The sequence below is a fragment of the Paroedura picta genome, chromosome 13, assembly GCF_049243985.1.
Source record: "Paroedura picta isolate Pp20150507F chromosome 13, Ppicta_v3.0, whole genome shotgun sequence".
Classification (NCBI taxonomy): Eukaryota; Metazoa; Chordata; class Lepidosauria; order Squamata; family Gekkonidae; genus Paroedura; species Paroedura picta.
The window spans coordinates 44,073,400-44,144,079 of record NC_135381.1 but is presented as its reverse complement, the minus strand read 5'-3'; the positions used below and the strand labels follow the sequence as shown (position 1 = coordinate 44,144,079).

At 48.4% G+C, this 70,680-nt stretch overlaps 2 protein-coding genes across 5 annotated transcripts in view; one reads left to right on the top strand and one right to left on the bottom strand.

Annotated features, from left to right (window-relative positions):
* The first annotated feature begins 10,101 nt into the window (after positions 1-10,101).
* On the top strand, positions 10,102-63,574 carry LOC143822353 (actin-binding protein WASF3-like). Of its 4 annotated transcripts, none has more exons than XM_077307373.1 (9): positions 10,102-10,331; positions 33,966-34,124; positions 37,727-37,861; positions 40,779-40,932; positions 42,267-42,384; positions 48,712-48,827; positions 49,376-49,639; positions 51,870-52,261; positions 54,751-63,574. In XM_077307373.1, the coding sequence occupies exons 2-9, from the start codon at positions 33,992-33,994 to the stop codon at positions 54,906-54,908; spliced, it is 1,470 nt and encodes a 489-aa protein (XP_077163488.1). In that variant the 5' UTR covers positions 10,102-10,331; positions 33,966-33,991; the 3' UTR covers positions 54,909-63,574. The 4 variants fall into 4 exon arrangements, with proteins under 4 accessions (XP_077163488.1, XP_077163490.1, XP_077163487.1 ...); XM_077307375.1 differs by having other exon boundaries at positions 10,103-10,331; positions 48,712-48,887; positions 54,759-63,574; XM_077307372.1 differs by having other exon boundaries at positions 10,103-10,331; positions 48,712-48,887.
* Positions 63,575-68,813: 5,239 nt separating this feature from the next.
* LOC143822354 (G-protein coupled receptor 12-like) overlaps positions 68,814-70,680 on the bottom strand; it is a 2,947-nt gene continuing 1,080 nt past the window's right edge. Inside the window, exon 2 of the mRNA XM_077307377.1 lies at positions 68,814-70,456. Within this exon, the coding sequence (XP_077163492.1) occupies positions 69,342-70,454 (1,113 nt within the window). The 5' untranslated portion in view covers positions 70,455-70,456 and the 3' untranslated portion in view covers positions 68,814-69,341. The remainder of the gene's footprint in view (positions 70,457-70,680) is intronic.

Genomic DNA, 70,680 nt, shown 5'->3' with positions numbered 1-70,680 from the left:
TGGACTTTATCACTGACCTACCTCCCAATCATGGGAAAACATTTCATTTGGGTTGTTGTGGACGCTTTTTCAAAGTAAGCCCATTTCATTCCATGTGCGGGCCTGCCATCCACCCCGAAATTGGCCTCCCTGTTTGTGGACAACGTATATCGACTCCATGGGCTCCCAGAGAGAATGTTGTCTGATCGCGGGACACAATATGTTGCCAAATTTTGGAAGGAGCTTATGCACCTGTTGGGGGTGGAGCAGGTGCTAACGTCTGGCTACCATCCAGAAACTAACAGCCAGACTGAACGGGTGAATCAAATTTTGGAGCGTTATTTAAGATACTTTTTCAACTATCAACAGTCGAATTGGGTTGCGCTGCTCCCCCTGGTGGAATTTGCCTATAACAATGCAATTCACTCTTTTACAGGGGTCTCCCCCTTCAAAATTGTTTATGGCATGGATCTCACTGCTGTGCCCACCTGGGTGCCCTCTGAAGAATGTACCAAGGACGTGAAGCAATGGGTGGCCAACATTGCAGTCACGTGGCCCCTTATTGTTGAGACTTTGGAGAAGGCAAAGAAGGATTATAAGAGTCAGTCTGACAAGAAACGATCTGCCATGCCTGCATGGGCGGTGGGGGACCAGGTGTTCTTGTCCACAAAAAACCTTTGCTGTCAGCAGCCATCTCGTAAATTGGGTCCTAAATTTGTGGGACCTTTTGTCGTTAAGAGAGTTATCAATGCTGTGATTGTTGAACTTGATTTGCCTAAGACTTATAGACAAGTTCAGCCCGTTTTCCATTCCAGCTTGCTGAAACAAGCCCCGCCTCCTCATGATTGGCATCCTGCTTCTGCTGCCCCTATTCCCGTGTATGTAGACAAAGACACACATTATGAAGTGAACAAGATCTTGGACTCTAGATGGCATTGGGGAAAGTTACAATATCTGGTGGATTTGAAGGAATTCCCCATGGGCGACCGGGAGTGGGTGAATGCAGGGAACATGAGGGCACCTAGACTGATCAGGGAATTTCACAGAGTTCCCTGAGTGTCCTCAACCAGTTGATGGTGGTTGATGGATGAGGAATGTTTATGGAAGGGCAGAATGTCAGGAGTGGTTGTGTTAACTCCTGCCATGATTTGTGTTTGACCTGTGTAACTCCATCTTGGGGGGATTGTGTACTGTTTTTGGAATCTTTGTGTAACCCTGAGCTGTCTGCTTGCTTTTGCTTTGATTTAGTCTCTGTGCATATTTCTGTTAGCTCGCTTATCTGTAGGAAAGGAACTTTCTAACACCCAAGGCCAAGTTGGCCTCACTATCTTTTGGAATGGCGCCCGGACTGGCACCTGTGGGAAGGGGTATGGGAACTTTACAGTTTTGGGCGGGAAAGTGGACAGTGTAAAAGTGTTGGTTTGACCTGTATTGAACAGAATCAACTTTGAACGTTAAGGTGTGCTGAACTGCTATCAATAAAACTTTCTATTAATCCAGAAGCAAGTTGATAGTCTGGCTGCCCTTGACACAGATGACATGATTTCTTTTTCTTTCCCTTGACAAAGGCTGAACTTACATAATAACATTAAGGATGTGTGTGAGTATTCTTATATTTAAGAAGACTACATATATACCCAGGTTCCTCATTTATTACAGTACATCTTAACCACACAGCCACAAAATTCAGCTACTTGCATTGAAATAAACATGTTTTGATCAGAAAGTAGCATTTAAAGGCAAGCCTTGTCCATTCTGCCTGTACATTTATCTAGTAAAAGGAAAATAAATGAATTCCACAACTCATCGTAAAATGAGGAAGGGAGAACGACGTGATCCAGTGACTTGGCTTCTCCACTTCCGCAAGGACAAAATCTGATCTCCTACACCAGGGGTAGTCAAACTGCGGCCCTCCAGATGTCCATGGACTACAATTCTCAGAAGCCCCTGCCAGCATTCACTGGCAGGGGCTCTTGGAAACTGTAGTCCATGGACATCTGGAGGGCCGCAGTTTGACTACCCCTGTCCTACGCAATCCCTGTACATCTACCATCCAATGCAGCCAACGAGAGAGCTGCACATCTGGCCCAAGTAAAAGCTCTCCAGAGAGGGTAAACATCTAATTGTGTAAGATATACCACCAGAAACATGACCTATCTCCCCTTTGCCAAGGACATAAAATGGGGTTATCTTGCCAGATCGCAGTGACACTGTGTCTTGTACCCTCTATCTGGTAATACTTTTCTCTTGAGTGTTACTGAAGGTCAGAAGGCAGAAGGAGAAAGACCCAGTTGCTCTAAGTTGCTCCTAGCCACCCGCAGCTGCCTAGGCTTATAGGGGTCATGAGCGTGTGAGCTTCCTGCACCGTCTTGCCTCTGAGAAAGTATACTGGCTTATACATGCCCCTGTAGACAGAATGTATGTGGAAGGGGTCACCTTTTAAAAACAAGATCCTGGCCTTTTCTACATTGCAGCATTGCCATCTAGTGGCAAAGGGTAGAATTACAGTCACATTTCTACTGCAGACTCCAGGGCCCATTCCGCACACATTCGTTAATGCAGTTTCAGTGTACTTTAGAAGATTTTCCTGTTCTACACAGGAAAATCCAGCTGCAAAGGTACACTGAAAGTGCATTATCCTACAGATGTGGAATGGACCCAGAAAACAAAATAAATAAAAAATAAAATAAATAAAAATAAAATATAGCTTGCTGCGTGATTTTGTTAATATGGAACAAATAGAATCATAGAATAATAGAGTTGGAAGGGATATCATGGGTCATCTAGTCGAACCCCCTGCACTATGCAGGACACTCACATCCCTATCGCTCACCCACTGTCATCTGCCACCCTCTTGAGCCTTCACAGAATCAGCCTCTCCATCAGATGGCTATCAAGCCTCTGTTTAAAAATCTCCAAAGATGGAGAGCAACTCTGCTCCATCCTCTATCATCTACTAGTGCGTTCCTTCAAAATGAAATGATAATGGACGTGACATCCATTGTCCTGCCTTAGGCAGCATGCCAATAGCTGGTGATGGTGCCATGCTTCCCAGACCAGTCTTGCCCTCCAGAGGAAGTGGGGAGACATGTGGCAGGTGCCAGAACAGCTCTATCAGGGCTGTGGCGAGCCCAAAGCCACCCAGCTGGCTGCATGTGGGGGAGTGGGGCATCAAACCCGGCTCACCAGATTAGAAGTCTGCACTCCTAACCACTAAACCAAGCTGGCTCTCTAAAACTTCTCTTACAGCGCACTAATATATTGCCACTTTGGGGAAAGCTTCTACAAAACCTTATAGTACAGAAAACATGCCTTACACACATTGAGGTGCTAACAATGTGTCTAGACTGTACTGCCTCTGACTACAGGTGGGAATTCATCATAGCTAATTTGGGCTGGTAGATGCCTGGAGATGGAAACTCTGTGAGTGGCTCATCTAGGAACGGTTGCGTACAAATGGAAGGAAGGAAGGAAGGAAGGAAGGAAGGAAGGAAGGAAGGAAGGAAGGAAGGAAGGAAGGAAGGAAGGAGAAGAGTTCTTCTTCAAGCAAAGGTTGGATACACACTTTTCTTGGATGCCTTAGGATGCTTAGGGCTGATCCTGCGTTGAGCAGGGGGTAGGACTAGATGGCCTGTATGGCCCCTTCCAACTCTATGATTCTATAATTCTATGAGTTTGGAGAAGAGTGTACAACTGTACACCTCTCTCCTTCATCCATAGCCTTGAGTTTCCAGCCTGCCCATTAAGATCTCCCCCAATGTCAGATGTGAACATGGCACTCAGGGACAGGATTTCTCTGTAGTGGCCCCCCACTTTTGGATTGCCTTTCCCCTTAAGGCTTGTCTGGAACATACGTTGCTCTTTTTTAGGTGCTGGCTCCAAATATTTCTGTTTATGCAGGCTTTGATTGGTTAAAATAACATGTTACTATGCTGTGGGTTAAGCTCATTCTATTTTAGTTCTTTGGCTATGCCAAAGTTTTATTTTCAAAGAAATTTGGGTTTTATTTTCAAAGAAATTCCTTGTGAGCAGGAGCCATTCAGGGGTGGGAAGTCAGTTGCTTTTAAGTATTGCTCATTCTGCCTGAGGCTGTTCCAAGTACTGGGCCACTCAGGTTTTTGTAAACGCAAATGGAAATCCTGGCTGGAAAGAACAAAGCGACCAGTCCAAATCTTTGGCTACAATCTGACAAAGGGTGAGTGTGATGCAGAATGCAAAGGACTAGATAGGATCTTCCAGGAAGATTTGACCCAAGGAAGGGGCAGTCAGATCGAAGAGATAAAATCCCATGGCATGGATACAGAGGCTTCCACTTTGGCTGATTCTATTTGGAGATGCTCCCACATCACACTTGATTTTGGATGGTAGCCGTTACCTCATGGAGCATACAAAGAGCTGGCTGCTTGGACAAAGCCAACAAGGTGATAGTAAACGCTGTTTACTTCTAAGCTTCCAGGGCCTGCCTGAGAGCAGCTGGGGCATGTACAGAGTTGAGGGATGAGGGCTAGCATTTACTCGCTTTTCTGTTTGTCTTGCTCAGTCCATCGCTGTGCAAAGTATCTGGGTGGACCTTTCCTTTCAATAAACTATTCAGTATTTTAAATACATTTAGACCTCTGCAGTTTGAACATGCTATCCAAAATGGTCTGTAGGGGAACGGAGGTGGTTATTCATTATTCTGTTTATTTGTTTGCTTATTCATTTATTTTTCTATTTGTATCATGCCACTCCAACTAATAGTACCAAATGAAGTCCTGGCTGTCCAATGAAGTATCAAGAAGAAAAAAGGACTGACACTTGCCATGCAATAAATTTAGTTTTGAAAAACTTTGTCTCTTGTTTATTGTGTGTATCAAACAGGTCAGAATACCAAAATGCGTTTCTGGATTAAAATAATGCTTGTTTTCAAACACTTCCTCAGTGGCGTTGCCTAGATACAAATATAATCTACTAGCTTCAAAGCCCGTTCCTAAGCACAGGCCTTGAAAGGGCCCCCTCCCCTGGCCCCTGTCCAGGCAGCTTTGGGTTGCAGCTTGCAGCCAGATCAAATGGGGCGGGCGGGGGCTGGGCAGCTCGTTAGCAGGGCCAAGACAGAGCACCGTAGCCAGCAGTCAGCAGGCCGGGAGGCCCTTGTCAGCAGGCCCAGCGTAGCAAGCCCAGCAAGGCCCTTGTTAGGAGGCCCTCCACCATGACCCTTTGCCCAGGGCTTCTCCCCTTACCTGCTGCTGGCTCTAGGCACTGAGGTGTCTGAGAGCAAATAGGCTAGAGTCCAGGGCCGGAGGGCGGGAGCTGCAGGGGCAGGGCCAATCAGGGCAAAGCTGGCTGCACCCTGATTGGCCCTATTCCAACTTGGACAGCCAGACATGTCCCACCCCCTAGGCTGTTTCATAAATATATAGAGGAACAAAAATGGATAAGGATGAATATACAGATTTTTTTCAGTAAGCAAAACAATATTTATAAAGTGTCATTCATGCCTTTCAAAATGCTCTTTAACTTTTACAGTGTAGAGTTCTTTAGTAAACACCTTCTGGAGAAAAGAATCAATAATCAAAAATCCATATGTAAATTGTTTACATGGAACTGGGAGGAAAACAGTACAAAGAACATGATAAGTTGAACAATAGCAATACAGTCATAACAGAGGAACCATAAAATACTGGAAGGATCTGAGGAACTGGGCTAGTTCCGTCTGGTCCCTCAGCTCTCCTGGGAGCTTATTCCATTAGTTGGATGACCGAGGGTTCCCTTGGAGATCACAACTGGTTTAAGCCATCTTCATGGTAACCAGATGTTGGGGTGCAGGAGATGAGGTTACGAGGCTATAATCAGCAATGCAAAAGGGAATCTTAGCTAGGGTAATTCTAGAAGTGACCAGCTGGTGGCATTGAACCAAAAGAGAAGCATAAGAAAAGATTTCTCCTGGCTCAGCTGGGAAAGTAGCAAGTTGCTGGGCCAAAAAATAAGATGACCACTGGAACCTAGATGCCTTGGAAGGCCCAAATGGAGCAGGGCCTGAGGGTCAGTCAGGCTATTCCTTCACATGTTTTTAGCCTGAAAATATTCAACTCATTGTAAGCTGCCCCACAACAGGGCTTGTCACTTGTGGGTTTGCCTCCATGCTTCGGTGGAGACTGATAGGGCTCTTTTAATTACTTATTTCCACAACTGGGAAAGTGTCTGCCATTAATCACTAACCTTAACATTTTTATACCCCCATTTTTGTTTGTGAACTACAATTGAACCCAAAGGACTGATTTTGTTATTCTAGGAAGGAACTATCTAATTTTCATTATCATACTGCATATTTGTTGTGATGCTGTTTACTAATTTACTATCTCTTTATATCTACATTTTTATGATTCTTGTTCCATTGCCTGAGGAATTGCACACAAAAGCTCACATCTTTGTTGGTCTTAAAGGTGCACTCAAATGTTGTTCTGTCTTAAATTATATGGCTGGGCTTTTTTTTAGGCTGAGTTGGAAATGTTAATGTTTGTTTGGTATTACATTAGTCATCTTGGGCTGCTTCCCAAGGGGAGGCAGCTTTAAAAATCCCCAATATACATAGGAGTGTCCTCTGTGACAATTTTAAATCAAAATGGTTGCTTGCCACAAAGGAAAAAAGGGCAAGCCTTGGCTTTTCCCCTCCATCTCCACTTCATTCCAGCATAGCCCAAGCAAGATCTACTGTCAAGCAACAACTAGAGCAGCGGTCCCCAACCTTTCTGAGGTCAGGGACCGCCTCCAGGGGTGAGGGGAGAGCCAACGGCCCGGGTGTCGTGCACACACGCGGCAACTGCGTGCAAACGTGCACGAGCAGTTGCCACGCCTGTGTGTTTTTTCCACCAAGGGCAACTGCGCGCATGCACGTTTGTGTTGCTGGCCTGCCAGCGGCTGCGCCTGCCTCTTCCCTTCCTTCTCGCTGGGGGGGGGGGGAGGAGGCAGGCGCAGCTGCCGGTGGCCCAGTACCATGGCCTTTGCGGCCCGGGGGTTGATGACCCCCGAACTAGAGGACTCAGAGCATCAGTTGGACTTCTCAGGGTCTCCAGACTTCTTTGCACCTCCTGGTTCTAGATTTATTCAAGCTCCCACAGAATATTTATTTCATTTGGAAACTAAAAACCAAAGGAGGGCTTTCGCACTACCATCTGTGGTTTTGGAGGGGCGCTGCAGGGAAATTCCAAAAATTGAGAAGTTATAGGCAGGTGGAGTTGGAGTCACTGGAGCGTGTCCTCTTCAGATGTCCATTTTACTCATCACTTCGTTCTAAAATGACAGCGCCATTGTTCAAGGAGACATCTGAACCTGTAGGTGCACCTACAGGAAAAGAAAGAGAGACCTTACCTGCCTGAGCGGAAGCTCTCAGAGACACCGAGGAGGGGCGGCACCCGGAAGAGGGCGGGGAGGGGAGCTTTAAGGCAGGGGCGGGGGAACAGGGAGAGGATAAAAATGGAAGAGGAAAGGAAGGTGTGGAGGTGGGGAACACAGACGGAGTTAAAGGTGATGCTTGTATGGTAGTGGAAACTGAGTAAACGCATAGCAACAACAGCTGATGACTCGCATCTTGTGTCAAGAGACCCAGCTGGGGTCAGGGTAGAGAGACGGCAGAGAAGGGCCAGGGGGCAGACTGACCCTCGTGGGGGCGGACACTCAGGTATATGGGTCCCAGACTGCGAAGGGCCTTAAGTTCAAAACCAAAACCTTGAACTGGATCTGGGCAGCAACTGGCAACCAATGCAGCTGCCTCAGGCTGGCCGGATGTGGGCCTTCCAAGGTGTTCCCATGAGGACCCTGGCAGCCGCATTTTGGACCAGCTGTAATTTCTAAGTCAGGGGCAAGGGCAGGCCCATGTAGATCGGGTTACAGAAATCTACTCTGGAGGTGACCGTCACATGGATCATCGTGGCCAGGTGTTCAGGGGACAGGTAGGGCGCTAGTAGCCGGGAAAATGCTTGGCTGGCTCCCCTCTTGACCTATGCCTCCATGATTAGTGAGGCATCAATAGTCACTCCCAAATTTCTGACCTGAGACGTGGTTGTAAACATGCCAACGTCTCTACATGCTTGTTGGGAACATTCAGGAACCTGAATCAAAAGCTGATTGGGCTTTTTGTAATTCAGGCCCCAAACTGAACTGGGGATTCTCAATTTGGGAATAAGTTCCGGGAAGGGGACATGAATCAAGTTGTGTTTTGGGATATTTTTTGAGTCTTTACATGCAAATGGAGTGAAGTGCTTCTCTTGACTTCAAGGGGCCAAATTTTCTTGACTGGTCTCCCTGCAATTCTCTCCTCTGGCTAGACCTGGGGTGGTGTGCTCTGCTTTGAGATCCTGCCCATACAGAACTGGTTGTGAGCAGGAAGACATCTAAGGAGTTCTTGATGGGCAGTGCATGTTTGGAAGATCTGATATGGGTCTCCATGAGTGGCAGCTGCCATATGCCATGAAATCGATCTCATTAGTGGTAGATCTTTGTTGGGAAGGGCAATCTCTCATCTTGTCTCTGATCCTCTGAGACTGACCGACTTTTCTGTAATCATCTGAGTGACTCTTGAGCAGACGAGGAAAGCAGAGAGCTGAGTGATGGGGGATATTTCAAGAGCACTTTCTCCAGCCAATGAATAATGTAATGGGAGGTTCCAGTTCCAAGCTTGGAAAAGCTTCCAGCTGAAAGGAGCCAAGGTTATCGCTGATGTTTTTTTCAAAAGCAGAGGCAGGGCCTGAAAGGAGATTTCAGATGTTTTTGGGAATCAAGCAACTGGATGGTCTCCAAAGAAACATAAACGAAAACAAGCGTTGAGTTTTCAGTAGAGCTGAAGAAGTGGAGAAATGCTAGGGGGAGGGGCCATGGCTGAGTTCAGAGGTGTATGTGACTATTGGTGCACCTACAAATACCTATAGCTGGCATCCTTTGGGCTGTTTGTTTTCGCATTTGATACCCTGGAAATCAATAAGAGTGAAATTGCATGATATAACTAATGAGGACTAATTAGGACATCCAGTTTTCCCTTGCAAGGCAGAAGGGAAAGTGGGAATCGGTGTAAGAGGAGACACAAGTTCTGCCTTGCGGCTTGTTTACGCATGCCTGATCTCATCAGATCTTGGAAGCTAAGCAGGGTCATCTCTGGTTACCATTTGGATGGGGGACCTCGATGGGACACTACACAGTTCCTCAGAGGACCAGATCATAAAGCATCCAATCTGATTCCTTAAAAGGCAGTTTTATATAAGTACATCTGGCGTAACAACACTTTCTGTCACGGAATTAATACTTCAGGGGCATGAATGGTTTTCTGGAACATGGAACATGGAATTGGGATCACTCTGGTGGGCTGGTAGTTGTGAATTTCCTGCATTCTGCAGGTTGTTGGACTAGATGATCTTGTAGGTCCCTTCCAACTCTAGGATTTTATAGAGAGACCCCCCAGGCTCCCTTCCCAAGACACTGCTTTCTGTGGATTGTGTTCAGAGCACTCACTTAATGGAAGACCTTCTTCTTCTTCTTCTTCTTCTTCTTCTTCTTCTTCTTCTTCTTCTTCTTCTTCTTCTTCTTCTTCTTCTTCTTCTTCTAGATGGCCCACTGGTCTGACCCAGCAGGGCTCTTCTGATGTTCTTAGGAAGACCTTGGCCTCTATGGCTTGTTGCTGGACCTCCAGAGGAATGGATTGGCCATAGTGTGAGAGAGGATGCTGGACTGGATGGACCATTGGTCTGATCCAGCAGGGCTCTTCTGATGTTCTTAGGAAGACCTTGGCCTCCATGCCCTGTTGTTGGCTCTCCAGAGGAACTGGGTGTCCACTGTTTGAAATGGGAGGTTGGACTAGCTGACTCTTATGTTCCACTACCCCCCGCCCTGCCTAATATCTGGGGATTCCCCATCCCAGAGCTGGTAACCCTGGAACAGGATTTCAGGCAGAAAAGCTGAGCTCTGGGAGAGCCACGGCCCAGGCTCTGAGGGGGGAGAAGGTGTCTTCTCCAGCTGCTCGGTCTCCTGGGCGCCCCTCCCCAGGCTCAGCATCCAAGGGATCTCTGTGAGTGGGGGGTGGGGGGGGGGGTGGGAGCTGTCCGGAGGCGCATGCGCAGCGACCGCACTGCGGAGCCCAGCTAGGCGAAGCTGGCAGACCCGCGCAGGCGCGCGCGTGCACGGCGGCCAGGCAGGAGCCGGAGCTGCAGCTGCGCTCGCCGTCGCCTCTGTGGGCAGCCAGCCGGCCGGCCGGACCATGCCCAACGGAGCCGGGAGCCGCAGTCCCGGGCGGCCTGCCCGCCGCCGCTGACCCCCCCCCCCCCGCCCCGGCCGCCCGGCCAACGCAGAGCTCGCAGCAGAGGCGGCCGCGCGGGGCTCCTGGCAAGGTGGGCGATGCACAGAGCTGCTGGCAGAGGTGCCAGCGCCGGGGGGGGGGGGGATGCCAGCCTTGGCACCTGGCTCGGGGCGGCCGGGAGGGGGGCTCCTACCTGTCGGGCTGGGGGCGGCAGGGGCCGGGGCCGGGGCAGGGCAGGGCTGGGCAGGGCTGGGCTGGCTCAGCGCGCGGCGGGGAGTGGGCGGCAGCCGCGGAGCTCGGCCCCTGGCCGGCGCTTGCTCGAAGATGTGGGCACGGCTGGCGGCGTGCAGGGCGGGCGGCGTGCCGAGGCAGAGCCACGCGGGGGCGGCTGCGGGAGGACGGCAGGGAAGACCGTCGCCCCCCGCCTTGCAGCTCTCCCCGGCGGGCGCAGGGGGATGCGCGCCTGGGGATCGAGCGCAGCCGACCGTGGGCAGCTCCGGCCGCGCGAGTCCCAGTGCTGGTCGCGTTGGTTCTCCTGAGCAGAAAAAAAACCCTCTCTCCGATTCTCAGTCCGTCCCCAAAGGCAGAGTATGAATTGGACCGCCCGGGGAGGTTTCCGGATGCCCTTTGAGGGGTGGTCGCATCCCTCTCCCCCGCCCCGCTTGCGTGCGTGTGTGTGGGAGAAGGGCAGGCACAGGGTGGACCCTGAATCACGGAAGAGCTCCCATTTGAGGTCTTGTGAGCAGGAGGAGGCCTCGGGTCATGTGCAGAGTGCATTCATTCTCTCACTGCTGCGTCCCGCCGTGAAAGGGGCAAAGAAGGAGAGAGAAAAGAGGGCTGAGCCCCCGCCCGTCTTGTTTTAGAAGTTGAGGGACCGCTGGCAAGGAGGAGGGCGCCCTAGAGCCAGGCTGGGCTTTCCGGGGGTGTTGCTCTCGCCTGCTGCTCCGGTTCTTGCCTGCAATTGTCAGTTGGCAGCCGTTTCGGTTGGCATGGGGATGGGAGGGAGGGAGGACAGCAGGGGGCGGGGGGGGGGGAGCCCTGAGGTGGGTTGGGCTTTGGCCCGGCTACAGGGCCTGAGATCCCTGCCCGGCCCAGCCCAGGCTAGTCCGATCTCATCGGGTCCCAGAAGCCAAGCGGGGTCGGTCCTGCTTAGTATTTGGATGGGAGACCACCCTGAGCGGGATCAACGAGACCAGCCTGATCTTGTTCGCTCTCAGACGCTGACTGGGGTGGGGCGGTCCAGGGTGGCTATGCAAACGCAGGCAAGGGCAAACCGCCTCTGAACCTCCCTTGAGGGGCTCACCAAAGTCAGCGGCGACAACGGCCATTAATCCCACCATTAAGGTACCCGACAACTTGTCTGTGGGGTGGGTGTTCCCAGGGAGGACGTCCAAAGCTCTCAGGTGTCTCTTGATACCCTGGCCTTTTTCTTCTTTGCTCCCCGGACATTTGGAGGTACGTCTCGAAAGACCCAAAGGGTATTTTGGGAGGGGGCAGGAAGGGTCATCCCTCTGGCAAAGAGGCTGGTCTGACTTTTCCCTGGTTTGAGGCTGCTCCATTTGACAAGCATGTCTTGCTGAATTTCCTAGCAGGGGTGGGCAAAACTACAATTGTCATGATCCCCTGACAGCTGGAGGGCCACAGTTTCTCATCCCTGCTTTAAAGCATCCTTCTGTTAAAGAACACACCTGTTAAAAAGGAGCTGGTGGTAGGGATTGCCTTCAAGTCTCAGCTGATTTATGTTGACCTGCAGTGGTCAGAGGTGTCTAGCCATCACCTGCTTCTGCGTAGTATCCCAACTCTCCCTTGTTGGTCTCCCCTCCAAGCACCTTCCAGAGCTGACCCTGTTTAGCTTCCAGGTACTGATGAGACAGTGTTAACCTGGGCCACTCAGGTAAGGGCAAAAAGGAGTTATCACTGGGATCTGTTGTAAAAAATCTTTGCTGCGTCTTTGAATCCAGTCTCTCCCAGGCATGAAGTGTCTGGCCAAATCTAGATGAACGGATGCAGGGGGGAGGAACAGCGGCAGAACTGGGCTTTCTCTCCTCTCGGTTTTTCCCAGCTGCAGGCACGTAACATAAGGGATGCTGCAGTCTCATTCACTTGCATGGCGGGGTCAAGTTCAGGCATAAAAGAGAACGGTAGCCCTGCACTCGGATCTGGTTCTTCCAGATGGAAGAGAAAGCAAGCCTGTCTCTGGCTTGGAGTTCTTAAAACCGTGGAGTGTATGTATGTATGTATGTTTGTACGTGTGGGGGATGAAGATGCTAAACCTTCTTGCACCGAGAAAAGCCGCATCCCCGGATATCAGCCACCCGCCCAAAAGCCCCTCTGCCAGTCATTTAGTTTTCTGTTCAAAGGTGATTCTTGGCGTGGAGGAGTGTTTGGTCATGCGAGCTCCCACTTGTAGTTTGAAGAGGCACAGCTCTTTCGGAGTATCCGTTGCCTTGGCGGGAGGGGAAGTGGGGCTTCTCTCGGTAGCCTTGGGAATTCTGTCACTCTGAGGCCGATGCCGCCCATGTGGAAAAGGCTGAGAGCAATCGTGGCGCAGCGGGTTAATCCCCACTTCCACATGACATTGCCCCCAGGGCGGGCCTCTCCTGGGCCAGGGGCAGGTGAAGCTGCTGTTGCCCCACTTTAAAGGAACAGATACCTATAAATCTCCCCCCCCCCCCAGGTTACATCTCTTGGGATGCACAAATCCGGGGCGGACTGGTTCTGCTGCCCAAATGTGTCATAGAATCATAGAATCATAGAATCATAGAGTTGGAAGGGGCCATACAGGCCATCTAGTCCAACCCCCTGCTCAACGCAGGATCAGCCCTAAGCATCCTAAAGCATCCAAGAAAAGTGTGCATCCAACCTTTGCTTGAAGACTTCCAGTGAGGGGGCGCTCACCACCTCCTTAGGCAGCCTATTCCACTGCTGAACTACTCTGACTGTGAAAAACTTTTTCCTGATATCTAGCCTATATCGTTGTACTTGAAGTTTAAACCCATTACTGCGTGTCCTCTCCTCTGCAGCCAGCAGAAACAGCATCCTGCCCTCCTCCAAGTGACAACCTTTCAAATACTTAAAGAGGGCTATCATGTCCCCTCTCAACCTCCTTTTCTCCAGGCTGAACATTCCCAAGTCCCTCAACCTATCTTCATAGGGCTTGGTCCCTTGGCCCCAGATCATCTTCGTCGCTCTCCTCTGTACCTTTTCAATTTTATCGACGTCCTTCTTGAAGTGAGGCCTCCAGAACTGCACACAGTACTCCAGGTGTGGTCTGACCAGTGCCGTATACAATGGGACTATGACATCTTGTGATTTTGATGTGATGCCTCTGTTGATACAGCCCAAAATGGCATTTGCCTTTTTTACCGCTGCATCACACTGCCTGCTCATGTTTAGTTTACAATCCACAAGTACCCCAAGGTCTCGTTCACACACAGTGCTACCTAGAAGCGTATCCCCCATCCAGTAGGCATGCTTTTCATTTTTCTGACCCAGATGCAGAACTTTACACTTATCTTTATTAAATTGCATCTTGTTCTCATTTGCCCATTTTTCCATTGTGTTCAGATCTCGTTGAACTCTGTCTCTATCTTCCGGAGTATTTGCCAGTCCTCCCAATTTGGTGTCATCTGCAAACTTGATGAGTAGTCCCTCCACCCCCTCATCTAGATCATTAATAAATATGTTAAAAAGTACCGGGCCGAGCACCGAGCCCTGAGGTACCCCGCTACTCACCTCTCTCCAGTCTGATGAAACACCCTTGACAACAACTCTTTGAGTGCGGTTCTCTAACCAATTCCCTATCCACCTAACTATCTGAAAATCCAGATTGCAGTCCTTCAACTTATCCATCAGAACATCATGGGGAACCTTGTCAAAAGCTTTACTAAAATCCAAGTAAATGACATCAACCGAATTTCCCCGATCCAGCAAACCTGTTACTTGGTCAAAAAAGGAAACTAGGTTGGTCTGGCAGGACCTGTTGGAGACAAATCCATGCTGACTTCCTTGGATCACCAAATTGTCCTCCAGATGTTTGCAGATCGCTCCCTTTAATATCTGCTCCATTATCTTCCCCACAACAGAGGTCAGACTCACTGGTCTGTAGTTTCCTGGGTCATCCTTCCTCCCTTTTTTGAAGATCGGAATAACGTTTGCTCTTTTCCAGCCCTCCGGGACATCTCCAGTCCTTAAAGAGGTTCCGAAGATGATGGACAAGGGCTGTGCAAGTTCTCTGGAAAGTTCTTTGAGTACTCTCGGGTGCATTTCATCTGGACCAGGGGATTTGAACTCATCCAGTGCAGCTAAATGCCTCTCGACAACCTCTCTATCCATGTTAACCTGCCACCCAGACACTATCCTTTGGCTACAGCCATCTCTAGATGTGCCTAAACACTTTGACCTGTGGGAAAAAACAGATGTAAAATAGGCACTAAGCCTTTCTGCTTTCTCTGCATCTTTCATTAGAGTTTGTCCATCCGCACCCAACAGTGGGCCTATTGCCTCCTTTACTTTACGTTTGCTCCTCACATAACTGAAAAATCTTTTCTTGTTACAATGGGCTTCCCTGGCCAATCTTAGCTCACTCTCAGCTTTGGCCTTTCTGATGATTGATCTACAGTGCCTAGTAACCTGTAGGTACTCTTCTTTAGAGCTCTGTCCTTCCCTCCATTTCCTGAACATTTTCCTTTTCTTTCTTAGTTCCTCTTGAAGTTCTCTGTTCATCCAAATAGGCTTCTTAGAGCTCCTGCAGTGTTTCGTATTTCTGGAATAGTCATTGATTGAGCATGCAATAGCTCTTGTTTGAGTAGCGCCCACCCTTCACATGCTCCCTTCCCTTCCAGCATTCTCGTCCATGGTATGACACTCATCATGTCTCTGAGTTTATTAAAGTTTGCCCTACGAAAATCCAACATCCGCGTCTGGCTACAAGCTTCCTTGGCTCCCCATCTCAAAAGGAATTCTATGAGGACATGGTCACTTCCCCCTAGGGTCCCCACCTCCTTCACCTCATCCACCAACTCTTGCCTGTTGGTCAGTATTAAGTCCAGTATGGCTGAACCTCTTGTGGGTTCATCTACCATTTGATAAATGAAATTGTCAGCCAGGCAGGTCAGAAACTTGCATGACTGAGGACGCTTCGCAGAGTTAGTTTCCCAGCACACATCTGGGAAATTGAAGTCACCCATGATGACAAGGTCCTGCCGTTTGGATATTTTCTCAAGCTGCTCACAAAGTGCAGCATCCACATCCTCTCGTTGGTCAGGTGGTCGGTAGCAGACACCAACCACCACACTGTTTGTTTTCCCCTCGCTTATTTTCACCCAGATGCTTTCCACTGCAGTTATGCTCTCCTTCACTAGAATTTCCTGACAGGTAAGCCCTTTCCTCACATACAGTGCCACTCCTCCACCTCTTCGATCTATTCTGTTTTTTCTGAACAGTTCATATCCATCCACCATTACATTCCATTCATGAGAATCATTCCACCAAGTTTCTGTGATGCCTACTAGATCATACCTTTCCATCAGCATGAGAAGTTCCAGCTCTTCCTTTTTATTGCCCATGCTTCGGGCGTTAGTATAAAGACAACTGAATCCTTTTACTTTTGGTTCCCTATGAGCTGGCCTTGCCGGTTGGGCTGCCTCCGATCGTTTTCCTTCCATACACTCCCTATGTTGATCGTCTCCTTCCCCTAGTGGCTTTAGTTTAAAGCTCTCCTGATGAATCTCCCCAGGTTCCTGCCAAACACATTCTTCCCCAGTTTCGATAAGTGCAGTCCATCAGGTGCTAGTAGGCCTTCCTCAAGAAAGCCTATCCCATGGTCCCAGAAACCAAATCTCTCCTGCCGGCACCAACTACGCAGCCAGTGATTCACCTCCATTATCTTCCTCTCCTGATGCATTCCTCTTCCCTTGACAGGCAAGATTGAAGAGAATACCACTTGTGCCCCCATTTGCTTGAGCTTCCTCCCCAGATCTTGATAGTCTTTTTTAATAGGAGCGATGGTATTCAGGGACATGTCATTCGTTCCCACATGGACCATCACAAATGGGTAGCGATCCGTAGATTTGAGGAGTTTGGGCAGCCTTTCTGAAACATCTTTAATTTTCGCCCCTGGCAAGCAACACACCTCTCGGGTTAGGGGGTCTGGCCCAGCCACATGGCGATCCATTCCTCTTAGCAGGGAGTCTCCAATTACCAGTACTCTCCTTTTTTTTTTCTTCTCAACTCCATTTCCTTCTGTCCCTGTGGCCTCTTCCCTTTGTCTTAGAGTTTGTTTTGGGACCTCTTCCCTTGTTGACCCTTGCACCTCCTCTGCAAGGGCCTGAAATCTATTCTGGAGCTCCAAAGGCCCCGAGAACTGTCTCGCCCTTCGCCGTTCAGTCTTTTTCCGAACTGCCTGCAGAGGCTCCCTATTGTGGTCAATCTCCTTGTCCTCTTCAGGACTGGTTGTATTCTCTTTATTCTCTTTATTCCATGTTGCAGAGCTCTGGACTACGGACTCCTCCCCTTTCTTACTTTGGGTCAGAGTAATAATTCTGTTTTCTAGTCCCCTAATCTTTTCCTCCAAAAGTCTTACCAGCTTACACTTGTCCTCTGTGGGCAGAACACACAGCGCTGCTGTAGCACATCAGTGGTGGCCTGTAGTGGTGCTGCTGATGTGGAATCGCCCTGAGAGTCTTCCGTTGTGCCTCAGAGATTGGGCTACCATGAGCCTCCCTGAGGATCAGGGGCTCAAGTCAGCACCATAACTATCTCCTTCTAGAATCAGGGCTAGCTTCTAACACAGGGGTTCCCAAACTTTTTGGGCTGCCATCCCCTTGGCTCCCAGGCCACATCCTTAGCACCCACCACCCACATAGGAACACCCCCCAGTTCTACTGCAAATTAAAAACACACTATACTGCCTACACTTCATTTCTGGTTGCTATGCAGCAGCCATATCTTAGTCTGGAAAATACATAAGTTCTTTGTAAAAGTCATTTGTAAAAGTCACTTTGGGGCCTCACTTGGGAGGAAGATGGGTAAAGGGAGGGGGGGGAGGGACAAGCAATGAAAATTCCCCTGGCCAGGAGCAAGCAGGAGAAGGCTTTTCCAGCCTCCCAGCGGTGGAGACTTTTGGGGAAGGGTGAAGAGATTTGGGGTTTGGGAAAGACAGAATCTCAGCAGGAATAGGACCCGCTCCAGCCCACCTTCTGAAGCTGCTGTTTTCTTCAGGAAGTTGAGCAGGGTTGGTCCTGGTCAGCACTGGGAGACCCCCAAGGAAGTCCCAGGTGGCTACCACAGAGAGGTGGGCAGTAGCAAACCAACTTGGAACGTATCTCACCAAGAAAATGCAGCTGCAGCAGGAATCATTGGCCTGCTGCCCCTCTACTGCCCCCAAATTCCTCACTGCCCCCCGGATCCTTCCACCTCCCCCAGTGGGGGGATACCACCCACTTTGGCCACGCGTATTCTAATGCTATGACCTCTCATGCCATCATGTCAGTCTCTTCAGTGGTAAGAATATAAGGTGGAAAGAGGAAGGGGATTGGAGGAAGGGGATTGGCTTTGAGACTCCTTCTGGTAGAGACAAGCGGGGTATAAAAACCAACTCATTTTCCCTGGAAGAAGTCCTGCTGGATTGGATTTAGGGGGTCCATCTAATCCCCAGAGTGGCCAAAGGGATCTCCGGAAGAGCCCAACATACATGGCCAAGAGGACGCCTTCCCCTGATGGTGGCTCCTGATACTGGGATTCAGAGGCTGACTGCCCTCGAGTGTGGAGGTTCCTTTCAGCAGCCTTTGAACCTCCATGAGTCTGTTGAATCTTCATTTAAAGCTATCTATGCTTGTAGCCATTGGTACATCCTCTGGCAAGCAGCAGGCTGGATTAAGAAGGTCTGTGAACCTTTCATTTTATTTGCCTCACCGTTCCGGCACTCAATGTGATTGTTCAGGGTCATCCCACAATCTGGCTGCTTGGATTGCTGTTGAATAGAAGCGGATGCATGAAGATATTGGTTGCTACAGCAGGTCTCTCTTCCCCCTCCAGCACGCACTCTTCAGCGTTTCAGGCTGCAGGCACAGACTGGGGTGTGAGTTCTGCCTCTGGCTGGTCAGGTGCCTTCTAGAAAGTTTCCCTCGTTTGTACCCTGCAGGTTTTGGGATTCAGAGGTATGCTGCCTCTGAGCCTGAAGGCTTCATTGGTGTATTGCAGGGGCTCATGGGAATTGTAGTCTATGGACATCCGGAGGGCCACAGTTTGACCACCCCTGGTCTATCGAGACTATAGACACCGATGGACTGCTCTGCCTCTGTCAATCTGCCTAATTCTCTTTTGAGGCCATCAAACCCAGAAGGTACTACCACATCCGCTTGGCAGCAAATTCCCTAATTTATGCATTCAGTGATGGACTTTCTTCTCTCAAACCGACCGGCTTTGCTGGCTGATCTGGCTTTGTCCTCCTGCAGAGAGGGGGAACCTTTCTCCTCCGCCCCAATTGCCGCTCTCCAAATGGGTCGTGATTTTAGAAGTTAGCCAAACCCTCTCCCTTATTTACAGTTGACGGCATTATTTACTGCAGCGTAATCACTTCCTTCCCAAGCTGATGTTCACGTGCCTTCCTGCTTGGCACCGGCCCAGATGCAGTCAAATGGAAGCTCATTACCACTTTCATGAGGGAAGCTAATCTAATCCCTTGGCCATTCCGCAGTATATCCTCATCACAGAAGGCAGGGAGAAAATAGACCACAAATTCCTCCCGCAGTCCCTTTCCCATATTTGAGGGATGGTTCTGACAGCCGGGGGACTTCCCTATTAGTGTTTCAGTAGGATGTCATTTTCGGATGAGTATGATCCCGTTAAAGTGGCACACTTGGAAATCTCTTGATTGCTATGCCGAGAGATTCCAGGGCTTCCATGGGTGATGACAGACTAAATTAGGGGTTACCAACGTGGCTCCATTGCACCGCCTGACACCATTCCTGTAACCTGCCAAATGTTTTGAAAAGGTGGGGCTCTTACACTGCAGGGCTTCTGATTGGCCATTGGGATCTCATAGAACCTTGAGAGACACTGTGTGACCAAGATCAACCCTTCTCATAGTAGAACCTTGAGAGACATTGTGTTGGGTTTCATGCTGGGTGTCAGCTAAGGTGGCAAATCACATGGTGTATTAAAAGTCAACTTGTACTGTGATTTTGTGCGTGAGGAATGCACACGGGGGAAATGTTCAAGCAATTAGAGTTCCATCTGGTCCCCCTCCTCTGCTGTCTTCATTCCCCCCCTCCCCATTCAAGAAAAGAAAGAAAGAGGCTCCTTGGTTCTCCCCCTCTTCTGAGCTTCCCTAATCACATGCAGAACACTTTCTATTTCAATTGGTGTGTGTGTGTGGGGGGGGGAATAGAGGATGACCTGTGTTCAAATCAATCTGAATTCAGCAGGATCCACAACAGAATAAACAAAGTAAGTGCAGAATCAGTCGCCTATCCTTTCAAGATGCTGAGTCAGCGTTGGGAAGAGCACTCACTGTGACCTCTGTCAGGCTCCTTTGTTTCTTTTCCTCCTTCCCTTGCCTGCTCCTGCCATTGAATAAAACTGGAGTCTTGCTGGCTACAGTAGAAGAAGGAGCTGGTGAAGAGAGGAGCTGTCCAGGGCCTTTGGGAGATGTTTTTGTCACCTAGGTCTCTCAGTCATGTTTGTCCTCTGGCTGGGTTATGGGCCCAGGAAATGCCACCAGTTACCTCCTGTGCCACAGAGTCCCTGCAGCACCCTGATGCCTTTTTAATTCTGCCACTTCAAGTAATCATTTGGATGGTTTGCCCAGAGAGCCAGCCCTGGAGCTGTCTAAACAGACAGGTAGGATTTCAGGCTGGCGTTCTGTCAAACTGTGCTGTAGGATCCCTGCATCAGTTGCTAGAGCAGCGGCTTCAGTCGGAGCCGACCCAGTCACAATAGAGGCTCAGAGGCAGGCTTCTGAATATTCAGGAAGGGGAGAGGAAGGTTCTGGTGTATCTTTCTTCTGTGTTGGTTACTTTTTGCAGCCAGCATCTTCCACCTCCCCACTGCAGTAACAGCCCCTGTAACATGGTTTAGGCAGAGAGTGTGTGATTTGCCCAACAGCTGCCATGGCAGAGGAAAGGTTCAAACCAGTTTCTTATGTGACACTTTGACCACTGCACCAAGCTGGTTCTCATTGATTAGGTGATGTGGCTCAAGTAGCAAAGAATATGTTCCTCCTTCAAGTTTTGCAGAAGAAGAAATGCAAATAGAAACTAGTCTTTCATATGGAAACAGTCAGTTGCATTTCTTACATGGGTTCCACCACACTTATGGCGTTCAGAGTTTCCAAGGAAACTTCTGCCTTTTCATCGCTGTATAGGTACAAGAGATACACGTTATTTCAGAGACACGAGAGCATTTTTTTCTGTAGAAAAGGGGGCTCCAGGTTCCTCTGCCCACCAGATGTCTGTTGAATATCGAGGAGCTTTGACTTTCTTTGCCGAGGTTGGGCAATCTTGTAACACCAAAGTAACACCTTTTCCGGCGTCTGTTGCAAATGGAGAAGAAATAGGGTAGAAACAGCAAGAGAGACTTCTCTTTGTATGATATCCACTGTTGTTTTTGAAATTTGCAATGCATCAGTGGTTATAGCCTTCACCGTGCAGATATGCTGCTTGTCTTGTTTTATTCGTTATGGTAATTATTTGTGATGGTAATATTTGGGATTTGGAAGAATGCAGGATATTTATTTATCTATGTTTATTTGTTGGGCTTCTAGGCCTCCCCTCTCCAAAATGGTCTTGGGGCGATTTACACCAGTCTCACAAATATAATCCCCCATACAATATCATTAAAATACAATATCATTAAAATCCTAAAACTGGATGAATCTAAAACTGTTAACCAAATGGTCACTCTGTCATTTTATCCTCCACGATGAGCCTGGGATTATAATAGATAGAACTCCGGTTTTCAAACAGGCTCGGATGGAGAAAGAAGGGTCTAGGGCAGGTTTCCTCAACTAGGGTTTTGTGAAACCCTGGGGTTTCTTGATGACCTTGGAAGGGTTTCCCAAATGGGTGGGAGTTAATTAATCTTTTAATATATTAAACATTTATTGGGTGATATGACCATATATAGGAGCCTCTTGTGGCGCAGACTGGTAAGCGGCAGAAATGCTGTCTGAAGTTGTCTGCCCATGAGGCTGGGAGTTCGATCACAGCAGCCGGCTCAAGGTTGACTCAGCCTTCCATCCTTCAGAGTTTGGTAAAATGAGTACCCAGCTTGCTGGGGGGTAAAACGGTAAGGACTGGGGAAGGCACTGGCAAGGCCACCCCGTATCAAGTCTGCCAAGAAAACGCTAGAGGGTCAGATATGACTCGGTGCTTGCACAGGGGATACCTTTACCTTTATGACCATATATGGTCATGTCAACCCACTCCCCAAATGGTTGATGATGGGCCTGGAGAGGCCTGCACGATCACTCTTGCAGTTTCTTGAGGCTTGAGGAATGTTTCAGGGGTTCCTTAAGGGTAGAAAATTGACAAAGGCAGTCCAGAAACCAAGGCAAGTTAGGTATGCCTTTAAGTTTTCCATCGGAGTGATAGGCAAGTAGTTCAGCAGTGGAACTGGTTGCCTAAGGAGGTGGTGAGCTCCTCCTCACTGGTGTTCTTAAAGTGGTGGCTGGAAAGATATCATTGAAGCTTTAGACTGATCCTATACTGAGCAGAGGGTTGGACTAGATGCCCTTCATGGCCCCTTCCAGCTCTATGATTCTCACAATCAGAAACAGTTCCTGGCTGCTCTCTACATGCTTGCTCAAGGCGCCAAGCCAGCACACCAATGAGCTGTTCCCAGCTTTTTTGCAGGGTATGGAAATGACTGTGCTTCAGTGTATTCTGCAAGGGAAAGGATTGTCTCCAGAAGGCATGCATTCCGAATAAAATGGCAACACCATGCCCCAGCTTAGCAAGTGCATTGAGCTGGACGGAACAAGTGGAACAGAAACAGCTTGGGGAGGTCGACACAACCGGCAGAGCAGAGATGCTGAAAAGGCTTGATGGACACATTTTTGGAAGCTTGAAAATGCCATTGGAGAAAGTGACTGTCTGCAACTAGAAAACCGGCATGCTTCCCATGGTGATGCTCATCCTTACGGGAGAACCAAGCAGAAGGGCTGCAACTGAGTGGTTTGGAGGAGCTGGACTCTGGGTATCCAGGAGATCTGGGACTCCTTACAGATAAACAGTCATGTACCTTTGGTTGACTGCCAGTCATCTGATCTCTTGTTTCATTCATCTTTGTCCCACCTTTCCTCCAAGGAACTCCCGGTTTCCTTCTCACAAAAGCCCTGCTGGCTGGAGAGAGACTGATTGCCCCAAGGTCATTACAAGGTCAGCCAGTGCAGTCAAATGTTAGAAAGTGCAGGGGGGGGGGTTCTGGATCTCCCAGGCACTTGTTTGATGGGCTAGCCATCGTCTGTTGTTGACATCTCATTGTCTGTCGCAGCAATTATAGTCAAACATTATGTCTCAAACTCCCTTCTGTAAGTGGCATCTGGCATCTTTCTGTTGCAGAGGTGGTGGCTACAAGCACAGGCAACTTCGTGAGGGGATTGGAGAAACATCTGGAGCAGAGGTCTGTCAGTGACAAGTGGGCACAAAGTATAGATGGAACAGTCTGTCTGGGGTAGTGAGTGTCTGATTTCTTGTGATTTGGGGTGCACACAATGGGAAGGCTTCTGGAGTTCTGGCTCCACTGGTGGAACATCTGATGGCCCCTGAGTTTTGGCCAATGAGTGCTGGGCTGGATGGGCGATTGGCCTGATCCAACATGGCTTCCCTGGGAAGTGGGAACAGTGATAAATAAATGTAATAAATGAATAATTTCTGGGGCAGCGATGCTCTGTCTTCTTAATGTTTGGGTGGCCGGAATGGGAGGGCTTCTGGAGTCCTGGCCCTGCTGGTGGACCTCCTGGTGGCAATAATTCATAACTGGAAGTTCTTGTTGGGCCTGAGAGTGGTCAGTATAGGCATTAGCTTCAGTTTCATGGGAGGGGAGGGGGCCCAGTGGAAGAAGATGGAGCTAAAAGACCTCAACCCAAAGCCTGGCAGAGGAGCTCTCTTTTGCAGGCTTTGCAAGAAAGAGCCAAGCCTCAGGAGTCCAGAAGGTCCAGGGCTTGGAATAGCTATTACTGGGGTCCTCAGCCAAGGATGCAGCTCCAAGAAGGTCCAGGTCATGGAGAGGAACCCTGGGTGTGACTTGGACTGGGCTGAATTTGGGATTGGCTTTCCCATGCTGTATCCTTCCCAGCTAGAGGCACTGGCATCCCAGGCTGTGGAGAACAGTTGGCACTGTTACTTGCTCTGTCCCATCCTTTGGCCTAGACTTGTAGGGTCTGTGCTCCAATTTGCTCACTGGCGCCCGTTCTACCTGGCAGTGGTGTCCCGTGATTGGCCGCCTGCAAGCCTTTTTAACTCAAGATGCTTGGAGTGGGCCTGGGATCTTCTGTATCCAAAGGGCATGCTCTGCCTTTGAGCTTCAGCCCCTCCCCTCCCTCCGTGGCAGGCCTGTTTGAATAGTGGTGTTCCTCAGAGACCCTCGAGGACATGAGCCATCATTTCAAGAAGTTTCTTCCTTGTTTCCTCATAAATATAATTATTGAGGTGGTGTAGTGTAGCCGGGTGTGATGGTTAAGAGCGACGGCATCTAATCTGGCGATCTGGCTTTGATCTCCCCTTTCCTCCACAGGCAGCCAGCTGGGTGCCCTTGGGGGAGTCACAGGCCTGTTGGAGCTGTTTTCACAGAGCAGTCCTGTCAGAAGCTCTCTCAGCCCCACCTCCCTCACAGGGCGTCTGTTGTGGGGAGAGGAAGGGAAGGCCATTGGAAGCCAATTTGAGAATCCTCCGGGCAGTGAAAAGTTAGGTATAAAACCAACTCTTCTTCTGATGCGAATGCATCCTTTGCTTTAAAAATAAGTGCCATATTTTAAAATATTGCTTTGGCAAACTTATTGCCTATAAAAGTAGGACTTGAACTCATCAGTTGTCTTTTCACTGTGTTGTTTATGTTCTGCAAAGGATCCAGAACCATCTGTGCCGCCTTCATTGTCTTCCCTACGAATTGTCTCTCCTGCGTTGGAGGAGGGGGGATCCGCTGCCCCCTCAAATGCCTGTGTTTCGCTTAGCAGCTTCTAGTGTTGATTAATCAGCTCACCCTTAATCTGCAGCTTCCACTTCAGACTTGTTAATGAGGTTTTTAAGGTAAACACGGACACCTGGTTCATTCCCGAGCAGAGTGGTCCTTAGGGGGATAGTCAGTGTCTGGGCGTGGGGTGCAAAGCCAAAAAGGGAAGCCTCACCAGAAAAGGTAGGAACCCAGAGGTTGAACTGCAAGAACAATGTTTAAAATTTTCTAATGTTCATTACATAAAGTGCTCTAATTCATATTGAAAAACATAGTCATCATGATGTAAGAACTTAACATTTCTAACTCCACATGGAGTAGACCAACATACTCCATACTCCATACCCAAACTGTGGGTCTGTCCCATGAACTCAGACTGGAAGCTGCTCTCAGGTCTCTGCCCCGGATCTGGCTCTGTTTTTTGACCCGTTCCGCTAGGGAGCCTTGTTAACTTTGTACTAAGGCAGTGGTTCTCAACCTGGGGGTCGCGACCCCCAGTGGGGCCGATCGATCCTTTTCCCAGGGGTTGCCACTGTGCTGCCCCTGCTGCCATACTGCTGCCGCTTTCCTAATGGCGCTGGAGTTGCACGCTACCAGTTCGGCGATCATGGAAGCTGGAGGCGGCCACCAGCACCCCTCCTCTCCACGCTGTGGCGCTGGCCACCTCGGCCTTCTGTGATCACCGAACCGACCACATGCAACCCTGCGACCCCCTTTGGGTCACCGAGGCTGCCGTGCTGCTGCCGTTGCGCTCCTGCCACTGCCTCAGCAGCCCAAAGGGGGTCGCACCATCAGGTATGTTGAGAACCACTGTAGTAAGGGAAGACCCATCTCTGTGATGAATGGAGAGTCTTGCAGAACTGATCTGTGATCCTCCAGCGGGATCTCTGCCAGTGGCGATTCGCCCTCCATTCAAGAGGCAGGCTGTGCTTTTCCCACAACAATGACGTCAACGGTACTTTTTTTTTGCTCATTCACACAGAAGTGAAGAGCAGGCCTCCACTGACAAAAGGAGAAAATAAAGAACTGTTTTTTTAAAATCTTTTAGCCACTCCTTTACATGTAGGACAGTTGTTGTCCAATCTCAGCTTCTCTTCATAACCTTTATTGTTTCCTTTATAAGTTTATGTATTCATTTTATGAAATAGTATACTTTGTTTACTGAGGATTTCGGGATTCATGTTGCGGTTTCCCCGTCCCTTTTTAGTATTGTATGTCACTTTCTGCATATTTGAATAGTGTTATTGAATTGCCTTCTGTTTGCAAATAATCAATATACTCGGGGATTTTCTGAATAATATTGTTGATGTTTATATTTATACACAGTGACTTTTGCCTCATTCTTTTCTGTGTCCAATCCTGGCATCTCCAATTGAGGGATCTTAAATGATAGGTACAGGAAGAGAACCTGTGGATTCCTAGAGATCCACAGCCAGTCAGAACAGAGAATATGAAGTCAGACGGATGCATGATCTAGTTCGGCATAAGTAAGCAGCACTGTATTCTCTGCAAGTTATATCTATCAATATCTATGTATTAATTACAGGAATTAATGATCACTGGTAGTGTGGGGCTGAACTCTGTGGCTTAATTATCTCATGAGACTGGTCAATTCCTGCAGAATGTTTATGCTACATAGAACTGTTTCGACTTGATTCCTTTTCTCTGGCTTGCTTGGTTTGGGTTTTTTTGCTGTCGAGTTGCAGCCAACTGATGTTCCCCATGGAACTTTAAAAGAAAAAAGTGTTCAATGGTGGTTGATCATCACCCAACTCTTTGTGGCAACCCTGGATGTCCTTGGTGGGCCCCCATCCAATAACTGCCCCAGGCTGACCCTGCTTAGCTCCTGAGGTCTGATGAGGTCAGACTTCCTGGACCACCCAAATCAGGGATTCTCTTGGAGAAGGTTCCACATTTGTGTATCTCCCCAGTTACAAAAGTTTTCTTTTTTAGCTTTATGTTTCATGGTTTAATTCTTCAAGCTGTGATATCAGATGGCCAGATGGAAATCTAGAGCCCTCCTGGGTTCCTGTCCTACAGTCTCAAAGGCCTTGGGAATGACTCTGGCATTTCTGTCCCCCAAGGTCTTTCCAGTCCGTGCATGCGCGTTTGTGCTGGGGCTGCCGTGCGTGCGCGGGCCCCCGGGCCGCCCTCTCCGCCCTCTCCGCCCACTACTCCGCAGCGGTCCACGGCAAGCGGAAGCTTGTGGACTGCTGCTCTACATGAAGGAGTCTCAAAGCGGCTTACATTCACCTTCCCTTTCCTCTCCCCACAACAGATGCCCTGTGAGGTGGGTGAAGTTGAGAGAGGCTTGATATTACTGAAGAAGAAGAGTTGGTTCTTAGATACTGCTTTTCTCTACGCGAAGGATGCTCAAAGCGGCTTACAGTCGCCTTCCCTTTCCTCTCCCCACAACAGACACCCTGTGGGGTGGGTGAGGCTAAGAGAGCCCTGATATTCCTGCTCGGTCAGAATAGCTTTATCAGTGCTGTGGCAAGTCCAAGGTCACCCAGCTGGCTGCATGTGGGGGAGTGCAGAATCAAGCCCGGCTCGCCAGATTAGAAGTCCGCACTCCTAACCACTCCACCAAGCTGACTCACCAAGCTGAATAACTAGCTCTATTCAACCCTGATGGCTGATCAGCACTGGCTGCTCAGGGCCTGCTTAAAGACCATCAGTGAGTTTGGTGGGTTCTGGAGGAGCTCCATTTCCCCCCTTTGTCCAACTTCTGCCCCCCTCTCCCAGTTCTTTTCCTTTCTTACTTTCTCTCTCTTTCCATTTGCAGCTTGATGTCCTAAGGATGGCAGAATGAGCTGTTGGCGCTAGACGCGTGTTTAATTGGCGGAGGAGAAAGTAGCTCTTCTGTTTAGCTCATTCAAGCACTTCCCGGATTTTTTCTCTTTGTGTCACCCTGCCTATCCACCCCCCCCCCCAGCCCACCATCCCCATGCTGCCCCATCTGAAATTCAAAATTAATTGATTGTTTTCAAGGCTGGCTGAGCCATGGGAATGGTTCGGATGGTTAACGGTTTGTTGCCAGATTAGTAATTGGAAATGTTTGCCTTCCATTCACCAGGGAACTGAATGGCTCAGAGTAAAGAACGCCGCTGTGTGCAAAGTTTTATGAACGCTCTAATTGAGAACATGGAAGAGAGATGTGAAGGCCAGGAGGCGGAAGGGGAAAAATTCGGGTGGGGGAGGGTTGGTTCCCCCACTCCCACCCTTGGACTTTTGTCAAATTTTCCAGTGGAAAAATTGGAAATTTGGGGGAGCACTGGAAAACATTCTCATGAATTGATTTATTTTTCAGAATGAATGGAATCCTAGCAGACACATGTTTATGCAAGTTGTTTAATGATGTAATGATATTTATTGTTTAAATGTGGTTAATTTTATCCACAATTAAGGGGATTCAGTATTTTTCATGATAGCTTTATGTAATCTAAAATATGCTGCTAAACCTACGATGAGATCATTTCTAATCATCATCCCCTTTATTTTTGTAACCCACCCTTCCTAACACTCAGGGCGGGTAACAACACAAATCCCACAATCGATAACATTATAAAATCAGATATAAATACCATAAATCCATTCTGTTCAAATATAATGCCCTCTTTTCTTTTCTCTTGTGGCGCAGAGTGGTAAGGCAGCAGACATGCAATCTGAAAGCTCTACCCATGAGGCTGGGAGTTTGATCCCAGCAGCCGGCTCAAAGTTGACTCAGCCTTCCATCCTTCCAAGATCAGGCAAAAGTCTTACTGACAAATTGGAGTTTTCAGCGCATGGTGTTCTCCGGGGAACATATTGGGAGAGACAGTCCCTCAGGTAGGCAGGGCCCAGACCTCATAGGGCCTGGAAGGCCAGCACCAAGACCTTGATCCTGATTCAGAGCTCTCCTGTAGCCAGTGCAGCTGTTGAGACCCCTGCAGCTGCCTTCTGGAACCCATCAGGAAATGAAACGTCACTTGATTCTTCCATGCCCCTCAACATCCTTGCTAGAGCGTCATGAGCACAGCCAATAGAGTGTGTTCGTTGCCACAGGCCACTGCCGAATTGACAAACCATGGGAAGCCAATTTACATGCCTCTCTTCTTTCTGAGCAGCTGGGTCCTTGTTAGCGGCAGACAATAGCCCACTTCCAAATGAGCGAAAAGAGAAGCATTTTTAGATTCGAAACACATTCTCGCCGATTTCAAGGATTGTAGAGAAATACACAAAAAACACTGCACCACCCTGTCATTTAAAAGAATGATTTGCACAAAGATAAACGCCTGTTAACTCTCTCATTACCTGAGAAACCAGAGTCCAGGAGCACCTTTAAGACCAACAAAGATTTATTCAAGGCTGAGCTTTCGAGTGCAAGCACTCTATGAAAGTGCCTGGCTTCCTGCCTGGCTCCTCTCCCCCCCCCCTTCAAGAAAAGAAAGAAAGAGGCTTGGCTCCCCCCCCCCCCACCTTCTGAGCCTCCCTAACCACGTGCAGAAGACTTTCCTGTTTTAATGGGGAGGGGGGGTGGAAGAGGAAGACCCGAGTTCAAAGCGATCTGAATTCAACAGGATTGACAATGGAATAAAGAAAGTAAGTGCAGACTCTGCCCTGGCTAATGAGGTTAGAAGCCGCCGCTCTTAACCATTATACCAATCTGAAAATGTTTCTTTTTTCAGTAAACCCTTAGCTTTGCCCTGTGCTAAAAAGAAATTAATTTACATTTCTGAGCCAAAGAGGATGCATCGAGAAAAGCTAGATTCCGGAACCCTGCGTAAATAAGGCAAAAGAAACAGATCTGCAGGTGTACTATTTTTTAGCACAAATTTTTACTGTTTTACGTAATTTATCCTGGCCTTGCTAGACACTAGAAGGCAAGGAGGTCTAATCACTGGAAATTCCATTTGTCTGTCTGTCGGAAGTGTCAAGTGGTGATACCGGTATACTTTGGAATGAATCTTGTCGTGATTTGTGTTTCTCTTGCGATATATTATCTGATTGGGTTAGTGCAAGATGGTGTCCTATTGGCTTTTCTTCCTGCTGTTCTCAGAACAACTCAAGGACAAAGTTTGAGTGACACTTTAAAAAAATTATATTTAACTAGCTTCAAAGCCCATTCCTAAGAACAGGCCTTGAAAGGGCCCCCTCCCCTGGCCCCTGGCCAGGCAGCTTAAGGTGGCCTTGGGCGGCAGCTCGCAGCCAAATCAAGTGGGGCTGGCAGGGGCTGGGCAGCCCATTAGCAGTGCCGGGACAGAGCTCCTTAGCAGTCAGCTAGTCAGCTCCTTAGCAATCCTTAACGAGCAATCAGCAGGCCGGGAGGCCCTCGTCTGCAGGCCCAGCCTAGCAAGGCCAGGAGGCCTTCCACCACGATCCTTTGGTCAGGGCCTCTCCCCTTACCTGCTGCTGGCTCCAGGCACTTAGGCGTCTGAGAGCAAAGAGGCTAGAGTCCAGGGCCGGAGGGCGGGAGCTTCAGGGGCAGGGCCAATCAGGGCAAAGCTGGCTGCACCCTGATTGGCCCTATTCCTACTTGGACAGCCGGACACGTCTCACTCCCTAGGATGTTTCATAAATAAATAGAGGAACAACAATGGATAAGGATTATTTTTTTAACATCAAAATACAACAACATGCACGGAACCTCAACAAACAATACACCCTGAAACTTCCATTAGCTATTATTACTTTTACCTAATCTTACTAATGACAATTCAAGTCCTTTGTCTCTAGTCTCTGGTGTCTAATACTTCAACCATCTACACATATTACAACCAAAATATTCTTCAGATAATTCATTAGATCAAGTCAAATTATATTGTAATCTTTCCTCCCTTTAATTAATTTGATATTAATTAATTTTTCCAAAAACATTAACTGGTTTAGCTTATTTTGCCAGTTATCCCCTGAAACTCTTTCTGTATTCTTCCAATTTGTAGCAATCACTATCTTGGCTGGCACAATTAGAAAATTTACTAACGTTTTGTTTTTACACTGAGCATTACTACCTATGACTATATTAAGTAGAACTAATTGAATTGAAGGCATTAATTTCTCTTTTATAATTTTTTTCAATTTCTATAAAAATTTCTTCCTAAAACAGTGTTATTTCAGGGCACGCCCACCACATGGGAATAAAAGTTATCTCCACCCCACAGACGGACGACAGAGAATGGGGTGGCTGGATGGAGTCCCAGAAGCAGTGGGTGCAAACTTAAATGGACTCCAGGGAATGGTAGAGGACAGGAAGGCCTGGAGGATCATTGTCCATGGGGTCGCGATGGGTCAGACACGACTTCGCACCTAACAACAACAACAACAACAACAACAACAACAACAACAACCATCCCACTACCCCTCCAGCAATTTTTATCTCCTGATTTCATCATATAGAAAATTCTTATTGGGGTGTAATACCATCTTTGTATAACTTTTAACCCATGTTCCTGGACTTTTCTTGATATTGAATTAAAAGGAACTTGTCTAAATAACTTAGGCCACTGTTTTTCATTCATAACTTGTAATTCTGACTTATACGTTTTTGATTGATTGGGAAGTTGCATATTGCTGATCTTATATACCTTATATATAAGTTATATTCCTCATGTTGTGTTAACCCCAACCATAAAATGATGCCAGGGTTTTTTCACAGAAATTAAACCCAAACTGACCAATGGCGGGAAGATCCCGTGTTCAGGATTGTATATAAATTGGGATTTTTTCCCAGGGTTTCTCAGTTCAGTTCTGCCTCTTGTCCCACCATGCCGATCTCGCTCTTTTCCACTGCTCCAGACAGATGAACGCTGTATCTCAATCTACCCCGCAAGGCTGTTGTGTGGATGGCACCCTCCCCCCCTCCAAGCTTCTCGCCCTGCCGCGACCCCTGTGAAAGGGTCGTTCGACCCCCAAAGGGGTCCTGACCCCCAGCTTGAGAACCACTGTTCTGCCCAATCTATAATATTTAAATGATAAGAAACTTAGTTGATACAGAATAGGTGTTAGTGGAGAGATTGCAGGAAATAGTTCTTTTCCTATTTTTTTCAAACCACGGTCAGGCCATAAAGGGTTGACAAAGAATTTAAATTTAACTTGTTTGCAGGAATATCATTAAATAATATTTGAAGGTCACCTGTTTCCTCCAAATTTAAGTTGTCAATATCTGATATGTTTACATTCCTTGGCTGAGATAAGAAAGGAATAATTGGAAGGCCTCATATTGGAATGCCTTAATTGGAATACCTCATAATATGACAAAATATTTGGTGTGCCCCAAACACCTTCTTTCATTGTAAGATATCTCAGTATTTTCACAGGCCTAGGTTTTTTTAAATTTACCAGCTTGTGTTTGCTAATGCTTTGAAGACTTATTTAAAATATGTCTGGGTAATACATAAAATAAGTATGATAATTTTGGGATCACAGTCAAATTGTGAAGACAGAAATTTCGAATGGTATGTCTACTTCACATGATTCTAAATTGGACGCCTTTACGGAGAGGCTGGAGAGGGTAGAAAATACAGCTTCAGAGACATTGAACTTAGCCACAGCTAACAAAGGCAAAATAATAAGTGTAAACAGAATAACTGGTGCTAGAAAGATAAAATGAAGACCAGAGAATTAATCTGATGTATTTTCAGAACAAACTGTGCAGGGAAAATCTCCGTATTCACGACATGGCTGAAAATCAGGGGGAAAAACCCATAACTGAATTTATGGCTTTATGGCCATCTTCTTGTATGCCAGAAAGACTTTGCAGGTGTGCAAAGAGCACTGGGTCCCAAAGTGGTGGGAGAGAAGAGCCCTAAACCTAGAGATGCTATTATTAGATTTAAAGGAAAAAGTACTGCAGGCACTTAAGTAAACAGCAACTGATGTATAATGGATCTCAGATGCAAATTTTACAAGACTTGGTTTCAGAAACGCTGAGAATATGACAAGACTGGAGGTGCTTCACAAATATATTAAAAGAAAATGAAATAAAATATAGATGGTTTTTTCCCTTTGTTTTAACAATTCATAAAGAAGGAAGGAAGCTTTCTGCCTTGAGCATTAAGTAAATGTTAAAAATATTTGAACTGGGGCTTCCACCTCCTACAAATATGCAACAGGGAAAACAGAACAGCAGAAGAGCTATAGCCGTGGTAAGGAAGCAAGTAAAATAATAATACAAAAAGAAAAGAAAAGAAATCCAAACGGGAAAAGACTTCTGATAGACAACAATGAAGCAAGATGAAACTTTTAAAATAACTGTGTTAAATTTTGGCAATTTTCAAGACCAAGGTTAAACTCTGGCAGTTCCAGGAAAGGTACTCAATATAGTTTAGTGGTAGGAACCAATCTATTACCCCCCCTTTTCATTATTCATTGTTGGTTTCTCCCCCCTTCCCTTTTCCCTCTTTTTCTGTCTCTTCTTTCTTTTTCCTTTTTTCTCCTTCTCTCTTTAGATTTAAATAGTTGGGGTCTAGCAGCCCCCGTGCCATTCCAACACCGGGCATAAGGGCCAGAGTTACGCCAGTGGCTCTTTTGGGTGGTTTTTCCTCTCAGAGTCAGAATGCAGCCATCACTTAGAATCATAGAATAATAGAGTTGGAAGGGACCTCATGGGTCATCTAGTCCAACCCCCTGCACTATTCAGGACACTCACATCCCTTTCGCTCATCTACTGTCAGCTACCACTCTTTTGCCTTCACAGAATCAGCCTCTCCGTCAGATGGCTATCCAGCCTCTGATTAAAAATCTCCAAAGATGGAGAACTCACCACCTGTTCCACTGAGATACTGCTCTAACTGTCAGGAACTTCTTCTGGATGTTTAGATGGAATTTCTTTTGCATTAATTTCATCCCCTCTCAGTCATCTCCTCTCTAGGCTAAACAGACCAACCTCCCCCAGCCTTTCCTCATATGTCTTGGTCTCTAAACCTCTCACCATCTTTGTTGCCCTCCTCTGGACACGTTCCAGTTTGTCAACATCCCTCTTCAATTGGGGTGACCAAAACTGAACACAGCACTCCAAGTGAGGCCGAACCAGAGCAGAGTAAAGCGGTACCATCACCTCCCGTGATCTGGACACGATACCTCGTTTAATACAGCTCAAAATCCCATTTGCCTTTTTAGCCACTGAGTCACACTTGTTCTTCAAGTGGTGGATGCCATGAACTGGGGGGGCAGCATCAAATGGGGAATGAGGCAGAAATGAGAGCTCATGCAGTGACTCTCAAAAGTTGCCACATATTTTGTTGGTCTTTAAGGTATTACGGGACTCTTGCTCTTATGCCGTAGACTTCCCATCCACCAGCGTCCTCCACCAGCACTCAAGAGCTGTTGTTATGGTGCCCATCAGAACTGGAAATCTCTCCCCTGCCCTCCTACAAATCCCTCCTCGGGTCCCACAAGGCCTGGTCTCCTTCCTCTCCGTTGCTGTTCATTTCAGAATGAAGAATATTCCTCCCTTTTTGGTTTGTTTGTGTGCAGTGCTCTATACAATGCTGTGTCCATTGCCTGCTCTCTACCAGCAGAGCTTTCAAAAGGGGGAAAGACACTATTTGTTGATGTTTCTCTTTTTTCCTCCAAGGTGAAGCTTCTTGATTCCCTGCCAAGATGCCGCTTGTGAAAAGGAACATCGATCCGCGCCACCTCTGCCGGGGAGCTCTCCCTGATGGCGTGACCAGCGAGTTGGAGTGCGTGACCAACAGCACCTTGGCCGCCATCATTAAGCAGCTGGGGAGTCTCAGTAAGTTGTAAGTCTTTGTGTGCTCCCCGCCGGCGGTCCTCTCTTCTGAAAGAGAAAGGCAGCCCGAAACCATTCTCTCTGCCTGTGGAGCAGGGATTCCCTGCAGGCTCCCTTGAGATGCTCGGAAAAGCTCGTAGGGCCTTCCCCAAATGGCTGCCGTGCCAGGGGTGGGCAAATCAAGAGGCTGAGCAGTTCCTCTGAAAGAGGGAGTTGCTTCTGAGTTGCTTCTGCAAACACAGTGGGGGTGCCTTGGGGGGGCTCCTGCAGGGGGGGGAGGCAGAGAAAAGCTGGAATGGGCTCTTTGCTTTGTGGGAGAGACTCGGTTTGGTTTCCGTTTCCAAGGAAACAAGAATATTCGCGTCCTTCCAGCTGCCAGGCAGGGTGGCCAACCCCAGATGTGCAAAGCCTACATGTGTGATCTAGCAGGGCGTGTGTGTCTCTTGACGCCTCTGTCCAGGAGCTCAGAGCTGTAGCTCAGAGCTCCCCCCTCTCCTTTGGTTCCTCTTCTCTTGGCTGAGAAGCAACTGGTGCCAAGAAATGTATCAGAGAGAACCACTTCACGGATGGCTTCTATTATCTCAGAGAGTTCGCTCATGGCTTTCTTCCTGTTTTCTTCTCTGGTCAAAGAAGGTTTTCATGCTCCAAAATGTTGTGCAATGTTCTTTGGCCAGAGATGAAAGGAGAACACCCTTCTGCTCTGTCTGATAAGGCTCTGTCTCAAGAACAAGGGGATCGTGCAAGATGTTGGCATCTGACCTGAAGAGGGTGTCTTATTTACCCTTTGTCCAGGGGGAAAGAGCCTGGCTCTGACATCTTGTGAGATTTTCCTGGCCTCGAGACAGATTCTTTTATAGACTTATATAAAAGCCAGGCTCTGCTAATTATGCATGCGCCAACCTGACCCAGCCCCCGCTCGCGCCTGCAGCATCCCAGGGAACATGGAAAATTACACGTTCCCTTGCTGCGGGTTTTCCAGAGCCCTGCGCCAGGCCAGGGCTTTGATGGCGGCAGCGTCATGCCTAATCAGGGCTGCCCTACTGCCACCATCCCGGGGTTCCTGCCCCGTGCATAATCAATCAAAGTGGCTTCCAATTGCTTTCCCTTCCTCTCCCCACAACAGACATCCTTGAAACTTTCTTCAGGCTTCGAGAAACCCCAGAAGTGGCACATTCAGGTGAAACATGTTTGGGAAGCAGAGCTGTGGCCACGCCCACCTGGCCCCCCCCTCCTTTCCGAGCCCATCATTGGCCATTTTGGGAGGTGGAGCACATCGATATGACCACATATGGTCATCTCACCCAATAAACATTGAATACATTAAAATATATATTAAAAATGTATTAACTCCCACCCATTCGGGAAACCCGTCTAGGGCCATCAAGAAACCCTAGGGTTTCATGGAGCCCTGGTTGAGAAGGCCTCACTGAAGGCAGGGAATGGCAACTGAGAGTGAGGGCAAGTGAAGACCATGCAAATAAATAGGGGAAGGGTCCTCCATAAAGGGGTGACATTTCCTGACACTTCCCAAAATGCTTGTAAAAGTCTTGCATATTTTTGCCTCAGCCTCAGTTGGTATATCCGGTGGGACAACTTGTTGCCATGTGACAGCTGCCAGGAGCCCCTAGCCCAGAAGGGCAGAGTGAGTTCCTTAGTTGCTAGTGGGCAAAGAATGCATGAAAGGCAGCCATTCTCCCCCACTTGAGCACGAGCACATGCTGGGGCTACTTTTAGACTCCTTCCAACTCTGTCTTGAGGTCAAAGCAGCTTGCTGGTTTTTTTCAGTCTTACTATACAAGAGAGGCATTCTCCCAGAGACGGCTTTCTAGAAGCCACGGTTTGGTCCCAAAAATAGGAGCAGGAATAACAACAGGCCAGCCTGAATTGGGGGCCGATTGAGGAACCCTGCACTGGATTCATTTGCGATTCCACTCCGTCCCTGCTCTCCAGTGCCCTGATTTTCTCAGAACTGCGCCTTTGACTGCTAACCTGTGAACCCCAAAGAGGTGCCAGGTGATCCCAGTAGTCTGCCCCAGACATCAGCCAGACAGTTACAAGTAAACGAAACCCCGTAAGTCAGTAAGAAGATCGTGGCACAGGACAGAGTTGCCGTGTACATGACGTGTCCAGGAGGCAGCAAAGATTGTTCCGGAAGGGGTGGTGGTGAGCGGAGGCAGGGGACGATCCTGGACTGGACAGCAGGGGCACAAGTCTGCCAGTTTGCATCCCTGAAATGTAAGAGGTCTGACATGGTTATTACAGGGAGTGGAAAAAATGCAGAGGCTCATTAGGAACTGCAGGCGAAAGGGATGGAGGGCAGCCATACCACCCCGCCCAAGGCTGGCTGAGGTGTCGGCTCTTGAGTTCAGACTCCCAGGCATCTGTCCTTTCCCCTGTGGGTTCCTGTCAGCTTGACAGTGCTTCTCAAATGGGCATTGCCACCCTGGGGAAGGAAGCCCCGTGGCCTGCATACTTGTCTACCTGTACAACAAACAGGTTGGCCATTGTGTGAGACTGGATGTGGGGCTAGAGGGACCACTGGTCTGATCCAGCAGGGGTCTTCTGGTGTTCCTAAACCTATTAGATAAGAATAATGTCCTTATCTGGATACTGTTTGCATTTGCCTCTGGTTCAGCTTGGGGAAAGCACCATATTTCCCTTTATTATTATTATTATTATTATTATTATTATTATTATTATTATTATTATTATTATTATTATTATTATTATTATTATTATTATTATTATTATATTTATTATATTTATTATTATTATATTTATTATTATATTTATTTCCCACCACTCCCTACAGGCTTGTGGCGGGTAACAATAGTCTTAAAATCCCCCATTAAAACCGCTATTAAAAGACTATAAAATACCCAACACGGCGGAAAATGCCACTCTCCCCTACCCGAACAAGGGCATTGGGGGATGGAGGGTGCTGGTGAATAATTCAGACCCCCAGGGGGGCAACGTTCTTCCTTGCCAATCCCAGCCTCAACCATAGACCTGGCGGAAGAGCTCCGTCTTACAGGCCCTGCGGAACACTGACAAATCCCGCAGGCCCCGCAGCTCACCTGGGAGCTCATTCCACCAGGTGAGGCCAGGACAGAGAGAGCCCAGGCCCTGGTTGAGGCTAGGTGCAATTCTCTGGGGCCAGGAACAATCAGTAGGTTTTCTCCCACAGAGCGTAGAGCGTTTTCACCTTTGATAGCTCTTCAAGAGCCTTATTTATTTATTTAAAACATTTCAGGGTCACTTTTCTAACCAACCAGGGTCCCCAAGCAGTAAACATTAAAGACTTGTACGCTTAAAAAGAATGTTTAAATCATAAAATAATTCAGTTAAAACACAGAACATACAACACCAGAACCAGGGCTGAGAATCAATGACTCTTCTTAGGGGTCTGCCAAAAATCCTCCCCTGCAGGTGAGGCCCTGAGAGAGAGAGAGAGAGAGAGAGAGAGAGAGAGAGAGAGGTACAAATCCCCCTGAGGAAGGAACTCAAATGTTTTGGTGGTGCCACAGCAAAGGAGGCCCTTTCCTGGGCTGCCGTCCACTTAGCCTCGTGCATTTTTATTAACCATTTATGTTGTGTTCTTTCAGGCAGACACGCTGAAGACATTTTTGGAGAACTGTTCAACGAAGCCAACAGCTTCTGCCTGCGGATGAACTCTCTGCAGGAGCGGGTGGATCTGCTGGTGATCAAGGTCACTCAGTTAGACTCCACGGTGGAGGAAGGTAACTAACTTCAGGGATGATGGCCCCCATGTTTCCTATTGATTGCCTCAGGAACAGCACAGGGGTGAGAAGTGGGGTGGTGAAATCCAGAGAGATCCTTGCAGAAATCTGCATGAAGCTGTCTTTTGAAGCAGACCCTGGGCCCCTTAAGGTCGCTGAACAGCATTCAGGGAAAGAGGATTCCTTCTGACAGTTACTTCAAGACCGGAGCAGCTGTGTCATGCTCTGCAAGGAGCCTATACCTTCTTGCAGCCCGATCCCGACTGAATAAATAAACTATCTTTGAAACAATTTTCCCCAGATTGTGTATTCCCCTCCCCCTCCCGCTTTTGTTTAAAGAGAACTGCTATCTTGTAAGCAGTTGGCAGGGACTGTTCTGGACCTTAAAAGGACTTGGTGCTTTGAGCTGCAAAAGTCAACAGGGGAAAAGAAGGCCGGCCTCTGTCCCAAGATGCTGCTGATCTAAATGTGGACTGTGGGAGAGACAGCAGAGGAAGGGAGAGAAGGAAAGAATAAAAGGAATAGAAATAGAAGGCGGGGGAGGAAGGAATCTCTCAGGCAGTCTGCTGGGTGGAGCACCAAGTCATTTTGAAAGCATTTGTGGTTCTTTAAAAATTGCTGCAAGGCCACAATCTGGGCAGGGCAAATAACACTCAAGTCTTCCCCCCACTCTAGTCTCCCCCTTTCAGGCACAGAAGGTGGAGGGGCTACGGTTGCCAGCGTTGTGTTGGGAGGTCCCTGGAGACTCTGGGGGAAGAGCTGGGAGTAGGTGGGAGTTGGGGTGGGGAGGGTACTCAGTGGAGAATGATGTTATGGAGTCCCCCCATGCAAAGAGCCATTTTCTCCAGGGGAACTGATCTCTTTAGACTGGAGATGACCTGTAATTCCCCAGGTCCCCCCTGGAGGATGGCATTCCTGTCTGGGACCATTGCAGTACCTCCCCCCCCTCCCCCCAGTGCCCACTGCTTCCAAGGGGAGAATTAAGCAAACAACACAAAAGGGAGAGACAAACTCAACTGAAAATATTCCAGTTTTGTTAAGAGGCTTCTTGGGACGTGCTCATCCCCTGGGAATGCTCGCAACTTGTGCAGTCTGATATGCAGACTCCTAATGCTTTTAATTTTGCATGTGTGCACACAATATAATAAATGTTTAATTTGTTGTTTTGTTCAACCTTCTTGACAAGATAAGGGGGAAATTTCCCTGCAAGCCAATTAAAGTGCAATTTCAAACCACCTCCCTGAGAGGTTTGCCAGTTCTGAGCTGAGAAACCCCTGGGGAGAGGAGGGCCTTTGGTGGGGATCAAGACCATAAAACCCTCCCTGCAGTGCTGCCATCTCCTCCAGGGGAACTGGTCTCTACTGTCTGGAGAGCAGCAGTGATGCCAGGAGAACTCCAGGCTCCACCAGGAGGTTGGCAACTGCAATCACAAACCTTCTGATCACCTCTTCCCTTCAGAAGCAGAACTCAATATTTAAATGGGGATTTTTCAGCAAGGAGGGATGTGTAATTAGATTTGGACATGCCAAGACAGGTGTGCAGCTGTTTGTCGACTGGAGGCTCTTCCTGCCCAGGACCAGCACTGGACACCCCTTCCCCTGTCCTGCCAGGACCCTTCTGCCTTCCCCTCCCAAACAGCTAGAGAAGGCCACACCCCCGGGGCCCAGAACCCATTGGGCAATAGGCCACAGACACGCTGGCTGTCCTCTGGCTCTGCCTCCAGGGCCAATCCGCTGTTGGCATTGGACACATGGCAATGCCTCTGTGAGTTGTTGATTGGCCAGTTATTCCCCCCCCAAAAAAATGCATTGACCAAGGCTGTCCACCTTAATTTAATAGTCCTTGCCTTCTAGAGTGACCATATTTTGAAAAGCCAAAAAGAGGACATATTTCCCAACTGACTACTTCCAAGGAGTGACCACTATGACCAGCCTCAACACTAGGAGAGGTGGGAGAAGGAAGGGGAAGATCAGCTTCTGCCACACCTCCCCCATGAGGGATTCTAGCTGGGGACAGAAGCGACACAAATCTGGAAATGTTTTAAATCTTCAGTCTATGTGTTGAGGTTGTTACCTATCCTGAGCCCCACTTTTCTCTTGGACATTTGACTTACGAGTGGGAATTCTGGGTTGCTGCTGATGCGGATTCTGAAGGATAGTTTTCGTCTTCCTGGTGTGGTGTTAAGGTTGGGTGTGAAATAAATCACAGCCTTTCACAATGTAGACCTACACATGAAGCTGCCACATGCTGAATCGGTCCCCCTGTCCATCAAAGCCAATTTAGTCTTTTCCATGGCTGTAGCTCCCCAGGGCTTACGTAGAAATCTTACACAGAGGGCTTCCACATCTTCTTTTATCGGGAGAGGCATGCCAGCGGTTGAACCTGGGACCTGCTGCATGCCAACCAGATGCTCTACCACTAAACTATGGCCCTTTGGTAAATGCAGTGGAATAGGCTGCCTAAGGAGGTGGCGAGCTCCCCCTCACTGGCAGTCTTCAAGCAAAGGCTGGATACACACTTTTCTTGGATGCTTTAGGATGCTTAGGGCTGATCCTGCGTTGAGCAGGGGGTTGGACTAGATGGCCTGTATGTCCCCTTCCAACTCTATGATTCTATGCTTCTATGCTTCTATACCGTTGCCCTCTTCTGATTCAGCACCCTAACATTGTCTACTGGTAACAGCTCTCCAAGCTAAGGCAGGGGTCTTTCATATCCTCTGGTCCTTTTCTACGTGGAGAAGCCAGGGATTGAACCTGGGACCTTCTGCATGCCAAGCAGGTGCTCTACTTCTGAGCCACAGCCCCTCCTGGTCTGAATGGTGCAAGTAATTTGGGGAAAAGTCTGATGTGCAACAGGAACATTATCCCTCCCTGTTTTTCTCCTCCTCCCTTTCCCTGCTGTCTCTTCTGCTTCATAGTTTCTCTGCAAGACATCAACATGCGGAAAGCGTTCAAGAGCTCGACCATCCAGAACCAGCAGGTGGTCTCTCGCAACTCCATCCCTAACCCGGTCATGGAGATGTACCAGCGCTGCGATAAGCCCCCACCGCTCAACATCCTCACGCCATACAGGTGGGCAGAAAGGCCTTGTGGCCATCACGGAAAGCCATGGAGGAGTCGGAGATGGATGCTCAGCTTGGGTTGCGTCTGGTGGCTGGATGCTCTCTCGTAGAATCCGAGCGTTTCCTGTCCTGAAGGTTTTCTTCCCGGGCTCTGGAGAAGACGTGCCTCTTGCTTCCTCTGCAGGGACTGTTGTGGAGCGCCACCACTGTGCCCTTATTTTACAGTATTTCACAGTGGAAGAAAAATTCAGGCCTTAAGGGGTAAACTCTGCAGTGGGAGGGGAGACGAGGGGAAAATGAGAGCTTGATTTATGAGGATGGATCATCCCTCCGAGACTTCTGGGTCTCCTCTTCCAAGGCTGCCACTGGTCTGGTTCAACCTGAGTTTCGATCAGGCGGGCTGGGGACCACCGGATCTGGCCTGAGTCAGTGTTTGGTTCCGTTCCCCCTTTGGTCTTTCTTCCTCCCAAGTACTGTGAGAAGCTTTGCATTTGGCTCTGTCTCTCCTTAGGCCACCATTTTGTATTTGGCCACCCCTCCTAGGGCAGCCATTTTTGGCGCGGCCCTTACTGCCTCCTCTCAAATTTCCAAAGGTACCCACTGGCTCAGAAGGCTGGGGATCCTAGTCTAGTGCAACCCCGCTTGTGGTCCTTTGGATATCTGTGTGCTGCGCATAAGAAGCAGCTGAATGGCCAAGCTATGGATCAGGAAGTCCTTGGTTTGAAAACCGCCTCTGCCATTCTGCTCATGCTCAGCAAGCCACCTGTAAAATGGGCTCAGCAATGCTAAATCCAACTTGCAGTCTTACAAATGGGAAGTGTTTATTGGATACTAGGGGTGTGTGTTATAAATAGTCTTTTGCTGCTCTCCGTTTTTTCAGAAACCTCAAGTGGCTGAACTCCAGGGCTGGCTAGCCAGCCGTACCTTGAGAGCTGAGAGCTGTAAAGAGCAGCAGGCTGCAGTAGACGCTGTGTCAGGGTCTGTGCCCACCTTGCAGGGCTCTGTGTGGGTGCTGGCTTTTCCTTGTTCCAGTACTGGTAACAGAAGAGCGAGTATCCTCAGCTCTATGAAGCAGACAGAAACCAAATATGTATTTCAAATCAGAAATGCTGCCCAATCCCATTGGATTACTTATCATTATCTAGGCCAAGGGTGGCCAAACTATGGCTCTCCAAATGTCCATGGACTACCATTACCATGAGCCCCTGCAAGCGTGCCGGCAGGGGCCCATGGAAGTTGTAGTCTGTGGACATCTGGTGAGCCAAAGTTTGACCATCTCTAGGCTATTCTAAGGTTATGCTTCATTGTCTCTGTTTCTCTTTCCAACCAATTTGTTCATCTCAGAGATGACAAGAAAGACGGCCTGAAGTTCTACACAGACCCATCCTATTTCTTCAACCTGTGGAAAGAGAAGATGCTGCAGGCCACAGAGGACAAAAGGAAAGAGAAAAGGAGGCAGAAGGTAAACGTGGGAGGGAGGCCATGCGAGGCAAATGCTTCACAGTATAGCATCTGTCAAAATCTGAATATGGGGATCTTCACGGCCCCATTCTAAACAGGATATTATTCCTCATTGACCCCATTTCGAGTAAAGTGACACAGGGATGGGGATTTCACACAGCCAATTCATTTGTTCTGTTCATGAGCCATCTCGGAGACACAAAAGCCATTTCAAACAGTGGAGTTCACCCTCCCTTTTTTCCTGTGTGATCTTTCTCAGAGTTGTGATTTGGGTTTTTTGAACACTCTGATCATAGAATCATAGAATAATAGAGTTGGAAGGGACCTCATGGGTCATCTAGTCCAACCCCCTGCACTATGCAGGACACCCACAACCCTATCGCTCATCTACTGTCACCTGCCACCCCCTTGAGCCTTCACAGAATCAGCCTCTCCATCAGATGGCTCTCCAGCCTCTGTTTAAAAATTTCCAAAGATGGAGAACCCACGAGGAAGCCTGTTCCACTGAGAAACCGCTCTAACTGTCAGGAACTTCTTCCGGATGTTTAGATGTAATTTCTTTTGAATTAATTTCATCCCATTCATTCTGGTCTGTCCCTCTGGAGCAAGAGAGAACAATTCTGCTCCATCCTATATGGCACCCCTTTAAATACTTGAAGATGGTTATCAGATCCCCTCTCAGTCATCTCCTCTTTAGGCAAAACAGACCAAACTCCCCCAACCTTTCCTCATACGCTTTGGTCTCCAAACCCCTCACCATCTTTGTTGCCCTCCTCTGGACACGTTCCAGTTTGTCAACATCCCTCTTCAATTGGGGTGATCAAAACTGAACACAGTACTTCAAGTGATGCCGAACCAGAGCAGAGTAAAGCGGTACCATCACCTCCCATGATCTGGACATGATCCTCCGTTTGATACAGCCCAAAATCCCATTTGCCTTTTTAGCCACTGAGTCACACTGCTGAATCATGTTCAATGTATGGTCTACTAAGACTCCTAGATCCTTTTCGCACATGCTACTGCCAAGACAAGTCTCCCCCATCTTATATTGGGGTATTTGGTTTTTCCTACCTAAATGCAGAACCTTACATGTGTCCCTATTGAACATTTTATTCAGCTTAGCCCACTTCTCAAGCCTATCAAGATCATCCTGTATTCTGTTGCTGTCTTCAGTTGTGTTTGCTACCCCTCCCAGTTTAGTATCATCTGCAAAATTAATAAGTATCCCCTCTAATCCCTCATCCAAATCATTTATAAATATGTTGAACAACACAGGCCCCAGGACAGATCCTTGGGGTACTCCACTTGTCACTCTTTTCCAAGAAGATGCTGAATTATTAACAAATACCCTCTGGGTACGATTTGTCAACCAGATATTGATCCACCTGACAGAATTATGATCCATACCGCATTTTACCAACTTGCGAACAAGAATATCATGTGGAACTTTATCAAAAGCTTTACTGAAATCCAGATAAACTATGTCCATGGCATTCCCCTGATCCCAGAAGGTAGTCACTTTATTGAAAAAAGACATAAGGTTGGTCATGACTTGTTCTTGAGAAACTCATGCTGAGTCTTAGAAATCACAGCTCTCAGTTCCAGCTGCTCAAGGACCGAGTGTTTGATTATTTGTTCCAAAATTTTGCCAGCTACAGATGTCAAGCTGACAGGTCGATAATTACCCGGATCCTCCTTTTTCCCTTTCTTGAAGATGGGGACAACATTGGCCCGCCTCCAATCGTCTGGCACCTCACCTGTTCTCCAAGAAGTGTCAAAAAGAATGGACAGAGGTTCAGAGATGACATCTGCAAGTTCTTTTAGTACCCTTGGATGCAGCTCATGTGGCCCAGAAGACTTTGTTTCATTTAAAGAAACTAGGTGTTTGTGGACTGTTCCAACAGTGATCCTAGGCCACCATTCCCATCTCCCCTGTTGTGTTACGTCTTTGCCACATTGATTTCACATTGATTTCACATCGAGAGGATGTGGATGCTGCACTTTGTGAGCAGCTTGAGAAAATATCCAAGCGGCAGGACCTTGTCATCATGGGTGACTTCAATTTCCCAGATGTGTGAGGGGAAACAAACTCTGCGAAGCGTCCTCTGTCATGCAACTTTCTGACCTGCCTGGCTGACAATTTCATTTATCAGATGGTAGAGGAACCCACAAGAGGTTCAGCCGTACTGGACTTAATACTGACCAACAAGCAAGAGTTGGTGGATGAGGTGAAGGAGGTGGGGACCCTAGGGGGAAGTGACCATGTCCTCATAGAATTCCTTTTGAGATGGGGAGCCAAGGAAGCTTGTAGCCAGACGCGGATGTTGGATTTTCGTAGGGCAAACTTTAATAAACTCAGAGACATGATGAGTGTCATACCATGGACGAGAATGCTGGAAGGGAAGGGAGCATGTGAAGGGTGGGCGCTACTCAAACAGGAGCTATTGCATGCTCAATCAATGACTATCCCAGAAAGACGAAAACACTGCAGGAGCTCTAAGAAGCCTATTTGGATGAACAGAGAACTTCAAGAGGAACTAAGAAAGAAAAGGAAAATGTTCAGGAAATGGAGGGAAGGACAGAGCTCTAAAGAAGAGTACCTACAGGTTACTAGGCATTGTAGATCAATCATAAGAAAGGCCAAAGCTGAGAGTGAGCTAAGATTGGCCAGGGAAGCCCATTGTAACAAGAAAAGATTTTTCAGTTATGTGAGGAGCAAACGTAAAGTAAAGGAGGCAATAGGCCCACTGTTGGGTGCGGATGGACAAACTCTAACGGAAGATGCAGAGAAAGCAGAAAGTCTTAGTGCCTTTTTAAAATCTGTTTTTTCCCATAGGTCAAAGTCTTTAGGCACATCTAGAGATGGCCATAGCCAAAGGACAGTGTCTGGGTGGCAGGTTAACATGGATAGAGAGGTTGTCGAGAGGCATTTAGCTGCACTGGATGAGTTCAAATCCCCTGGTCCGGATGAAATGCACCCGAGAGTACTCAAAGAACTTTCCAGAGAACTTGCACAGCCCTTGTCCATCATCTTCGGAACCTCTTTAAGGACTGGAGATGTCCCAGAGGACTGGAAGAGAGCAAATGTTATTCCGATCTTCAAAAAAGGGAGGAAGGATCACCCGGGAAACTACAGACCAGTGAGTCTGACCTCTGTTGTGGGGAAGATAATGGAGCAGATATTAAAGGGAGCGATCTGCAAACATCTGGAGGACAATTTGGTGATCCAAGGAAGTCAGCATGGATTTGTCTCCAACAGGTCCTGCCAGACCAACCTGGTTTCCTTTTTTGACCAAGTAACAGGCTTGCTGGATCGGGGAAATTCGGTTGATGTCATTTACCTGGATTTTAGTAAAGCTTTTGGCAAGGTTCCCCATGATGTTCTGATGGATAAGTTGAAGGACTGCAATCTGGATTTTCAGATAGTTAGGTGGATAGGGAATTGGTTAGAGAACCGCACTCAAAGAGTTGTTGTCAATGGTGTTTCATCAGACTGGAGAGAGGTGAGTAGCGGGGTACCTCAGGGCTCGGTGCTCGGCCCGGTACTTTTTAACATATTTATTAATGATCTAGATGAGGGGGTGGAGGGACTACTCATCAAGTTTGCAGATGACACCAAATTGGGAGGACTGGCAAATACTCCGGAAGATAGAGACAGAGTTCAACGAGATCTGAACACAATGGAAAAATGGGCAAATGAGAACAAGATGCAATTTAATAAAGATAAGTGTAAAGTTCTGCATCTGGGTCAGAAAAATGAAAAGCATGCCTACTGGATGGGGGATACGCTTCTAGGTAGCACTGTGTGTGAACGAGACCTTGGGGTACTTGTGGACTGTAAACTAAACATGAGCAGACAGTGTGATGCAGCGGTAAAAAAGGCAAATGCCATTTTGGGCTGTATCAACAGGGGCATCACATCAAAATCACAAGATGTCATAGTCCCATTGTATACGGCACTGGTCAGACCACACCTGGAGTACTGTGTGCAGTTCTGGAGGCCTGTGAAAAAAATATTTTCACAGTCAGAGTAGTTCAGCAGTGGAATAGGCTGCCTAAGGAGGTGGTGAGCTCCCCCTCACTGGCAGTCTTCAAGCAAAGGTTGGATACACACTTTTCTTGGATGCTTTAGGATGCCTTGGGCTGATCCTGCGTTGAGCAGGGGGTTGGACTAGATGGCCTGTATGGCCCCTTCCAACTATGATTCTATGATTCTATGATTCTATGATTCTATGATCACCATTTCCCTCACAAGAGAAGACTGAGGAGAAGTAGGAGTTAAGTAGTTCAGCCCTTTCTTCATCATCATATTTTATAATTTCACTTTCTTGTCCTCGCAGTGTCCTTATTCTTTTTCTTGCTTGAAATATAACTAAAGAAGCCTTTTTGTTATGTTTAGCATTGCTTTCTAGCCTAAGCTCATATTGAGCTTTAGCTTTTCTAACACTCCCCTTACAATTATTGGTTATTTGTTTATACTCATCCTTGGTAATTAGGCCTTCCTTCCATTTCCTAAATGACTCTTTTTTATTCCTCAAATCATTTGACAACTGCTTATGGAGCCAACTTGGCTTCCTTAGGCTCCTTCCATCTTTTCTTCTCAAGGGAATTGTTTGTGATTGAGTCTTCAGTATTTCACTTTTAAGAAACTCCCAGCCCTCTTGGACTCCCATCTCTTTAAGTCTTTCTGACCACGGGACTCTACGCAGCATACCTTTAAGTCTGTGAAAATCAGCTTTCCTGAAGTCCAGTCTATATCATAGAATCATAGAATCATAGAGTTGGAAGGGGCCACACAGGCCATCCAGTCCAACCCCCTGCTCAACACAGGATCAGCCCAAGGCATCCTAAAGCATCCAAGAAAAGTGTGTATCCAACCTTTGCTTGAAGACTGCCAGTGAGGGGGAGCTCACCACCTCCTTAGGCAGCCTATTCCACTGCTGAACTACTCTGACTGTGAAAATATTTTCCTGATATCTAGCCTATATCATTGTACTTGTAGTTTAAACCCATTACTGCGCGTCCTTTCCTCTGCAGCCAATGGAAACAGCATCCTGCCCTCTTCCAAGTGACAGCCTTTCAAATACTTAAAGAGGGCTATCATGTCCCCTCTCAACCTGCTTTTCTCCAGGCTGATCATTCCCAAGTCCCTCAACCTATCTTCATAGGGCTTGGTCCTTTGGCCCCAGATCATCTTTGTTGCTCTCCTCTGTACCCTTTCAATTTTATCTACGTCCTTTTTGAAGTGAGGCCTCCAGAACTGCACACAGTAAAAGTGTGGTCTGACCAGTGCCGTATACAATGGGACTATGACATCTTGTGATTTTGATGTGATGCTCCTGTTGATACATCCCAAAATGGCATTTGCCTTTTTTACCGCTGCATCACACTGCCTGCTCATGTTTAACTTACAATCCACAAGCACCCCAAGGTCTCGTTCACACACAGTGTTACCTAGAAGCGTATCTCCCATCCAGAAAAGGCATGCTTTTCATTTTTCTGACCCAGATACAGAACTTTACACTTATCTTATATGTACAACTTTGTAAAGGTTTTCTCTTTCCCATGATTGAAAATTCCCAAAGCACATGGTCACTGCTACCAAGTGTGCCAACTACTTCCACCTCATCTACCAGTTCTTCCCTATTGATGAGAATCAAGTCTAAAATAGCGGAGCCCCTGGTTCCCCTCTCTACTTTCTGGGAAATGAAGCTGTCGGCAAGACAAGTTAAGAATTTAACGGAATTTGCATCATGTGAGTGCTATAACTCTATAGCACTTCAGTAACGGCACTGCTATATCGGTGTAGTGCTATGGTGCTCACATTAGAACATTTGTTTAAAATTCCATGGTGAAAAAGAGCAGGGGTGGGTGGAGTGATATTGCAGAAAGCTCTGTGGACATTTTAAAGAGCACGTCATAGTGATTCAGAAGCAAAACAAAGAGGTGAAAACCAGAAGGGTTTTTCAAAATGGCTGCTCCACGCTTTGCTAATCTGACAGAAGCAGGTCTGTATGAACAGGTGAATAAATGGATCTGTCCTCATTTCTTCCATTGAAAAGAGAGGTGGAGGTATCAACAGTTCCATCAGGGTGCTCTCTCTTAGCCTCACACTCTTACAAGACCACAGCCCAGACTCCCAAAGAGTTCCTTCTTTATGAACTCTTCTCACGAACCCTGAAGTGGCGCAGTCCGTTTTTCCGCCTTGGGGATCCTGCCCCCTGGGCCCGTGAGCCTGGCCTGGGACAACCACTTCAAGCTAACTTTGTGGTTTGCGCCATTGCCCACTTGGTGGCTGACCTGGCAGACCTTTTGTTGCTTCCTGCAGGAGCAGAGGCTGGTTGAAGATTCCACCCGGGAAGTGAAGAAAGTGCGGAAAGCCCGGAACCGGCGTCTGGAATGGAACATGATGGCCTATGATAAGGAATTCCGACCCGATAACAGGTTCTCCCCATCCCCATATCACATGGCCTCATCGGAAGGATCACTATCCCCAGATAATAGGCAGGTTTTATGTACTACACGCTTTGCTTGATCTTTCTCTTCCTTTGCTGTTTTTGGCTTTTCTTTTTGTTGCCTTCTCTTTATGCTGCTGTCCTTGGTGGCGACCAAGAGCCGTGTGCTGAGTAGATGCAGGCTGAGGGCCATCCAGACCTTGACGGGAACTCCTGAGGGTGGGCATGCTTGGGGGACACCTCTCCTCCAGCCATAATGGCATGGCCTGTGTGCTGAGAGAAGAAATGGGCTTGCTCTGCGTGAACTGGCGTTTCAGCCAATGTGGATGGCAAATGAGCTGCAGGGCTGCGTTGCCACCCGTCCCTTCCCACGGCATGCCTGCAATCTCCTCATGCCCATCCCTGGTTCCTTTACCTGACCAGGCCTCGATCCCACTTGCCACCAGATGCCATCACGATCCTCCTTTCGCTGTGGTTGCCCATCCTGTGATTCTGGCCGCCCAGGAGTACAACCTTTGCTGTTTTTGTGTGTGACAGATCTTATGCGTCTGATGTAGCTGATCATTCCTACCCAGCCAGTCCTAACCATCATGCCCAGCAGATATTAGCTCCAGCCTCACACCTCTCCGCCGACAACAAAGAGGTCATCCTGTTGGCCAGCCAGGGCCAGGACCACGTCTACAGGCCCGCAGTGGCAGGAAGCCGGCAGAACAGCCTCAGCCGGGTCCAGCAGCCTCATGTGCCCCAGCCGCCAGAGACTATGCTCAATGGACCGAGGCCTCAGATAGTCAAGGATTATGGGTATGCATTCCAATGGACAATTCCCCCTTTGTTCTATTTGAAATCAGCTGGCTGTAGTAAGGTGTCAAGGAGAGGGCTGTATGTTAGCTTGAGTTAGCGTCAAGTCCTGACTCTCAAAGCTTAGGCTCCCAACATCTTGATGGTGTCTAAGAGGCTACTGAACTTGAATCTCATGCAAGTGCCATTAGGACCATTGGGAAGGAACTTAGTTATGTGCTCACTGCTTTGCAGTCTCTTTTCCCTCCTTATGAATAACAGCAGCAATTGGCTGGTATAAAATCAACCCTCATCTCCCCCCCCCCCCCATCTAAGGATGCCCTTTGACAATGGTCAAGGTGGTGCTGTCAGGTGGTCACAGGGCCAGGCTGACTGGATGAGAGACCACTTTATCTGTCCCTTGAACTCATTGATCATTGAGCTTCCGGCTTCCTTGTCATATAATGCTGTAGGTGTTACTGCTTAATAAACTAATGCCAGAGAGCAGCTCCTGACCTAAATTCTGCTGTTTCCATGCAGTTCTTAACCTCCATTTGCATGGATCCTTGTGGGCAGAATTTGTTGTGTGCTTGGTCATTTGCAGTCCCCCCCACTCCTACATCACCAGAACTATCAATGGAAAAATTATGTTAGGTCTAAGGCCTTCTGTGGTCGAGGTTTGATGGCTGAAATGCACAAAAAGCTGTTGTGTGGTACCGCTGGGCCATTCAGTCCTAGGTGGAGAAGTGTTTTCCTGCTCCTCATACATGTACATAAAATACGCTCACATAAATTTATAGATGTGGGGAGAGGATGTGTCTCATTAGATGAACTATGTGGGATCAGTTACCATAAGAAGCATTTTGGACCAACTTCCCAGCTGGTTCATGTGCCCTCAACTGTCTGAAGAATTGCTTCTTCAGGACCCTGGACAGCAGCCTCCAACAATATGGAGTTCAATTCAGCACTCTCTGGATGTGAGGATTTTGTCTCTTCCCTGCATTCTTCTCACCTCTGCACTCGTCAGTAATCCAAGATAATGGATTCCTGAGATCAAAGTACCTGCCTAAATTAATAGCCAGGTAGGCTAGGAGACTGTGGCAGAGGGGGGGAAGAGAGCAGAATTGCCTTCACCTTACTCTTCTTTCACTGGAGTCTAGAAAGGGCAGTTTCACTCCTTCCCGGTCTTCCCAGCACTGGCAGGGGCTCATGGGAATGGTAGTTCATGGACATCTGGAGAGCCACAGTTTGGCCACCCGTGCTTCATGGCAAAATGGACACACAGGTGTTTTGGTTCTCCAAGACATTGCAATATTCTTGTAGGCAAATTGGACTGTGCAATGAAACCACAAGAAACATGAACCACCCAAGATCTGGGTCTTCAAGGTCTTGCTGAGTACAGCAAGGTCTTGAATTTCACAGGCTTCCTTAGGCAGCTGAGCCTACAACTGGGGAAGCCCAACAAAGAAAACCTATCCGGAAGTAGCCAGGAAACTGCTATGGAGTGAGGTTGCAGAATTTACTGAGCAAGAGAAAAAAACACAGCCTCTCTCCAAACTTCCCTGCAGTGGTCATTGCTTTGCATTCACCCCCATCCAGGCATTTAATGTCCTCAGATAAGTTTTAAGGTAAGATCACCATGCCTGGTTCAGACATAAACAGAGCAATATGTCACCTGTATATTGATGACAATTGGCTCCAAAATTCTGGGTAACCTGTTGAGATATGGAGAAGTGGGGAGGGGAACAATGTAGATCCCTGTGAGAGGTCCCGTAAGTGGGCAAAGACTCAAAGGACCCCATGGGCAACTTTCTGAACGCTGGCCCTGTCATTCCTCCAACTCTTCTGGCCAGTCCAGGAAGACACCAAGAAACACATCATTTGCAGCTGAATTGTGCTGTCTGGGTAAGCCAGTCCAGTGCAGATCATTTTTCTAACACCAAGCAGCCTACAGTGCTATGTGGATGCAGCTGCAGATGGCCCCTGGAGAATCAAGCCTCTCACCCTCCCTGGCTGTCAATCAGTGGAGGTCATCAAGGGCCACACCCAGGCTAGAAGATCTGGATAATTACACTTGTTAGAGATCTCTGCTTCAGTCCCATGTTGCTTGCCAATCAGAAGTCAGCAGTCTGGCTGGAATAGTGGGGAAGCCGTTATCTGATTCCATGACTGAAGGCACTAATTTTCTTTAAACCTTTGTCAGGCTTATTTTGCCGTGTCTGTCACAAACCGTCTACTCCCATTCTCTTTGCAGCCCTCAACAGGTGCCGTTGGCCGAGTATTTTGTCCCTCCCGCTCCTCCGCCCCCACCCCCGGTCATCCCCTCAGCCCAGACAGCCTTCGACAGCCCCATCTCCGCCCCTCCCGTCATGGCCCCTAATGTCGCTACCTCTGTGGCTCTCTCATCTTACGCACCTTCCCCTCCACCAGCTCCACCCTGCCCCTACTCTGCCTCTCCTCCTCAGACTGGCCCCATGGGCCCCCCTGTGGCCCCTCCCCCTCCTCCCCCTGGCCCACCGACAGTTTCAGCCTCTCCGGCTCACTCGGCCTCCCCCCCTGCGGTCACAGTGGAATCACGGAAGCCTCAGGTCCCCCTGATACCGATGAGCGACGCCCGGAGTGACCTGTTGGCTGCGATCCGCAGAGGTGAGTGTCTGGTTTTCATGCTGGGTTTGACCCTCAGAGTCCCCTGAGGGAGGGAGGGAGGGAGGGAGGGAGGAGCAGCAAGCAGCTGGCACACAGCCCATTGGGTCTTCCCCATGCCTTATTGATGCTTCTTTTTGACTTGGTAAACTCCCCTTCTTGCCTTGCTTGGCATTCTGCATTGGAACCCTACAGAGTTAATGAAGTGCAGCAGGTCCAGTAATGCAGGGGACCCCAATATTCTGGAGCCTGCGGGCCCCTTTGGCATTCTGACACACCACAGGAGGCAGAGGCAGCCACCAAACTTCAGGGACTTGTAGGGTTGTGCTCTTTGGCCGCTTCGGCCGCTTCGGCGATCACTGAAGCCCAAAGTGGCCAGCGCAGAGAGGAGGAGTACCAATGGTGTGCCAGACAGCACCCGCCTGCAGGCGCAAAGCTCTGGGCCTGCATGTGGGCACCGGCTAGCGTGCCACCACCAGCACTGCCCCCTCCCCTTTGCACTGCACCGCTGGTTGCTTCAGGCTTCGATGATCGCTGAAGTGGCTGGAGCATGCCGGAGCGCACAACCCTCTCAGGGAGCGAGATTATGCATAGCTCTAATGCCCAGCTCTTCGATGTTTCAGGCAACAGTTTTGTTTCATAGGATGCCTCTTTAAACGGGCAGGTAGCTTCAGACTGATTCTTTAGTTTGCACAATTTGCCCTCAGTCACATAGGAGCTGCTGCTGGCTTAGAAATCTGGACAGCCAGCTAGAAGTCCTGGGGTCAAAAGTTCCCCCCACTTTGCAAAAACACTTGGCAGGCACCAGGAAAAGTGTTGGCGGGCACCATCATGCCCATGGACACAATCCTGGGAACCCCTTGCTCAAAAAAGCCAGCTTAGAGTTGGAGTGGTAGATTTATTTGTACTCGGCCATTGGCTTTTATAAAATAGCAGCAACCATGTTAAAAAAGCCAACTTTAATAAAGATTTTCAGGTGATCCTGCACAGCACAAACAATTAAATGGTTTGCTCCCCCTCCCCATAGCACAGAGCAACAGCTAGAAATAATATGGAACCCACCCAAGTATCAGGTGAGCCACAGCACCACCCAGTGGAAGGAGGTGCTTACATAAATGTTGCTGTAATCTGCTTGGGCTAGGGAGATCATGATTCATAGAATCATAGATCTTAGAGATGGAACAGGCCATACAGGCCATCTAGTCCAACCCCCTGCTCAACGCAGGATCAGCCCAAAGCATCCTAAAGCATCCAAGAAAAGTGTGTATCCAACCTTTGCTTGAAGACTGCCAGTGAGGGGGAGCTCACCACCTCCTTAGGCAGCCTAAGGGACTATGACATCTTGTGATTTTGATGTGATGCCTCTGTTGATACAGCCCAAAATGGCATTTGCCTTTTTTACCGCTGCATCACACTGCCTGCTCATGTTTAGTTTACAATCCACAAGTACCCCAAGGTCTCGTTCACACACAGTGCTACCTAGAAGCGTATCCCCCATCCAGTAGGCATGCTTTTCATTTTTCTGACCCAGATGCAGAACTTTACACTTATCTTTATTAAATTGCATCTTGTTCTCATTTGCCCATTTTTCCATTGTGTTCAGATCTCGTTGAACTCTGTCTCTATCTTCTGGAGTATTTGCCAGTCCTCCCAATTTGGTGTCATCTGCAAACTTGATGAGTAGTCCCTCCACCCCCTCATCGAGATCATTCAAATCTCCCCAGAGCTATGAAGCTACCTGGGTGGCCTTGTGTAACTCTGCAGCTCTGACTCAGATCCGTGCCCATTCCGCATCTGGAAGAGCACCAAAGGGAGCCTTCTTTCAAAAGCAGGGCCACAGCCAGACTAAACCCAGCCCCTGGACTAGAAATATATTGGACCTGGGTGGGGTTGGGTGAGCGCAAATTGTTCATTCCCTGAATGATAATAATGGATGATTAAATTGTGGAATCGGCTGCCAAGGGATGTAGTGATGGCCACAGGAACAAACATCTTGAAATGGGAATTAGATAAATTCGTAGATATATCAGTGGCTACTGTACTTGGTTTTTCTTCATTGCTATGAGCCATTGTGACTGAGAGGAATATCCACATTCACAGGCAGTCAACCTCTGAACCCTAGGGCCTGGAGGCAATGTCAGGAGCAGGCCTTAGCCTCTGTGTCCTGTCATTGACAGTCCAAAGGAACTGTTTGGCCACTGTGTGTGATAGGATGCTGGATTGGATGGGCCACTACTGTGATCCAGCAGGGCTCTTCTTGTGTTCTTAAAGTTCTTAATCTTATGTGCTGCATGTTGCTGACTCAAAGGATTTCCTTCCTTCCTTCCTTCCTTCCTTCCTTCCTTCCTTCCTTCCTTCCTTCCTTCCTTCCTTCCCTCCCTCCCTCCCTCCCTCCCTCCCTCCCTCCCTCCCTCCCTCCCTCCCTCCTTCCTTCCTTCCTTCTTTCCTTCCTTCCTTCCTTCCTTCCTTCCTTCCTTCCTTCCTTCCTTCAGGAATTCAGCTCCGGAAAGTCCAGGAACAGTGGGAGCAGGAGGCTAAGAAGGAGCCCGTGGGAAATGATGTGGCCACGATCCTTTCCCGCCGGATTGCTGTGGAGTACAGCGAATCAGATGATGACTCTGAGCTGGATGAGAATGAATGGTCAGACTGAGAAAAGGGTGGGCCTTTCAAGTGGGCGGGGCTTTCCAAGTTCTGCTTCTCACTTTCCCACACTCAGCCTGTGGCTTCTTGCCCGTAAGTATCAGCTGTTTCCAGCAGCTTGTTGTGGCTCGTTCGGGAGTTTTGCTATCGTGCCATGTTGCATTGTTGAAAACAAACAAAAAATTCCAGGCCTCTTGGTGAGCAAGCATGAGTTAACATCATTTGGAAAGCACAGGGCTAAGGATTCACCCCGACCACCTTTTCCCAGGTGTGAAAAAAATGACATTAGAACCTTTGAGCAAAAAAAGAAAATTGTTTTGCAAGAAAAGAAATTACGGGTCCAGCATCAGAGGAGTGCATTATGGTTTATGAGGTGATATTTGGGGGGACTCACAGATTGGGGGGGGGGGTTCGTCAAATGCTGGGGTTGGTGCTGACGAATCAGGCAGATGCACTTTCTGTTCTTTAAGTGCTCCAGGGAGGGGCCGCTTTGTGAAGTCTTGCCATTCGACATCCGATCACTTGCTGATACCTTCTCTCCATTATTGAGCATGTCAGGAAGAGGTTTGCAGGGCATGGCTACAGCCATCCCCTGCAGCTAATCCCGAGAGAAACCCTGTGGCCCTTTAAAGACTTGTGTATGTTTGTTGCAGTCGGCACTTTCACAAGTCACAACTCGCTTCCTCTGGAAGTCGGCTCCTGAGGTTGGTCAGTATCTATGGCCCAAGTCAAGAGAGAAGAAATAACTTGTTTGTGTAGAGAGTGAGATGCAAAGGTCAGCTAGGGCAAGCAAGAGTCACTGGTGTGTCAGAGTCCCCGTCAAGATCCGTGGGCATGATTCACGCCCAGCCAAGGGATGGAGAGGGTTAACTTGTGGCCCGGAGGATTATTTCCTTTTGCATCCCCTTCCTCCCAAATGCTCATCCGTGGATATCCTTGTGTGTGTGAGACCATGGGATATTGGTGTAGTGCAATGTATGGATATTGTTTAACCTGTAATATAGTTAACAATGAGAAATCCATTAACAGCCATGTATGCCTAGTCACTGGTTAGGCAAATCTACTTTAATGGAACATTTTGCAAACTCAGGAAATTTCAAATCACCATAGTATTGATCAACCTTTTGTTTTTTAAAACGAGGAGCAGAATTTATCAAGTGTGCATAATTCAAACAGTTTTCCCCTTTATTCCAGTAATTGAGGGGGAGCCCCTTAACCTCAGGCAAGGCAAGCTGAGATATTGGGGCAACCTCAGCCTTGTGGGACTTGGGCAGTTTTACATGTGTGTGCGAGCACACACACACACACACACACGCAACCAAGACTTAGGCTTCATTTCTGCTTTTTTTGAAACACTTTTTTCTGTGTATATATACTCAGGGTATATATATACCTTCCAATTTAGGTGATCACTTCATTTAACCACCTCTGACCTGTAAACCTTAGGACACTATTGGCATTTGAAATGTTTTAAGCGCATCAATTTATTCCTTTTGTGTTCTTGCACTCAGTTTTTTTCAGGGCATTGCAAGAGAGAAAATGTTTCTTTTATTTTAATAACCACAGAGAATGGAGACAACCGTGTCCCATGCATGATCCACCAACTACATCAAAAATAGTGAGGTGTCAGTTGGAGCATCCTGGTTGAACTGTCCATGCTCAAATGCAGTTAAAAGACTGCCGTCGTATGGATGGCAAAACAGCCCGGCCTGCTCATCTAAGCCTTAACAAATGTGGGAGTTTTATCACAAAAAAACTGATTTTCCAGATACTGCAAACCAGCCCACAATTGTTGGGTCTTCCAAAAGGGCTTCCTGTAGCCAGATTGGTGCATGTTTACTTGCAAGTAAGTCCCACTGAATTGCACCTGACTTAAGGAGATGCTCACTGCAGCCTCAGTCTTCTAAAAGTATTCAGACACTTCCTTGGGAACACAATTGGAGCCATTCTCCCCATTACACTTCACAGAACACTTCCCAGGAAAAGAAGGATTTGGGGACTAGCTATATTTGAGCAAACTAGTTTTATGACTGATTCAATTTTAAGATTTGATGGAGCCCCACAATTGACTCAGGGGCAAAAGAAAGTGTAACAAATAAAACTCCCCCCACGTTAGTGAATGCTGAGTCCAGGGAGCAGAGCCCTCCGTACTAGCAGTCACTACATGTCCTTCTGGCTGGAGGGGCTCACCAAGGTGTCTTGCCTTGCTTGGTCCAGCAGCCTAGAGAGGAACAGGAGAGAGAGAGGAAAACACAGAGAAGGCATTCTGCCAGTATTCTCTGTGATTGCCACGCCATATTGATGCTCCACAGCTTTAAAGCCTGCTGCTTCTGCCAAGTTATGGGAGCAGGGAAGAGACTTCCTTCCCTTGTGGGGTTTTCCTCCTGCAAAGACGGAAGATGCCCCCATGGCTTTCCCCCTCAGATTGTGGTGCTGTTCCGTTCAGTGGTGGGTTGGCCATTGAGCATTCCTCATGGGCTTCTGCTCTGGAGGGCTTGTGGCTGGCAGCCTGGAAAAGGCAGTGAATCTCCATTGCTGCAGATGCTGCTTGGCTCAGGCATGGCCAACAGCTGGCTACTGGGTTATCCATCCCATTCATCTGCCCTGCAGCCGTTGTCTTGTTGCACGCTAGAGACGTGGCTGTTGAGCCATTTTACCTTATGATTTTGTTCTGACCGTCCAATGCAAAACTACCTCCCCCAAAGTGGTACACCCTGGATCTGGGATTCCCACCACACTGAGACCTGGCTCTCGATATATGATACTAGGAAAGATGACGGACACAACAAGGAAGCGTAGTTTGCCAATAGAGTGTCCCGTTTGTTTTCAGAGATTTGAACTGCTAGTAGAGGCCTCTGGATCTCAGGGGGGGGGAACCAACAGCAGGCCATTTGACACAGCTGTTTTTGGCAACCGTGGCTGGGAAAGAGAGATGTGGAAGTAACCTGGGAAGATCCAGGATGGCGTGGCAGGATCAAGCACCTGTTGTGAGCCTTCCATGCAGGTGGGAATGTGGAGGAAGGATACCGATCCTGAAATTTCCGTTCTCATCACTCGTAATTATTGCCTGTTGCAGAGTGTTCCTACTGTGGTTTTGATACAAAGCGTCTATTTAAAATGATGAGATATTTTTTGTTGTTGCTTGTACAGGATTTTAGAATGGAATGGAGCAAGAGAAGAAAAGGATGAGAGGTTATGGAGAGATACCTGGGCTAATCGGTTTTTGTTTTTTGTTATTGATTAGCTGGCAGTTGTTTGAGCCACGCACACAAACCTGGGCAGTAGGTCAGATGCGGAAGAGAGGGACTTTTGGCCAGAGAGGGACTTTTGGCCAGAGACAGCAGGGGGTTCAGATTTATAGGAAAGGTCATCTTCAAAGATTCATAGTTCAAGACTTAGGTCTGTAGAAGCTCATTGATGTGATAACCTGAAAAAAATAACTCTTTAGAATCAGTGAAATCTCAGAGCTTTGGACAGGGCCTGATGGGATTGGAAGCACTAAACTGGGGTCGCAGCTATGAGTGCCATGCTCCCAAGCATGCTAGGGTCTGATCTGGCTCAGGAGCATGGTGGGGTTGGCTTCCACCTTACATGATGTACTGCATTTGTTTGCCTCCCTGCAAAGCACCATGTGCTACAGCCAGTATCTCTGAGAACTGGCAGTGATACACCCATAATCAGGGAGTTCAGGTTTGTTTTTACTCATTGTGGGGAGAAGCCCAAATGATGCCACAATGCCAGAGAATTCTTTCTTAATAGCTGCGACTCATGTTTGAAATCCAGGGTTCACTCTGAGATATGATGGATACAGATTTCTATGCAGTCCAAATAACACGCCCAGATGAAGTCATTGCCTCGTTGACCACTCTGTACAACGTTTGATAAAATTACCCAGTCAGCTCAAGGCCCCTGCTTACCTCATGCCTTGTTCCTCTCCAGGCACCGGCTAGGGTCTTTGTCCGGGCCAGCTCCCAGGGACTTTCGCCCTGCCTCAGGCAAACTGCTGAGGCACCTTGTAGATATCTGAGTCTGTACGAAGTCCACTCTCCATTTCTCTAATGACAGAACATATATTCGTTTACGAGGGGCCAGATTCTCCCAGAATCCGCCTCTGCTGGGTAGATTTAAGAATCCAGGGTTGTGCAGCAGGATGAAGGTGCAGTTCAAAGAACTTGCCTGAAAAGATCCTTTCGTGATCCCTCTTCAACTCTCATCACTGTGTGGCAGAGTGTTTCTTCTGGCTTTTCGTTTCCACTTATTGTATTCAAACGTCTTGCGCTTTTTCATAGACCTCACCAAAAAGCAGACATAATTGCTTTTTCAAGCAAACCTTTAGAATCCAGGAAAACCTGATGGTCTAGGTGGCCAGTTCTACAAGCCAGGATGCAGAAATTCCTTTTAAACCATTAGCATTTCAAATTATTATTCTTCCCCTCTCCCCCTGTACCAAAGAATCCATGCTTTGTGTAGGAGAAATTTTTCTCCCAAAGAATAACATAGTTATAGGAATTAACAGGTTTCACTTGTCCCATGAGGATGTTGACTTCTCTGAATGAGTATTAAAAGAGCTGGAGATTTGGACTCCTTTGCAATCTCTGAGCATGTCTTTTCTCCCTCTTTCCCCCCTGCCAGCTCTTAAAATAATTCCTAAACAAAAAAGAGCACCTGATGTGACCCGCCTTAACTCCTTTATGGATCCAGAGCTGGCATTTGTCAGGCATATACAGCCTGCAGTTCCTTGTTTGTGCCTCAACAAATACTTTACAAAGTGGTCCTTTTGCCTGTCAGGCCTCTTCTCTGATTTTTTGATGGATCCTGGGTGCTGTTTTCCTCCCAGGAAACAGATTTCCTTTCCCCATCTGACAATTGTGTCATTTGCATCATGACAACGAAACCGGCATTTGTCTGGTGCCATCCTCCAATTCAAAGCAGAACCTGATGGTCCCCATCAGGCATCCTCATTTTCAATCCATTTTACAGTGTCTGCCAATCTGCAATCCCAAATTAAGAAACAGAAGGCGCCATATGTAGAGTCGGGTGTTATAATGAGAGCGTTTCCCTCTCTGCATCATGAACCTGTGTGGTTTTCTCACTTGGAAACCTGTGGCCTGTTTGAATGCCTAAGTAACCAAAGTACATTATTGCACCTTCATCTCATTGGCTTACGGAGAGCCCCTCCCTCTTTCCCCCAGTTGCAACACTAAAGCGCAAGAAAGATCCTTTGTGTGATGCATCTGAAGTATGGGAAGGCCAGCTTCACTGGTTTGCAGTGGAGTGCATGCTTTTTCTTTTTCTTTTTTGCATAAAGAGTTGCAATGGCACACAACAGGAATGAATCCTATAGGAGCTGCAATTGCATTAACTTGCCCATGATGGGATGGGGGTGGGGGGAGCATAATGGCGGTCAGCCAAACATTCCCCAGTCCTGCAGAGCTTCTCTCCTCAAGGACTTATCTCTGGGATCAGGATGCCGCCCTCTCTCTCTGTCTCTGTCTCTGTCTGTCTGTCTCTGTCTGTCTGTCTCTGTCTGTCTCTCTCTATCTCTCTCTGTCTCGCAGCTGTCCTGCCTTGAACACTCATTTCTTGATAGTCCTCATGTCCAAAAGCGCCTTTCCTTTGGGTGGCTTTCAGCTTATTGCTTTCAGCCCTGGGGGGGGGTCTCTTCCTTCCCTGCTGCCCACATCCCTGATGGGGTGACCCTGGTGGCATTTCCGTGCCAATCTGTGGGAGTTGTTGCCAACTCATCACCCTGGGCAGTGAGGTAGAGGGGGGTGGAAAACAAGAGAAGGAACTACAGTGGCTCTGGAGCTCAAAACAAGGCAGAATGGAATCCAAGCAACCCGGGGGGGGGGGAGCCCTCTACTAGCGCCATTCCTGCTGTGTTGAACCAAATACTGGGGGGAGGGGGCCTGTGAGTCACAGTCAGATGTGGATGTGTGGACCAGTTGCCTGGTAGTTCTTGTGGCTCTTCTAACATTGTGCCTGGCAAGAGCTGGGTTTTCCTGGCTTGGCTGTTGTGTGTGAATTTAGCTCCCCTAGGCCAGAGCTGAGCTCAGACCTCAGGAAAATGTGGAGCTCGACACAGGGCTCACAGAACCTGCCCTGCACTTTAGACGATTCTGTCCTCAGATTCCGTGCTGTTTTGCCCGTTTCACCGAATATCCTGTTGTTCTAATGAAATGGTCTCTCCGGACCAGACACAAAGCTGTTGAGAGAGTGTGGCTTGGATCTGACGCAGCAGGTGAGGCAGCCAAAGGCTCCCTTTTGCCTAAAGCAAATATGTTGTTTGACAGGTGAATGCTCACCCCAGGTGATGAGGATGTTCTGGCAAGAGAGTTTTCTCTAGGGCACCCTGCAATTGGATCTGAGGCAGTTCCCTAAGTCAGTGGAGTCACAGACGAAAGGATGCTCAGCCTGTGGGGCAGTGAGGTGCCAGTTGAAGAGGAGTAGGTTTTTATGCCCCCTTTTTCACTGGCCAAAGGAGTCTCAAAGCAGCTGACAATCGCCTTCCTTTCCTCTCCCCACAGTAGGCACCCGGAGAGGTAAGTGGGACTGAGAGAGCTCTGAGAGAACTACTATGGTAAAACAGCCCTAATTGAACTGTGACTAGCCCAACAGCACCGAGCTGGCTGCATGTCAGGGAGGAGAGGGGAATCAGACTCGGCTCACCAGATTAAAAGCCTAACTGCTACACCATGCTGGCTCTCCAAGACCTCTTGAGGGGTGTTTGCCAGTCACTCGAATCCTGAGAACAGACCAGAGGATTCTGGGAATGGGGCTTATTGCTCTAACTGGCCCAGCCCAGCTTCTCAGGGGGCACTTCCAAGCTTTTGGGTTTTGTACAATCCAGCAGTTCCCGAGGGGCAGGTAGTCTTCTTAATTTGTAGCAGCAAAAATGAATGAATGAGACGCCTTAACGAGTGGACTTTGTGCGGCAGCATCATGGCCTCCCAGGTCTGGGGATGGAGAGCTTCCGGTTGGATCTCCGCCCCCTTGTGGGAGCTTGCCAAGTGACCTCAGGCACGCAAAGGGTGGTACAGGCCTCTGCCTCTGGGGGCCTCAGAATCCCGCAGGTGACTGCGTGCTCAAAAGGGACAGGAACCCTGGGCTAGGTCTTTGAACCAGGAAGAGCAAGGGGGGATCTGTTTATATGCCTTGGTCCAATGACACACGCTCCACCCAGGCCACCTCACAAGAGTGTTGTGTGAATAAACTAGAGGAGAAAAGAATGATGTAAGTTGTGTAGGGTCTCCCCTGAGGATCAATGCTGTAAAGTGAGCTGAAAGACTCTCCCTTATCCCACCCCTGGTTCTGTGGTACATTTCGTTGGCAAGGCTTTCCCCAACCAAAGGGGTTCCAGGGCAGGCAGCAGGCTGCAGGAAGAGGGGAAGTAGGGAAGGATCCCCTCCACCAACAAGACCCACAGACCTTTCTGCAGGATCCAAACCGAGGTCTGTATGGACAGCAGGTCATAAGGTAAGCTGCCTGGTCTGGGCCATTTCAGACACATGACTGAGAACAAGTAATAAATGTTGCAGCAGAGGAGGAGCTTTTTGGAGCCACTGCTCCTGTCGGCCCCAAATTCTTCGTAGCTTCTAAGGTACTGTGGGGCTTTTGTTCTTTCCTGTGGCTGTGGACAAACACAGTGGCCCACCTTGAGCTGCCTCCAGGAAAAGGGTGGAATCAGCTTAGCCTTCTGCCCCTGCTGCTGCTGGTGTGGTCGGGGTTTCGTTTTTAGGGAGCAGCGTTCAAGGACGCAGACATACCCCCAGACCCAGGATAGTTCTATCATGCAGCAAAGGTCCAGATTTAAGCGGAGCTCCCGATCAGCCCCTTCCATTCCTTCTCCCTCTGCCCCTGTGGTATGAATGACACTTCTGGCACGGTATCTGTCTTGAAGAGTTTCAAGACCCTTTTCTGGGTCCGATGAAAGCCTGCACAGGCCAGCATTCAGTTTCTGGCAATGGCCAGCCAGGTGTCCTCAGGAGGTTCACAGGCAGGTCATGGTGGCCCAAATTCTCCCCTGCCGTCTCAGCCCTATGGCAGACTGCCTCTGAAATTGGAAGCTCTGTTTAACGGACACGGCTCATGACTATCTTATCTCTGGATTACTGGAACACTGTACATACCCAGGCAAAACAAGAGATCTCTGGAACTTTGCTGGTATCTTTTCTGCTCATATCACTTTTGAACGGAGTATCTTTTATTTTTCACGTTGGCTTTCTGTTCGTCAGGAGAAATAAGATTCACCCATTGTGTGGGAGTTTTTGCACAGGCTTCGAGGTATTATTTGACTGGTTCATGTTGATTATATAGCTGGCAACACAGCAACACCTTCACTGTCTAATGGGGTATTCTAACCACGTGCATTTGGTCAGTAGATCAGTATCTGTTTGCTGCTTGTACCTACCTACTGTACACAATTTGCTAAATGTGACGCAAGGTGTTCCCGACCTCGTGGGTCTTGCTTGTCCAGTTACTGGTGAAACAGGACCCAGCTATATGATGGCAGATGGGATTTTATTCTTTTCTGCCAGTAGAGGAAAACCTATGTCAAAACTGCTAGTAATTAATCATGGTTCCTTCTTTTATTTTTTAAAGAAATGTTGTACAACATAATCCCAAGCTGTTGACACTTTATGCATGTCGGTAATAAAAAGAAATTAAAGATTTTAAGAGGGTTTGTGCTTGGAGCTTCTGTATGAGTTTCGTTCCCATGAGTTTCAGCCTGCTGAGTGAAAGGCACCCAAGATCTGGTGCTGCTCACATTTCTGCATTATATTTGGTTTCAGAGATAAACTATCCAAAATGGGAAATGTCAAAGCCAGGAATCCTTGGGGAGGTTGCCAGTTTAAGAAGCTGGCTTTAATATCCAGCCTAGCAGTAGTCACTGTATCGATATTATCCCTAGGAGACAGTTCCAGCGCCGTGCTGGTTTAGCAATAGCCCCCTCGCTGCCCAGGGGTCCTGAGGAAAAGCCTTCACCAGCTGAAGGTCTCACCCCCACCAGGCCCACCCCTCTCACACACCCCGTGAAAGGAGCCCAGCCAGCAGCAGCTTTGAGCGGAGACCTAGTGGAGACGCCCCCTTCTGCTGGGACACGACCTGTCCAGATTCATGCATCATCTCAATTCTGCCCCTGCAGAGACTCTCTAAAGAAACAGCCCAGCCGTGAAATCTTTAAAATCTTTTTATCATTTTGAATGTTGTCTTGACAAATTACGTCCAACATTTGTATTACAGTAATAAAAATAAATTACTATTTGACAGATGGATATAGAATAATAGACACCGTGGAGACCCAGTGCAATCGCGCTCATTTCTCTCCCCCCCCCCCATTCCCTCCCCACTCATCCATAAAGTGCATTGTAAGGGCTTCGGGTGGCCAGAACGGAATGGCAGCTGTTTCCACCAGAGGTTCAGCATGCTCACTCCCTCTCAAGAGGCCAGGCCAAGTCAAGCAGGCCACACAGCTCCTTTTTCACAGGGGATCCCTGGAAAATGGTGAGACCCTGAAGGAGAGCCATCTCTAGCTCCCACCCTGACCTTACACCATGGAAAAAGGTGCATGCCGAGATTTTCTAAAGACTCCATGGGATTGGTATACACTGTGGTACAGAAGCCATCAGTGACCGGAAATCCCTGATCCTTGGAATGTGTGTTAAGCAGGGAGGAGGAACCGTAAGAGGCAAAGACAGAGAGACCGACATCGACACTGCCTGGCTTTGGACCCCCTTCGGAATGCAGTTGACTTATAGGATCAGGGCTGGCAAGAACACCACAGAGGCTCTTTACCACAGATGCATGCACAAACGTACACAAGACATTGGCATGCTTTTAAAGAAACACCACAAAAGTCTCAGAGCAGCAACTACAGTGCATTTCTTTTAAAACCTGTTATTTTGAACTCTTGTTATTTTGAACCGTGGAATTTTCTAAAAGGGACAGGAAAGACACCATCTCCAGAACTACACAGTTATGGTCATTGCATGGCTGCCACTCAAATCTCCTCTCCTGCTGCTCTCTCCCGTGGCATTTAGTAAGGCCAGATGCATGCTGGGTTCTTAGGGCATCCCCCTACTGCTTGATTAGTTGTTGCTAAAGTGGGAGGGGAATATCACAACCCGTTGAAGTCATGACCCATGGTATTGGCATGATTAAACAGGATGGAAGAGAGAAGTAATGAAAGAGAAGGGAAGCAATCCTACTTCTGGTTCAATAGGGCCAAAATGATAATTGGTTGCCCGCTATATTATGCTTTAAGATTTTGAGACATGGGGAAAACACATTATGATTCTCCATCATCTCATTAAAATTAAAGGGCCATCCTGGTAGGCACTCACAATTGCATCAATAAAGGAGCATTACATAGACAGCATTACATATAGACAGGTACCATTGGCTGCATTCTTAAAATTTGAGATGAGGGATACTTTTTTGTGATGCTTGTTGGCAAAGGATTGGGCCCCAGCTTATGGGGACAGTGCAATGCAAATTAGATTGACAGGGTTCTGATCAGTGCACAAATGTGTAAACTGCCTCCTGTCATGTATCCAATGGCTGGGCACATTCCTTCAGCCAAGAGGGTTTGGGAGGTAGCCTGCTTATCCGGGGAGGGGGAGGGACTCCTAGCCTCCTTCCCCATTCCCTTTGTGCTTCCCGCCCTCAGAATTGACTGTTGTTATCTTTCATGGCTGGTACTGTTTAGTGTTGTAAGTAATGTAAAATGACCTTGCCTGGTTCTTCAAGTCTGAGTGTTAAGACTTTTGAAGAACGGTTTCACTTTGTAGTTTAGATAACACTGCTCTTTCCATGGGAATGCCTTTTGGCACACAAATCCCCTGCAAGGGAGGCTGAGGGTATATCTGTTCCTAAAGAATCCTGTAGGGCAGCTTTAGCAGTGATTCCTCCGTGATGGCAAGTTCCTGCTGTTGCTCCCCTAGACCCCCAATAAAGCTACTTTTTACTCCTCTCTGCAAAGAGTCCTGAGTCTGCTTTGCTGTCTTCATAGGCATGTATCCCAGGGTCATGACACTTCCCAATATTAATTCAGAAAAAAAACTATCCTTTGTATATCGGGAACACAGAAAAACGTTGATGTGCCATGGGATGATCTACAAACTATACCACGCATCAAGGGACCAGCAATTGGCTTTGACAAAAGTACAAGAGATCTTTACTAGCAGAACACCGTATGGAAAGTTCCCAAGCCAATATCTGCATTATTCTGCCAAGTGATGGGACCAGGTGATCAGAAATGGAGAGAAGCAGAGATGAAGAGCTCTAGACCAAATATCTGGGCTAAACAGTCCTTAGGAACGTTGTAATCATCATACAAGGTCACATCAGACAGATTCCCAAAGCCAATCTTGCCCTGTCCAGCTGTAATTGCAGAAGACAAGGAGTCCCCCTAGACTCTCTTAAACATGGGTTTTCTTTTTCACCTCTGAAAAGGACAGAGTGTGACAGCCAGAATTACATGAGTCAAAATAATTCGGGGAACCAAACATGCTGCATGAGAAGGAAGAATGACTGCAGGCACCTGCGGATGAAAATTTAAGGTGTTGCCCAAGCTATTATATTCCTGAATGGCTGGCTGGCTGGCTGGCTGGCTGGCTGGCTGGCTGGCTGGCTGGCTGGCTGGCTGGCTGGCTGGCTGGCTGGATGGATGGATGGATGGATGGATGGATGGATGGATGGATGGATGGATGGATGGGGTGAGTGGGTGGGTGTGGGTGGGTGGGTGGATGGATGGATGGATGGATGGATGGATGGATGGATAAATGAGTTCCTTAAAATAGCAAGACTGGATTGTGGTCGATGGGTGAAGGATGGGGAAAGAATGATGCATTGTGCTTCATTTTCATGATCAGTTAATCACGTCAGAATTAGCGACGGCAGGACAAAAATATTATGTAACAATAAGACACAGTTTGTGCACACTGCAGCTTTTGTCGTTATGCACACACCCACAGATGGGATGCCTGGGGAAACCAACCACCTCTGCTGAATACATGCTGCATGATGAACATTTGGCAGGGAATATTAAATTGCAGGTAGCTGCACCACATCCCTTATTCCATGTAGGAAATCTGCACACACCCCAGTTTGCACTCAATGCATTTTAGAGAAGAGGATTTCACAAAGGCCATTGGTTTTATAAAGAAAACAAAAAAGTGAACTGTAAACACGAGCAATAATCCGAAGACGATCTCGGGAAAACGTTATTTTCCTGGCTCCAATGGACACGAGGCATTTGGCATGGAAATATTTCTTCAGTGCAAAGATCCCAAGAACAATAGATTTGAGAAGCACACAGAATTTGGGTCCAGGGGTAAGGAGTACAGTCAGGGATTCAAAATATGCCTGCTTACAAAGAAAACACATGGATTAAATTGGCCATGGACATCATTGGTGAACCTCCACAAAACGACTTCACAAAAGGAACAGATCTGGGGTGGGTGAGGGACATATAGATGTGCCTGTGTCCGTGTTAAAAGGCTGTACATGCTGGGTGCCACAATAAAACAAGATGATGCTCTAAATCAGTGGGACTGGTCCATGTCGGTACCAGGCCATGGTTCTTCCTCGTCCTCCTCCCTGGCTGCTGCCTTGGGGGCTGCCCTGCCACTCTGCTGCCGGCTCACCTTTGGTGCTCTCCGGTAGCCGCCGTGGCTGGGGTTCCCCCTTGACGTGGCATTGCACTGGCAGCGCCCCCAGAGGGTGGTGGGAAGTCAGGGGTGCCGATGGGAAAGCAAGTGGAGCAGGGGCTCAGATGGTGGCGGCGACATCCCTCGGCAAAAGACTACCCCCCCCCAGGCCTCAGTAAAATTGTCAAGCGTTGACAGGACCCCAGTGATAAAAAGGTTGGGGACCGCTGCTCTAAATAAAATGCAATCTTTTAAAAGAATGATTTCTTCCTTATCTTGCTAGAAAATGTTGCATCTCAGAGAGGGCTGCAATGCATACAAAGCAAAAATGGAACAGGTGCACCAATTCTGTTCTCAGCAAGACCAATGCAACTTAGGCGTCTCCTGCAGCCAATGGCAGAATTCCTGTTGATTTGAACAACACAGAATTGCAGCAGCGAAGAATAGCATGCAGACCGTTGAAAGCATTCGCTGGCATGACCACTCTTGCTCGGAACGGACATTTCTCTTTGGAGTGTTATGCTGGGTCCTTGTAAGGATGATCCGCCAAATGCTTTCCCTTCCTCTGACAATATAAACCAGGCAAGAGAGGAATCTCTCATAACACGTCATGCACAGAGTAAAGCGAGTTTAGCACAATGTGTCCATTCAAATAAATTAACCTGGGAATTGCAGGGATACTCGCAGAGATGCTTCATTTAAGGCCATCAGAGATCAAGGTAACTAACAATCGTTTACTTTCTGTTTTGCTACTAAAAGGGGTCGATAGCTTCGGGTACGAGCTCCCAAATTAAATTAAAATTAAATACTGTTTAGGCTGTCCACCAGACCGGCCAACTGGCAGCCTCTGTCTGAACAGCATGCCTGCCATGTAGGACAAGATCCTGCCAGAGTCTCACAAAGTGCTTTTTGAATTTAAGGTGCTTTTCAAGTCCTGCAGACTCCATCACAGTCTATGCCAGCAGCCCTTCCAACTCCTACTTTGCGCAGGGGGTGTTAAGGAGGAAGAGCCAAGGCTTTCTCACACTCCTGGCTCCCCCCGCCCTCTGGTTGGAACGTCCCACATACCGCCTCCGTTAAACCGGAGCGAAAGCTACGGAGCTGTCCAAACCTGGCGGTGCTGAATATCTCGGACGTCGTTTTTGGGAAAAGGTCATAGTTATTGCATAGCGGAGCAAAACTTGGTTAGAGGTTTTTTTTTGTTTTTTGTTTTAAAGGAAACTCTTAAATGAATAAGTCACTCTCCCCACCGGGATTTCCCGTGCAACCCCATATATTATTTCCCCACCCCAATAGCCAAACAGTCGACTGTTCGAGTCCCACCCCACCACCCCTCCTCCTCCATTCAAAAAGTGTGCTCAGCTTCAAACAGTAGGAAATGCGACTTCCCAGACCCTCAAGGCATCTCTGTACTCCCACACGCCTGTTTCCAAAAGTATTAAGACTTGAATACAAAGAAACCATTTCGGCTCTCTACCCTCTGAGTTCTTTTCCTGAGTTCCCCCACACTAACCAGGTGGGAAGGGAAAACAAGGATCAGGAAACCGGACCGAACCTCCTTGTGCTACGATCCTGTGGGCCACTGATCTGGCCAATATTTCACACATGCACCCCCACCCACCACATCCTCCCTTTAAAAAGATCAAAGGCCGGTCGGACAAAACATCTTGCTTGCTCCTGTTTTTGAAAATGAAATGTCTAAGAAAATAAGCATTTGCAGAGGATTTCACACATGTATTTCCTTGGCCAAAGAAGAAGGAGGAGTCCGAGATCCCAGATCCCTGCCTGGACCCTCATACATCGCTGGAAGTCCTGGGCCGGGAGAAACTGGAGGGGACACACCCGCAGCAGGCCAGCCAAAGGGATTTCTGGATATCCGGGTTCCTGAAGGCATAAATGATGGGGTTGATGAGGGAGTTGCAAGTGGCCGGCAAGGCCAACGAGTAGGTGTAGGCGGCCGGGTAGCTGGCGTCTGCCACCAGAGAGTAGATGGCGAAGGGGATCCAGCAGAGGGCGAAAGTGCCCAGAATGAGCGAGAGGGTGGAGAGGCCCTTGCAGGTGGACGTGGCCTGCGCCGAGGCGATGAACTGGTGCTGGACGGCGATCTGCTGGGCGTGGCGGAAGACGATCTTGCAGATCTGCAGGTAGAGCTGGAGCATCAGCGCAAAGACCAGCAGGAAAGTGACGGCCAGCAGGGCGGCTTGGTCCTTGGTGACGGGCCGCAGGACGCTGCAGGTGGCCGGCTCCCGCAGGCAGTTCCAGCCCAGCAGCGGCAGGAGGCCAACGACCAAGCAGAGCAGCCACAGGAGCGCCAGCAGGGCGGCCGTGAAGCCCAGCGTGCGCTCCGAGTGGTAGGTGAGTGCGTTGTAGAGGGACAGGTAGCGGTCCACCGTGATGGCCAGCAGGCTGCCCAGGGAGGCCGAGAACGCTGTCAGCAGCAAGCCGGCCGCGCTCAGGGACGCCGTCTCGCTGGGCGGCTGCAGCAGGTACTGCACGGCGAAGTTGACGATCAGCCCGAGGCCCGCCAGGAGGTCGGCCAGAGCCAGGCTGCCGATCAGCAGGAAGACGGGCGCCCGCAGGCTGGCGGCGTACAGCAGCACGGCCAGCACCAGCGCGTTCTCGCAAGCCACCGCAGTGCCTGTGACACACAGCGCCACGTCCCAGGGGCTGATGGCGGGGGACGCCGAGGGCCCGGACCCGCTGCCTCCCGCTGCTTCGTCACGGCCGCCACCCGCTCCTCTGCCGGCCTCCTGTCCTCCGGCGGCCGGCGAGAGCTCGGAAGGGTTCCCCGACGGGCCAGAAGAGCCGGAAGGCGGCCAGATGCTGGCCAAGGGTCTGGAGACGTTGAGGAGCGCCAGGAGCTGCTGCTGCTGCTCTTCCAGGGCGCTGGCCGGATTGGGAAGCATGGCTGGAGAGGGGCAAAGGGGGAGAGAGAGAGACGGAGAGCTGGGTGAAAGGCGGCCCAGCAGGAGGGAAGGCCACGGACCCGGCGACCTGCAGGAGAATGGGGAAGGTCACCTCGGGGGAGCGACGAGGGCCGGCTCTGGGTTCCCTACTGGGGGTAGTCTGTACACCAGAAGCGGGTCCAGCCTCTTGTTCCACGGGAAACATTGTCCTGGCAGGATTAGACGG

Excerpts from the sequence above, each read along its gene's own strand:
- LOC143822353 (XM_077307372.1), top strand. The coding sequence starts at position 33,992 with ATGCCGCTTGTGAAAAGGAACATCGATCCGCGCCACCTCTGCCGGGGA. Across the intron at positions 37,862-40,778 it reads AGACTCCACGGTGGAGGAAG|TTTCTCTGCAAGACATCAAC; the intron begins GTAACTAACTTC and ends TCTGCTTCATAG. Across the intron at positions 42,385-48,711 it reads AAGAGAAAAGGAGGCAGAAG|GAGCAGAGGCTGGTTGAAGA; the intron begins GTAAACGTGGGA and ends TGCTTCCTGCAG.